Below are 69,010 nucleotides of genomic sequence, written 5' to 3'. Positions count from 1 at the left end.
TGTGACACCCAGGTTTCTGTAACTGAGATTATGTCTGGCTTTGCAGAGTCAATCTGTACACCTAGTTCCGATCGCTTATTAAGCAAGCTTCGGACATTAGTGTAACAGATCTGAAGCCTATTTAAGTGGCTTCGTGATTCACTCAGAGTGGCTTCGGCATCATTCTCTGTCGAAACCTTACAACCCGAAAATTTACAATTTTCAGGTCCTTTTCGCCAGCGTCTAACCTAAGTCGTAGTTCCTTTTCGGCTTCCCGTCTTTTTACACGGTCTGCCAATGATAAGTCCTTACAGATAAAAATCCCTGAACCCTTTAATTTATGTCCATTCTGTAAAATTAAGTCGCGTTCATTCGAAGATTTGAATACTACTTTAAGCAGTCTGGATTGATTTGGTTTCAAGTTCGCTAGACTCCCTAGTCTGTACACCTTTAGCAAGGTGACCCCGGTGATATTTTGAGGCATGAGTTAATTAAACAGCTGTTTAATCAGCACAATGTTATGCTCAAAACGAGATTTTGGTTCAGAACTCTCACTCTTCTTGATTCTATGAAAAATAACTGACTTGTCGCTGTGATCAGCTTCGATTTTTTGACTACTTTTACGAGGGCAGGATTCCCTTTTATATCGTTATGTTGTTTCTTGCTTACAACCTGTACCCATTGGTCAACGGTGCTAGGAGAAGCAACAACAGTTGTGTCAAACCTACTGTTGGATTCTGGAGGGTTGTCGACGACCTGGGAGGTCAGGTTATGTTTCCCTCCAGAAACCGATCGAGCCTTGCAATTGCGGCTTCTAGGCGTTTCCTGTGGGATCCCATCTTGGAGACGGGGGACAGAAGAACCTACTTTCCTTGAGCTCTTGTTTAAGGCAGGCCCCTTTGGAGACTGTTTTTCCTTCTTTGAACGGCGTGAGTCATCTACTATCGAACTAACCTTAGTTTGCTTCATGTCGATTTGTGTGTCGATAGATCGAGTGCTGCTTCACGTGTTCCGACTACGCTTGCTAAAACACTTCTTTGCAGCATCAAGCAGTGAGATGGCCTCGGTCAACAGGCTGTTTGCATCCGAACAGCACTGTTGAGAATATGTGGAGTTTTCGCCCAAAGGACTTCTGGGAAGTCGCCTGGATTAGCTCATCCGGTAGTGAGTGCCAAAATATGGCCACGCTTAAGGAGTAGAATATGTTTCAAAGGTCCGTTACGCTGTGTTGCGTCTCTGGCTTCTGAGTGTTACCTTTTGGGTTTGTGTTGGGACTAAGCTTAAGTAAGTATTTAAGGGCATGTTTCGAAGTTTTTAGGATGCTGTAAATCATTAGGAGGTCACCTCTGAGACGTCTGTACATTGGTGGGTAAACGTTCAGTGATGGGAGGTGCTCGTCATAAGACCTACTAAAGACTTCACTAGGACATTGCATAACCTGAAAGTGAAGTTAACCCTGACCTTAAAATATCAATTGTTTAAATATGAAGTAAGCAAATAAATTGGTGGTGAACTGATACCTAATGGTTTGACACATATGATTGACCCTATCAAAAGCTTTTGAGAAGTCGAGATTTATGAAGTCAACCTACTCTTTATGATCAAGGACGGTTGTCCATCTGCCTACCGTGGTCAGCATGTTTGTCATACAAGAGTGATCTTTCCCTAAACCATGATGTTAGGGTGAAAAGAATTCTATGGATAACAAATAGTCTTGTATACCGTCTCTTATCAGGGACTCCATAGTTTTCGAGGGTATGGAGAGAACTGCTACCGGTCGGTAGCTCGAAGTTTCTCTGCGTGGATGTCGTTTGAGAATTGGTGTAATGTGATCCAGCTTCCAATATACTAGTAACGTGCCTTAACTTGGCGAATGTGAGAACATCACTCTAAGTGTTGTTGCCAAGATTGAAGCTGATTACATCCGAATAGCAGGATGGACTATATCCGGTCCAGGATAAGTGTCTTTGTTTGGATACACCAAATCGGAGCTCAGGTTCGCTTCCGAGAGTTCAGTTGAGTTGCAGATGAGGCTCTCACCAATATGGTTAGTATGGACCGGTTGGATTGTCTAAAGTACTGTTCTTTCAGGAGATTGGCAGTGCTACCGTCGTCGTTGGCTGAGTCGTTAGGACTTACCAGTTGCGAAACTCCGGTTTTGGCTTGTTAAAAAAAAGCTGCGTGACGGAATGAGCTTTTTTGATTGGAGACAAATTTATCGATAAGCTCTTTCGGATACTGAAGCCTGTCTTCTCTTATCGCCTTTGTGATTGGTTCTTTGCTCGTTTGGGTTGCCTGTATGCTCTGTTGTTACCACTTTGTTTGTATTCCGCCAAGCAGTGCCTTTTACGGTTTAATAAGCGAAGAGTTTGGCTCTTTATTAATGTAGGTTGCTTGTAGCTTTTGAGGATCGTTTGGAGAACAGACTGCTTTGTAGCACATAATAACATGTTTAGTAAGAAATCCCAAGTTGCAGGCGAACTACCCAGTCCACGTATTATAGATTGTCCTGTAGAGCTGACACGTTCAACCGTTTGAAATCCCAGCGTCTGTTGTCGGTAGGATATCTTACATCAGTTTTGCTGCCAATATTGAAGGCTATGACGGCATGATCACTTTTACTCAAGAGAGCTAGGATTGAGACGTTGCTAATTGGGAATTCTTCGTTTGTAAATCGGCAGTGGTAGGTTTCGTTCAGATGACCCCAACGCCATAGTGATTCATCAGTACTGATAAACCATCGATTGTGCACTTTATGTGCTATTAAGGAAGATCGTAAGTACAGTCTTCTCCACCTCCTTCCTGATTTTCCGTCGTAATGAAACGAAGACATTCTGGACATTGTTAGCTACTATTCTTTATTTTCAGTTGTCCACATTTCAGATATTGCCATCATTGTTAGAAATATTCAGTTCGTGCAACTCATCAATTTTGTTCGATAAACTCGCAGTGTTCGTACAGTTCATGCTTTCGATTAGAAACGCATGAGGTCCCCCATCCTGTATATCTAGATGAGCCTTATGTGAATGGACAGATAACTTACGTACAGAGAGCTTTGCGGGTGTCTAATCCTTGCCTCTTCTACCTTTATTCCCTGTCCTTGACATTCCATAAGTGGAATTGTCAGTCCCAATTTGCTTTTGTGCTTAATCCTTGCATCATTTTACCCATATGGATGCATGTGGGGTTCAGTTGGCAACCAACATTTGTTGTCACGAAATGTTTCTAGGGTGGCAGACGCTATATGGAGGGATGAGGTTATCTTCATCAGTCGGGGTTGAGAATCCCGTCCTTCTTGGTTAGTTGAACCATTTATTGATCCGGTATGTACTTGAGCTTCAAGGACTGCTTTGTGAATATCTCCTGCAGAATATCAGTTTGCGTATCCAGGGTCCGGGTTTTCTGGAACATGTTACAGAATGACAATTATTCCACGGAAGAACGTCTTGCGAGATTCCTTAGGGATGTTGTGGAAGAGATTGCGTTCAGAATATGGTATATCAGACAGTGCTCTTGCGTCAGATTTTGATTTCAGCAAGTGACCAGCCAGCGGATCACCTTCTATGTCGACGGTGCTAGCGAATTTTACACGATGGAGTTCTGTGTGATTTTGGTATTGGGGCTCTACCCTAAAGGGGACTGTGTAACCGTTTGTGGCTTAAGTTTTTGAACTTTGGGGTTCCTATTCACTTTTCCTCATATCATCTTATCATTTTAGTCCTGCAGACTGAGAGAAAAATCAGAGCTGTCTTTAAGGTTCACGATTATGGGAGAATCGTCTTGAAACTTGATCGTTCTCCAAGGTTTTCGAGTACGTTGAATTTGAAATCCTTTTTGTTTGGCAATTAGACTGTAGTCCGAATTCCCGTACATTTTGTTGACTGTTTGGATAATGCCTGGCGTTGATTGCAACGCCAATTTTATTACAAGACTTTGGCTGTTCAACTTTTTTGAAGGTAACAGCCGATCCTTTTTAACTCTGATGACAGGGTCCAGAACCTTTGTGAACCACATTTGTTTTCTTCCACGAAAGAGTGTGAAACTCCTAACTAAACCATAGTGCAGAATTTCTCAATATATTTACAGTATTTAAGGGGTCGTCTAGTTGAGTCACAACGTACAAAGACGTGTGTATTACATCGTAAGTCAGGTTGAACGAAAACATTAGTTGACTGCATTTGTAAGCCTTCTGGTGTAGGAATTTAGACTCATATTCATTATAAAAGATGAAAAATCCATGAATTCTCCTGGAAGTCGGAGTGTCGTCCCACAAGTTAAAAGGTCGGAGTATTCAATTGAATCTGGTAAAAGTGCTATAAAACACAGATTAACATGGTCGAAATGAGCATCGGGAGTTTTGAATCAGCCTAAGGGACATTTGTCGTGTCTAATCAGCTCAGATTTCTTGTAGCTCACACAGTAGCGTGCCCACTCCCTCATGTCTTTATTCATACCAGGCCAGCAAAACCGTTCTGCTATGAGCTTGATGGTTGCACAAACACCTGGATGAGAAGGTTTGTACAACATATTGGAGACGTTGCATCGATAATGTTTAGCGCTATTGCTCACTTGAAACCAAAAGAAGGTGATTGAGTGAATGACGGTTCTAGATTTCATTATAAATATAAATGTATATCATTACCTAAACAAATACTACCACCCAGTTATTCAGCCAATAATTGTTCAGTTAATCAACCCTAAGCTACAATACATAAACAAGTTGATAAAGGACGTAAGAAAATTACCAATCACAACAAATAAATGCTGTTCGATCCTTTCTGGATAGAACACGTACAGGTTTGTTCGTGATAATATTTAGTTGCTTTATGTCACAGAGTGTTTCCAATTCTGGGAGAGTGCTTCAATTTACACTGAAAAGTGCATAATTCTAGTCCAAGCAAACAACACAATCAAAAGAGGAACAAATCAATATTGCTGCCGCTATGACTAAGTATAAAATAAAACAACATAAATGCAGTTCAGGAAACTCAATGAAGGCATAAGAAAAATAAAAAAAAACTATAATAAAGTACAAATATTACCAGCTCAAATGGAATCAAAAAGACTAACAAAATGTACAACTGAAGGAATCAATAGGAACAAATGTGTACATGGAGGGATTTTCACACACAAAACCTTCAAAATGGATCTTACGACGTGCAAAAACAAGTAGAGACCGAAAAGAGTGATGATAGCGGTTTTCGGAATGTCGCCAACAGCCATTGGAATTTGGTTATATGCTTTAACCAAGTCCGTTTTCTAAAAACAGTTGGACCTTTCAAGGTAGCTGTCAAATCGTGAATGTGAGGCAAAGGGTAACGAGCAGGAATGGTTTTGATATTCAGCCGCAGATAGTCATCATTTGGGCGCTTGTCTTTGCTGTTTTTTTAAGGATCACATGCAGAGAAGATGCCCGTGGGTTGTTTGTTGGCCGAATGATTCCTAAACCTACCATGTGATGGAATTTGTTTTTAGCCAACCTCAGTTTTTCGAGAGCTAGTCGGCACGATTTCAGAAATACAGATGGTCCTGTAGTCGTGATGTAATGTGTAACATTGCTGGTTACACACGACAATTTCGGTTGCGTTTGGTATATCTCGGGGTGCGTATCGAGTATTTGTCAATAGTATGGATCTATCGTGTGCCTTATTGTAACTGAAGATAATCTTAAACCGGAACAAGAAATTGCACACACTGATAATTTGGTGTTTCCGCTTACTAACCACCGTTTGCGCGTTTCGATGAGTAAATTGTGATATTGTTACAGGTCTATACCAATCATTGGCATAGGAACATCTGAAACAACGAAAATCCAGTGGATGGGTTTGTGTAAACCTACGTTAGGAGAGACGTAACGTTTACCAGATGTGGCGATAGGTTTTATTTTTGCCACCTATAAGTTTAAAACCGATTTGTGCAGTTAGTCGTTAGAATTCGCTCTAACTACAGATACCCATAAACTAATCGTCACAGTTGTTTGTTTCTGAAGTGAATATCAGTGAAGTTGGCATATTCAAACAATTAGCTGTTTTATAATCGCGCCAGTGTCCAGTTAGTCGATACGTATACGTAGATTGTTGTCGAATAAAAGGATGGTGTTAGTATCGATTGATGAGTTCTAATCGCCACATATCCTCCAGTTAACTTACTTGTTAGTTTAACGTTCCTCCCGATTTTCTTACAATCAGATATACTTTTCCTACCAACCATCATCGTCAATTCAGTATTGTCTGACATTCCCTATACACCGTGTTACAACTGTTACTTAATTTAAACAGTCTACAGTCAGATCTTTCAACCTATCAAACTGTGAAACAGCACCATATCACATTCAAATACAAGTTTTATTCCACACCATATGCTGGCAAATATCCTTTAGTTAGTATTACTTATTGTATGCAGTATTTAGAAAACATAAAATTCCTGAAACATGATAGTCAAAATTCTATAGTTCACTATTCTTAATAAAGTCTGTTCAGACTATGTGTCCGTTTCTTTAGTTTTCATATCGAAGGATTTTCACTTTTACATCAAGAAATGTTTTTCACAACTGAATTCACCCAAGTCTGCTGAAGGTTACTTAAAGGTGCATATCCATATTTAGCTTTCTTACTTTTTTGATATTCGTAATCAGCGACAAGGCATTATTAATCTACGTGACAACGTATGATCAAGACATAATTTTGTTAACAGCAAATTACTGATTTCACTGAAATAATGAATCACGTTAAGTTAAACAAGCATTAGAGACGCGAGAGAACTAGATAATCGTTTCATCTTAGTACAGGAGTCCTCGGCAGTGAGGATATATGACCTCGGGACCGGCAGTTCAACCCAGGATCTTCCGCCTAGCAGAAACGCTTCACTTCTATACCATTACCCTGAGATCCAGTGATGCACAAGTCTAACTTTAAACGATTCACTACATTACGCATCCATCTTCCATTACATTCGGTATGTACCTTCCTTACATCCAACACAGAGCTCTTGCAAGTAGTAAACAAGTTTGTGATTCCACTGAAATTCAATAGTCTCAATAACCTCATATTGATTAGCAAATTGTTAAACTGTTATTGGCGTACAAAACACCTGATTAGATTTGTAGAGATATTTTAAAGATAAAAGTATTGTTTAAAAACATTATAGAAGCAAAACATGCTATTTTTTTCAAGTTACTTTGTAGTCACGTGGAGTACAAACATTTGCATTTTATCAGATCATAGTAAATATAAAGTACCCGGGAATCTAAGGTCAGCATAGTTGTCACTAGGACATCTAGTGCTATACTACTGATAGCTTGAAGCTATAAAATGATGCTGACTAAAAGTCATGGTATTATACTGTTAGTAAACTCTAGTATCAACCTAATTAACACCATAGAATATTGAAAAAAAAGATAGATGATTGCAGATTTTTGCTGAAATGGCTATTATAATTCATTCAAACCAAAATTTATTTTGACTTACAATTAAATTTATAGACAAGTTTATAGCAATCAGACAAGTATTCGAGAATTCATATTCCCGTTGATATTTTGGCAGATTCTTTACAGATTCTTGAAATCAACAATCAAAGGTCACTCTATCTTTCCAAAACACTGATAATTTTGATGTAATTATCAAGTATCGATAATTTTAGATTTTCTTCCTTGTATTAGTAGCGATTAAAATCAAACTCAGTAACATCGATGTTTGATTTTCTACAACGGACTAATTAGTCTTTCTTACCTTAATGCTTATTTTGAATGTGTGATAACGAAATGGCTTAATTGGAGCAACAAAATATTTTACTTATAAGTCATTTTTGAATATACGTTGTTAGATCGTAATTCAACGGACAATAAACTAAGTAATAGTTAAAACCTTGATTCATATATACATTAATATCGGTCTAAGACATTAAATTATGATTTAAGCATATAATTTGCACCACGATAAAGAGACTTAAATTTGTATATAGTGATATCAATTTCAAAAAAGTCCCTCGAGTCGTTGTTGTAGTTTTTAAAAATATTTTCGTGATGCGAGTGAAATTTGTTTCTTGAACAATTATCTAGACCCAATAATGAAAAGTGTTTTCTATATTCGCGATCAATTACGAGCTTGTAGTGACAACGGAACAACTCTGAACCCTTCGAGCTGAGTCTACCGTACCTCATAATGTCTGCCTCTGGACGTTGAACAGTGGATGAAAACGTTTAATGAACAAAGAAGATTGATAAAGGAACATCCACGAGAATGCACGGCAGAGCCATGCATGCATGATAACTTTGTATAATCCTGTAGTCATCACAGTAAGAAACTATACAGTAAAATTCCATTTGTTCTCCATCCCATGGTTCTTATAACCCAATATACTGTGATAGCTGCGACAGCGAAGTTAAGAGAGAGGACAATGATGCGAATACGAAGTGAGATGATGTAGATTAAGTACTCATATCATAGTGAGTCAGTAATATTACATCAGATTTTCCAGGTTATTAGCATAAGTTAAATAATAGGATTCATAATCCCAAAATCTAGAAACTTATCTTTTCAAGTCAAAGAGAAAACAGTTCTATCTAATCCAAAGGAATATATCACAACCTTCACTTATACTTTTAAACTCGATACAGAATAACTGATGCCTAAAGTTTGAACATGTGATCTCAACTTAAGAACAGATTGAAAATTGAATTAAATACTAGTTGAATTACTTAGCATGATTTATATTAACAAAACTGGGAAATATTCATGATCTATTCTTTAGTAAATATGATTGATATTAAAATATAACAGAAATGAAATTCATATTTCATATCGAACATTTAGGAGAACCAATTATAACCACGTTGATATGGTTACTATTTTATACAAACTTATATAAATAAAAGACATACAACCAACAAACATAGTCATAAGAGTTCAGAGTGTTTTAGATTTAACAAACTGACTATATAAAACAAATCACATCATTTAAACTATCCAATCAATTGTCAGAATATATATATATATGAGTTAATGAAATCTACCTATAAAATATGATTGGTTAATACAAGGAAGAACAATAATTTGTTATATCAGTCACTGATTATTCTATACTTTTAATTAAGTAGCTGTAAACCATTAATTAAAAGTAATTTTTATTTAGAAAAGAAAAACAATATAAAAATAATAATAGTAATAACAGAAATAAATATTTTCCGTTTATAGCATAACATTTAAATGGAATACTAAATGTTAAATATACATTATCTAATATTATTTTTCAATGTTTTCTTCACAAATTATTATCATTATTCATTGAATCTCAATTAATCGAAATTCATTGGAATTAAAACTAAAGTAAGATTAATTATTTTTATCACTATAAACTTGTTTTGTTTAAATCTTTATGTTTATATTTGTTTCCATTAAAATATCATGGTTGAAGTTAGACATTAACACCGTTGGATGCCGGCTCAGTGGTCTAGTTGATTAAGCGCCTGGCGAGAGACTGTTAGGTCCTGGGTTTGAATCCCGCGGGGTGCGGAATCGTGGATGCGCACTGCTGAGGAGTCCCATACTAGAACGAACCGGCCGTCCAGTGCTTCCAGGTTTTCCATGGTGGTCTAGCTTCAGTCGACTCATGATTTCAAACTGTGAAATTTCTAAAATCTCCACAAAACCCCTTCTGATAATATCAATTCTATTATAAGGATAAACTGTGAATTATTATAATACCGATTTTACAGTATAAAGTAATCGTCAATTGATTATTTTTGATACAACATAAGAAATGATTTCATATTATAATATTGTATTATATTAATGTGTTAAAATGTAATTTGATGACTGGTATGCTTAATTCTAGAAATAAATTCATTTTCAATATTCATCGATAGATATTGATAGTTTGTAATGGTTATAATGTAACTATATTTTGATCATATGACAACTATCATGAAAGATGACTATTCAGTAGTAGTTGATTTTAGAAAAAAAAGTATTTCATTTGAAAATATGGTAATGATCTACTTCTCTTTTTTTGATATGAACTCTTTTCTTGACATTGACATGATTACTTTCTTTTTCTCGCGTATATTTAGGCTAAAATAATACTTTCTTCTTCTTAATAAGATGTTGCTTAGCTATACTGATTATATCTAAAAGAGAATCGATTTTTATTCATACAAATTAGTAATTTATATAAATCAGATAGTAATTTTATAAAAGAATCTCTGGATTACATAAGTTAGCTAAAAATATTATTACTTTTATATTTGGTATTTTTAAATAAGAAAGATTAGTTCAGCGAAGAGTTCGCTTTTCGGCGAATTCATTTTCAGAGCTGTACAATCGCAAATACATTGACTTATTTTTACAGGATGATAATAATACTGATAATAAACTTGTTATACATGGTGACAGTGAGGTTAAATGAACAAAGGTTTTAAGAAATAATAAATAATAAATAATTCTTTTTTAAAACAAGGAAAGTTTAATAATCGTTTGAAAATGAATTCGCCGAAAAGAGAACTCTTCGCTGAACTAATCTTTCTTATTTAATGTCTTAATGGGTGTATTCCGTTTATTAAATGGTAGTTTTTAACTTAAAAATGTTTTAATACCATGTAATTTCCTTAGATAAGATCATCATCAAAAAAAGTGATTCAATGCATGATTCTATTTGAAACAAAATGTGAGACACTTATGTGGAGTAAATTAAAATCACTTCTTTTAGGACTATAAAATGATAAATAAATCAATGGGAAACAATGTCACAAGGTTTTGTGATTGAGTAAATCTAAACAATAATTATCAGTGAATGGAATAAATTGTAAATACAAAATTGTTATATCTAAAAAAATGAGAAAAATAAATCCAATTACATCTAATGTAGAAAAGAAATTTTAGTAAAAAGACCCATTGAAATATTCTTGTCTTTAACAATTCCAAGTTTTATTGTCTGTTGTGTGTTGATGAATTACTCAATACTATATTCAGTAAAACTCTAACGACTACAGTTATTGTGAAATGATGAAGATATACAATAAACATCTGAAGCTTAGATAAATATAAATCCATATGATTTTTAATTAGATAAAGCCTTTGTATGTAGAAATGAACTTAGTTACTTACTTACACCTGTTACTCCTAATAGAGCATAGGTCGCCGACCAGAAATGAAACATAATAGAAATTGCATATTCCCTAAACATAAAAAAACATATTTTACATCTTCTGGTGATATGAACCACTGTACTGTTCACAAAGTCTTCATTTCTTTTTTCGCATTATCTCGTTGAACAGAAATCTTCAGAAATAATCTTATCTTTAATATGATCCGATTATGAGTAAGTTTTTAATCATTTCATGAAAAGAAGTTTATCGGGACTACGTAATTTATAAGCGTGATACATTTCGAATAATCTGGTCACTTATTTATTTGTTAAGATATTGATATATAAAAAATAAGGGTAAATCTAGATGGAATGGAAGATAAGAATGACGCAGATTATATTAAAAAGATAATATGAATTACATCACTTTACATTATCAGGGTAGATTCACTGTATGTACAGTCTACTTCAAAACATAAATGGTGTGGGTTTGAACTTTCACATAACTAAGACTTCAAAAAACCGAATTCTTCACCCTAAGCAACTTTAATATGGAAACCACTAAAATATTGTCAAAATAAATATCATATGATTCTGATAAACTTCTTTGTTCTATTGTATTATCAGGAACTATCAAAGGGAATAACAGCTTTTAAAAAGCTTACTTGATTCTATTAAGATATTTCTGCTCACTTAATTTTTACCATTCATGTCTTATGCATACTCTGAATTTGGTTAAAAGTACAAGTTTGTTTGAGATAGACTATGATGGTTTATAATTATAAAGATACTTTATTTCTGAATGAAATTTACGTACTTTATTTTCAAAAAAAGTAAACTTTGTTTTAAAATTGATGTTAATTTGTTCATTATGTACATACCTGAAACTATGAACATTTTAACATAGGGTAAGTTCAACTTAATGAATGTGACATTTGGGGAATATCAGAAAACTGTTTTGTTTCAGTTTCAGGGAGCTTAATATGGAGAACCCACAGGTTTATACTGTGGTTATTCACATCTTGATGTGCCTGGATACGATTGAACATTTAGTGTACTATCACATTAAGTATCGATCGTTTTTTGTATAAACCTCCGTTTAGTATTGGTATTTGATAAAAGTGACTAATTATAAAACTACTAGTACACGGAACAGTAATAGACTTAAGTCTTATATTCACAAACTTACAAAACAACTTGTAAGTCAGTTGAGAGTTAACGAACATTACGCTCATCGATCTAAAATATTTTTATCTGTTTTCTCGACGAGTTTAAATAATGTACAGAATATGGATACGGCCGGTAAATTTCAACATGTTTTGTCATTTACTGTCATTAGAACTTATGGAGGTCTAAAAAAAGTATTGATGTTTGTAGTTTTACCTATAAATTAAATACCTTAATATTAATCGTTTAAAGATCCCCATCATATCAAAAAACCAATATTTGAATATTAGTACCTTAATATTAAACATATGGGAATAATTAGCAGTGTACAATCGATTACAAAAGGTATTATGTTAATTATTTGAAAATGAAATTTTGTCTGTCAGAATGTCTTCATATTATTTAATGCTCTTGTAAAAAAACGAGCACCAGTTACCGTGTTATGTTCAATTCATGACTGCCAGCTAACACAAAAGCTACGTTTGCAACCTTCTAGTGACTTCCTTGAACCACTTAGTATTAAAAAATGTAAACATGATGTCGATTAATTTAAACTAGTGGCCACAAAGCAACTTGATTGGGAAGTTCAATTAGCACTATGAACTGAACAAAGATGATTGTAGTTACCACTCACTAAACAATCCAATCTTAGCTTTCACCTCGATATCGTTCAAAAACCGCTAATTGTCATACTGACTGTATTCGGTTGATTTGTTGTGATGTATGTCTCAAAATATTCTATTCCTTGAAAATGCAACTCATCGTGTTTAAAACCAAATGATGATCGGCATTTAAGATTGTCTCTGAAACTCATTTTTAGATAAATAAGCAGATACAAATCTCAATAGTTACGAAAGTTTACATGGAGTTTTTCATGAGCAACTATGATGCATTATCAGATGAGTATTAAAACACGTCTTGTATGATACCAGGTATATATATATATATATATATATATATATAATTTCCATAGAATTGCTTCTCAAATAAAATTTTTAGAATTCAATAAACTAAACAGTTAAGGTGACTGAATGTTATTTTGTTTAGCTAATAGTTGGGATAGAAATCTAGGTTAATAATATCATCCTCTCTAATCTATACGGTAACAACAATAGAGGTTGACTAAAACGTAAGTAATTCTACCATTCTTTTATTAATTTTTGTAAGGTGAGATTATTGGCAAAAATATTAATGATATCGAGTTCGGTTAGGTATTCTTCAGGTATTTGCTAATTATTTGTGTAGTTCAAGTTAAAACCTATGAGATCCATGCAATTCAGCTGATAACAGTTCGCTTTTACTTATATATCATGAAAAGCATCATCAACGAAAGATAATATGGCGTAATATTATGTATATTTACCTTTTTCAAAAAGAGCACATTCATTCAAACTATTGGAAATTTTGTTTACATATTAGGTTCCTGCTTTTTGGACCAATATTTTTTGTTTTTATCACATACAGCTTTTGGTCGCTTTTAAGTTGCCAACCAAATTCACATTTTTTTTTGGTAATCATTTAATTGACAGTCTAACGATCGATCTACCCACATTCATTTGAAAAGCGGTTCCACATTCCAAGCAAGTAACCATGGTAAAAGAATGTGTCGCTTCGTAAACAAGTTTAAGAAAAGTTGCAAGATTAATTAATTATTCTGTATTCAATGACTGACTGTATAAATTGACATTCTCAAGTTAATAGTAATATAACAGTTGACTTGTTTGTATCAGATAATTGAAATGAAAGTCTAAAATGAATATAATACAAATATTTTAGGTCAAATTGTCTGGTGTGATGTATGTTTAGTAATGCGACAATATATTTAGCAAAAGTGTGATGGAGAATCTAATTTACAAGAATTTAGGTGGTAAAGTTGATTAATCATTCACAGTTTTAGCAATCTACTACATTCCTATCAAGTCATTAGTTATAAGTACTGAAAACAGCTTAGTTGGTCACACTATCGAACTACAATCAATTTATCCATAAAATGTATGCCATAGAAAATAGTGAACAATAGCTTAGCAACCATTTTTTTCATAAACTAAATTCATACAAAAACATTGTTGATAGTAACAAGTTGCAATTCTCATTTATAGTTCATCTGATCACACCATATAATTTTATACTCATCTTTTAATTAAGATTGGTATACATTAGACTAAACAAGCAAAATTTTCTTTTAAGTCATGAGGTCAAATAGCTTATAGTAAACTTCTTTTTTAGTTTAATTAATACAAGTGACCTTGATCAATTTTGCAATCTCAACAGATACATTTATTACAAAAAAGCCAAAGGAATTAATTTCTTCTTTAAGGCCATTTGTCATTGTTGTTTCTTTTAGAACGGATCACGCATAGGTGATATGAAATCATGCCTACAATTGCTGTTTTATTCTTAAAAAAATGTAATTCGTTTTTGTAATACTTCAATAGAGTGTAATTATTGATACCGTGAGTGTGTCTGTATTATTGTATCTAAGAGATAATCTATTCTTTCTTTAAATAAAATAGACAATTCTCCTTTTTTTTTATAAAGAAAACGCCCTGTCTATTATCCTTATGAATAATAATTATTAGGTGACTGACAGAAAACGGATAGAGGTAAAAAGAAAGGGAAAATAAAGGTTATCATCATGAGTGGGAAGTTTCTTTTCCTATAAATATTAATTTTTACAGTTAATTATACTGTTACTACCTATTATTATACTGAATTCACTTCAGCAAGTGATTTTTCTATGTATTCTATGGTATTCATCAATCAACAAATGTGGAATAAACTGATTAGCTTAATATAGTAATGAGTATATGATAACTGAGCATAATCCCCATACTCAGATTTGTACAAGATGATGATCAACGAAGCTGAAAAAAATTGTTCATTTTAGTAAGATTTGAATTGCTGATCTCTTGGTTACAATTTTAGTGGATTACAAAGCTAGCTATTACTGTTCTTTATTTAATTCATTCGAGAGAATGTGCTGCGTTTGATTACCTCCAAATCATTGTGTCTTCTGTACTTCTTAATTACTTTTGAGTTGAATAAGTTGAGTGAGTAATTGATATTTAGATTTTCTTCCTCAACTTTCAGGATAACATGCAAATGATCTAATTGTTGGTAGTATTAATTCTTTCACTACTTAACATTTATCGTAAATTTAGCGAGTTTACCTGTAAGTGAAATAAGTTTGTTAAGTAGTGACTAACCGAAGATTTATGTGAATCTAAATGGCGATCTATTCACTCAGATGATTTCAGAATTCAAAGAACATCTACATGGAATAAAAAGTTCGTGATCGATTTGTTCAGGATGGTATGCATTATTATTTTGTATAATTAGTTTATGAAGTGTATAATAGTATAATAGATGTAGGGAAACAATTTCATTAAAATAGTGAATCACTGTAAATACTATTTCAAATTGACAGCACATATGTATATCATTAATTATTTACTAAAAAAGCAATGTTTACTAGCAAAATCATCAAGGTAAGTGGGATAAGTACAGTTTTAATCAGATTTTCACCGGTATGCTGTGATCAGGAACTCAAAAGCCTAATCGATGATATAATCGTATAAACTACTATTTCTTAAATAACGGAAAATCTACGGTGTATATAGTATATCACGGTTTTATGAATAATAATAAGATTAAAGTTTACTTGAAACGTAAATTTTAGTAAATGTTATCTTTGCTTTATACTCAATGAATGTGTCTAAAAGTACTCAGCTTTTACTTAAACTAGATTATATTATATGTTTATCATTATACGGTTACCAGATTTTCAGTTTAAGCAATAATGAATTATTACGGATTTGAAGTTTAGTATAAAAATGATAATCATAACTTTAAATCAGTACAGTAATACAAACAAAGTGTTGTTTGATATGACGGAAAGAAAAGTCAATTTTCGATTGATCTACTCATTATGGGTTTTGTTCAAGTTTACTTCCGTTTTGATTCAGTGTATTGATTACTCAATGTAGTATTTGTTTTATTTTATCGTATGATATTTTATTCTGTATAATATGCGATATTTTTGTATTCCATTGACATGAACTATGTTCAGTATGTGATTTGTTATAACTCTAAGTATTTTTCATATATGTGATTTCACAGATTGAAATCATGATTCAGTTGAAGCTAGACTACCATGGAAAACCTGGAAGCACTGGAAGGCCGTTTCGTCCTAGTATGGGACTTCTCAGCAGTGCACATCCACGATCCCTTACCCCGCGGGATTCGAACCCAGGGCCTACTGGCTTCAAGCGCGAACACCTAACCATTAGACCAATGAGCCGGCATCCAACGGTATTAATGTCTAACTTCAACCACGTGGATGCGCACTGCTGGGGAGTCCCATACTAAGACGAAACGGCCTTCCAGTGCTTCCAGGTTTTCCATGGTAGTCTAGCTTCAACTGACTCATGATTTCAATCTGTGAAATTTCTAAAATCTCCAAAAATCCCTTCTGATATGTGATTTCACCCTAATTATTAATCAAAATGGATGTACAACAATATATAAATGAATGCATTTTCTTCTCGAGTTGTCGTCGTCGTCATCGTGTTTTGGGTTAATAAATCATCACTTATACCGGTCTTTGTGTTCTCACTTTCGCGTCGTGGGAATTGCAGAGGTCCCTCGTTCCGAGTATAAGTGTTAAGCGTTTCCGACATAACAATCAGCGACGTCCAGATACAAAAGTAGCATTAAAAGAGCCAAGACAATAAGCATTCAAACGACAAGTTAACCTTGTTCAATCGAATTACATCTATAAAATTCAATGATTTTTAAAGTAACTTATCCATCCTAAAAACCAGGTCATACACTTTTACTTACTGTTTGAGCCAGAATTAAACAAATGTCTTTTATGTTTTCTGATTTATGAAAAAAGTCATTTTGTTTATTAGGATCATTGTCAAATCATTAGTAGTTAGCTAAATATCTTATCGACTGATTTTTAATTCATGAAAAAAAACTTGTATATTTTTTAAAAGAAGAATTTCTAGATTGACAAATAGCATTATTATTGTTGAAATAGGCATGATGATAACATTGAATATTAGAAGGTTATACACTTTATAGAAATGATTAGTTCCTTCGAATTCAAGTTTACATATTTTCTTGTCGAGTATGTATAGACTTACTTACTTACGCCTGTTACTCCTCATAAAGGACCATAGGCCGCCCACCAGAACTCTCCTTCTAACTCTGTCCTGGGCAAACTTTTACAGGTGTTTACTGTTGCTATTCGTCCTTTTCATGTCTGCTTCCATTTCCCGACATAGTGTGTTCTTCGGCCTTCCTCTTTTCCGCTTCTCTTCAGGATTCCGAGTTAGGGCTTGCCTAGTGATGCAGTTTGGTGACCTCCGTAATTTATGTCCTATCCATTTCCAACGTCTTTTTCTAATTTCCTCCTCAGCTGGAAGCTGGTTTGTTCTCTTTCACAGTAGACTGTTAGCGATGGTATCCGGCCAACGGATATTGAGTATCTTGAGTAGACAACTGATTAGAAATACTTGTACCTTTTTGATGGTGGTTGTACTAGTTGTTCAAGTTTCAACTCCATAAAATAAATCTGTCTTGACATTCGTATTCAACATTCTGAAACTGATGTTGACTCATAGACAGTTGTTTTGAATTCCATATGTTCTTCAACTGTAGAACTGCGGCCCTTAGCTTACCAGTCCTCGCCTGTACATCTGCATCAGATCCTCCTTGTTAATCGATGATGCTTCCCAGGTATGTGAAGGATTCTACATCTCCCAGAGTATCGCCATCAAGTGTGATTGGATTGCTGTTCTCCGTGTGGCAGTTGGGGATCTTGCTTATACCCTTGTGTATGCTGAGGCTTAGTGATGCAGATACTGCTGCTACACTACTTGTCTTCATCTTCATTTGTTTACGTGCATGGGATAGCAGAGTCAGGTCATCTGCGAAGTCCAACTCGTCTAGTTGATTCCGGGTTGTCCATTGTGTTCCGCGCTTTCCCCCGTATGTCAAAGTCTTCATAACCCAGTTAACCACCGAAAGAAAGAGGAAGGGGCGGGAGTAGACAGCCTTGTCTGACTCCTGTCCTTAATTGGAATGCATCTATCAGCTGCCCTCCATACACGACTTTGCATTGTAGTCCTACGCATGATTTCTGGATAGTGTTGAAAATTTCGGGTACTCCATAATGTTGAAGAAGTTTCCATAATGTACTTCTGTCCACACTGTCAAACGCCTTCTCATAGTCAATGACGCTGATGTATGGTGACGAGTTCCATTCAGTCGATTGTTCAACGATGACCCGTAGTGTTGCTATTTGGTCTATGCACAACTGATCCTTCCTGAATTCAATCTGTTGTTCTCGAAGTTAGGCGTCTACAGAATCCTTCACTTGGTTCAGTAACACTCTGCTGAAAACTTTTCGTGTTATCGATAGTAGTGTGATGCCTCTGTAGTTCTCAAATTTGCTCAGATAACCTTTCTTTGGTATCTTGATGAGGTGTTTTTCTTTCCAATCTGTCTGTGGTACTTGTTTTTCCTCCCAAATCTTCCTGAATAGAAAGTAGAGCGTGCTTTCAGTTACTTCTCTGTCTGACTTCAGTGCTTCGGCTGGCATAGTGTCAGGTTCAGCTGCTTCTCCACTCTTGATTTGTCTGGTAGCCATACTGGTTTCGATAGTTGGTGGAGTGACGTCTATAGAAAGATCTGTGTGTGCTCCTTCGATATCCGGTGGATTCAATGAAGCTGGTCTATTCAAGAGTTCCTCGAAATATTCTACCCATATGTTAATCTGTTCTTGAATTGCATTGACTGTCTTGCCTTCTTTGTCCTTGATTGGTCTCTTTAGTTTACTAAATTTCCCTGTCAGTTTCTTCGTTGTCATATAGTTGTTTCATATTTCCTTGTATTGCAGCTTTTTCCTCTACCATTGCTAGGTCTTCCAGATACTTCTGAATGTCAGCTCTAATGATCCTCTTCACTTGCTTGTTTGCTTCTATGCACTTAGATTGTGCCTTGACTTTCTCCGTTCGTGTTCGGCTGTTGTTAATTGCTGTCTTCTTGTTCTTCCTTTCTTGAATATTGTTGAGGGTTTCAATGGAGAAATATTCCTTATGATGATGCTTGTTGCGGCTCAGCACTTTCTGACACGTTAAAGTTAGTGCTTCTTTGATCCCTTCAAAGTCGTCGCCCATAGTAGATTCTGTAAGGCTGAGAACCTGTTGTTGAGTTATCTTGAATTCGTTGATTTTGTTAGTATCTTGTAAAGAGGCTATATTGAACCTTTTTACTGCTGTTTCCCCAGCTGCCCAGTATTTCTTTAGCTTCAGTTTCATCTTGGCAACCACTAGGTGGTGATCTGAAGCTATGTCAGCTCCCCTACTGGTTCTAACGTCTTTTATTGTCCTTCTGAATATTTTAGTGATGCAAATATAATCGATCTGATTATGTATGGTGTGGTCCGGTGAGAACCATGTAGCTTTGCATATGCGTTTGTGTAGGAATATTATGCCACCCATAACCAATTTGTTGAATGCGTATAAATTTGCAAATCCCTCGCCATTTTCGTTTCTTTCTCTTAGTCCATGTCGTCTCATGATATCTTCATAACCGTCGTTGTCCATTCTGACTTTGGCGTTAAGGTGTCCTATCAAAATGATCAAGGTTTTTCCTGAGCACTTCTCTATGATTGATTACAGCCTCTCATATGACTGATCTTTATTGTCATCGTTGCTATCATTAGTGGGTGCATAACACTGGATAACATTCATCGTCATTCGCTTCTTCTTTATTTTGAATGATGTTTTGATGGTCCCGGATCGATAAGATTCCTATCCTACAGGTACATTTCGTGCTTCTTAGGACAGCATGAGAGCGACTCCTTACGTGTGCAGAGCACTTTCCCCTTCGTGACCAGAGTACAGCATCATCTCTCCCGTATCTAGTCTTTTCTATCCAGCCTGGATTCAATGTGTTTCATTGATTCCGAGTACTGCCAAGTTGTATCTCCTCATTTCCACAGCAATTTGACTGGTCCTTCCAGTCTCCCACATTGTTCGGACGTTTCATATACCTATAAAAATTGTTGCTCTGTGTTGGGGACGGTATATCCCAAAAATTCATATTTGTAGTTTTATCATATCGACTAACTTATCGATTAAATGTTTAAATATTTGAATGGAAGTCAGTTGACGAACTTATCGTTTATATATTTGAATGCCTGTCGATTGATGAACTTAATGAGTAATGTTTAAGAACATTTTACTATGACAATATCGATTAAATATATTTGTATAGATACGTTTTAAATTGTGTTTGTGCGCTCGCTCGTTTTCTGGCTGTTTGTAGTATATATTTTCCATACCAAGCTTGGACTTCTCCTTCTAGATAGCGGGGCTGGGACACATCAATAGCTGGATTACTGGTCTTTAGTTACTGAGTCTTGTTCTTGTTCCCAAATTAAGTGAACATGTGAAGCTTCAACCCTAACACTCTGGTTGTTAGATAGGAGCACCAGCCTCGTGACTCCCGAAAACTCTTGGCTTTCATCTTGAGGTATCATAATTCTTACTTGAACTCGGAAGGTAGAGTTTAAATGGTTTAATTTGTTTAATCTGGTTGGTTTGTTTAGAAAGATTTTTTTCTACGGGATGGGGTTTCCAACTTTATGCCAAACCCTCATCCTTTACCCAAGGACCAGCAGTAACTCTAGAAAAGGTACATGGGGAGTTAATAACCTCATAATTGTTATTATTTCAACCTATTGAATATCAATAAGGATAATATCTTAACTCATGGTCACTTTCAATAAATCACAGGCACAGACTGCATTAATACAGTGAAACACAATGATATTAAATTGACTTGTAAGATTTGTAAATTTAGATTACTTCAAACACAAGCTAATCCAATTCACTATATGAGAATATGAGCCACCGTAAATTTAAAATCAACAGAAGCTTCTCCTGCAATTCGTTACCAGGATATGATCACATTTAAATGAAAGATATTAAGAATTAATTTATGTTTTGACACTACATAAATCATGATTTAGCATAAGTTAATTTTAAACTGTCGAAATTCACAGATCTGATCTCAACCATTTTTAAAAAAAGGTCCTTTTAATGATCTTTCTTAAAATAAAGTTTAGAAAAAAATATTCTAGAATAAGATGCTGGTAAATTTGTCTTCAAATCTATAACGATGATTTTATTCCCTGCACATAGATTAATTTAGTCTCTTTTTTGTAGTTATGCAATAAACCGAATTATCTGTGCTTTCAATGTTTTTCAAATTCGTTTACATGTTGAGAATATGTACATCAAAATTGAATCATAGGGGGTATAGAAAAAAAATTTAGGTGAGAAAAAAAATACTTATAACCGTTTTCAGTTACCACAGAGAACAATTTAAGTGGGTATAGTAATAATAATAATAATAATAATAATAATAATAATAATAGGATTGTAGTATTTGCATTCTAAGCTTAATATCCGTCAATAAATAATATCATTGAATTCATCATATTTATCAAACTAATCACTGTTTTCACAGAATTGAAAACCATTACACTTGTTTATAAAAGACAATTCTAATGAGAAAAACCATCAACATTTAGGTTGAGATCAATAATTATCAAGTGTAGATTGTGAAAACATTACCTTTTGATGTTTGTAACTATATACTAAGAGTAAATAAATGTCTTTTATAATTTGATTACGTAAAACGCTAAATTATGTTTTAGTAAAACAAAAATAAATGAAACAAATTCAAACATATAGTTCCTTTAGGCAAAAAATAACTCTCTTTGTTGCCATATCATTAAAGATGGGGGAAAATACGCCGTATAATCAAAAAGAAAAGAACTAAAATATCATTCATTATTCACAAAATATTGTTTTTTTTTAATGTTTTCTTACAGTTTAGATTAAAAACAATCTATCATTTAGAACAAATAGTGATTATTATCAGTATAGGGATTTGTGAAGAATGTAGCATTTTCTCAGATTGACTCGCTATTTCAACTAGGAATATATTACAATCTCCACAAATCTCCATATTGATAACAATCATGTACTCAATAATGACCAGATTCAAGATTTAACTCTTAATGTTCTAGTTAAAAGATGTAACCAATGGAGTTCAATCCGTGTCAGTTGTGGGACAGTTTTCTACCTCAGACAATGAATAAAGGGTTGTGCGAGATAATGGATGGATTGATTGAAGTTTAACATTAACACCGTTGAATGCGGGTTGAGTGATCTGGAAGTTAGGTGTTTGCGTACGAGATCAAGGCTATTGAGTTCGTATCGCTTCGTGCGCGATCGTGGATGTGCACTGCTAATAATCCTCATTCTAGAATGAAATGATCGTTCAATGTTTCCAGGATTTCAATGGTGGCCTAGCTTAGATCTACTCCTGAAATGGTGATTAAATAAGCGTTCTGTTCACAAATATATTTATCATTTCATAATTTTGTTGAGTAATTTTACACTTTTTTGATGATAAAAGGAAATAATCGGTCCCACCTATCAGATACAATGGATCGGCGTTAAAATAGTCGGCTGACAAAGATCAAGTATTTAATGTAGATGTATGTTTGAAAATTTATTGATGTTACTGTGAGAATTGTAATTACTGAAAAGAATGTGAGCAGTCGGTGTCATTGAAGTGTGTCTACTGATTTTTGTATTTACATTCTAGATAAATTTTGTTCATGGCTAGAAATTGTAAATAAAAGTTAGATTACTATTAATCATTCAGAAATAGAGGTCTTTAGAAGTATGTAGACTATAAAACTGGTCTAGAAACGAAGTCATCATAACAAGTTTAAATAGATAATCAATAATTCTGTAACCACTGAAAACTATCTCAAATTAATCTTAACAATCTAATGATAAATTTATTTTAATGTTTATTCAAGAAGCGACTACCTTCCATAAACGATTCGTGAATCCACATCATAGGTTTCATTTGGACCATATTTCTTAAGATCGTGTGATAATGAGAATTAAGTGAGTGGGAAAAAAGACCGAAAGTTCTTTGTTGTTGTCCTAAAAAATAAATTCAACAAATATTTCGAAAGTTATTACACACACAATAATATAAAGTCATGATTACATCATAGGATACTTTTTGATGCATTACAAGCAATCAGTATCTAAAATAAATGCTATATAAGTCATCTGGCTTAATAGTCACAATTTAAATATTGTACTTAAACATAATATTTTACATTTTGTAATGTGACACCTTACTCACTTGAATTCACAGTCTTAAAAACAAAACATATCATTTTCAATACCTGGCTTGACTTCTAATTGTAAGAGTAATATGTTTATTTCTATCCTAACAAACCCCTTAGATGCTCAATTACTACAAATGGTATTTAATAATCGATATAAACACAACTTGATACTATTGAAAATACGATTGAATAATAAATCTAAGTTCCTTGTTCATTAAGAGGAATAACTTCTAAGTAGAAGTAGACTAAGTAAAGTCTATCTAAATCTAAGTTTTCTCTTCTTACTTGTTTTAATGGGAGAAAAACTATTATAGAATAGTAAGTTCTATCAGCATACTGTAGCATACAAACTTAGAATTTTTAAATCCTACTTAGTATAAAGCACTAATATTATAAGTGTTGTACTGATTTTAAATATTTACTTACTCGCACCTGTTACCTTACATGGAGCAGAGGCTGCCAACCAGGATTCTCTAACCAACTGCATATTGAGCTCTCCTTTCCAGTTGCTTCCGAATGCTATTTATTATTTTTATGTCTGCTTCCAATGTTTCACACCTGTAGCTCTTCTAGAGTTACTGTCTGTTCCAAGTACGAATAAAGATGGAGAATCTGGTATAGGGTAAGAAGCCCCATCCTCTAGAATACAATTTAACTAAAAAGACGATGGCTGATTTTGAATAACAAAAGCTAAATAGATACTGATAATGTTCTATCAAATATTCAAGATATCCTCATTTCTCATACCCTCATTAACTTCATTTTTTCTTTCAGTACGTTTTCTTATCATGTTACCAGACTGTAATTATAATGTCTAACATATTTTTTACTATTAGACTCAAGGTGATCGAGTTGATACATGTGAATCTAAATTTTATAAGTTATAGCTTGTATAATTTCATCAATTACAGAATGTACATATACAGAATAGCATGTTTCTACTAACTGCATTATAATTATTGTTTTTAAGATATATCAGTTCTATAAAGTTAAGGTCATCTATAAAAAAAGTGTTTACGACTGAAGAATAGATGAAACTATTTCCATGTTTAATATATTTTATCGCCAAATCAGCTGATATTCCCTCACTCTCAATTTTTTCAGTTTATTTCTAAGATGTAGGCAAATACATACCTTTTCATGACTGAACATGACTACATTGAATATGAATTACTTTAAAAATAAAGCACTGATAATAATTTGAAGGTTTAGTGAATTTATTGAATTTATAGGCCGAGTTGCGATCTTATATCATGTTTATTTCTAGTGACTGCGAAAGTACAGGGTTGAAATAAGGAGTGACGTCTCATAGAATTGTTTGCTTTAATTAAGATTATCAAGCGTTCTTTTTTTATCCCAAATGATGATAATGTCGTGATTGAGAACACAGGTGGGGACAACCATTTGTACCAAATTACAAAGTTTTTTGGTTAAATGGGAAAACAATACGTCCAATACTTCATTCACAAATCCCCCATTAATTGTCTCAAACCTCATCGTTCCTTCATTGCCGTAACGATTATTCATTGTTCTCATTCTCTATAATTTGATCTTCGCTTCCTTCTGCCGCCAGGCATTCCATTTCTGTTCGGTGTTATATACTACCTATGTCGATATAAGTAGCATATGCCACAATATTTCTTCTACGGGTTTCAATTATCACTTCACATTAGTACTTTTATAAGTTATTATTACATACTGTTACTGTGGATTTTTATTTAAAATAATGATAGAGTCTTTAACTTTTTTTTCAAAGTTATTTTGTATGGAATCCATGTGTTTGCAAAGTTTGGCTTCCTTTAATTAACTCCCTGTATTTATTCTCATTCCATTTTGAGGTTTTCATTTCACCGGTTCGTAGATTAATATACATATTAATTTGGTTATCATTATTATTTTAGATAGGCAGCGATAGTCGTGACAAACAGAATATTAATAGTTTATTATCGAAATAATGACAGTGAATGGCTGTTGATTCAATTTACGCCTAACTTCATTAAGATTAAAAAACAATATTTTAAATTTAGAAATTATTTATTTTTACAACATCTACGTAATTTAATAAATGAATTCATGAGTCAACTGAAGCCAAATCACTATGGAAAACTTAAAAGCACTAAACGGCCGTTTCGCATTAGTATGAGACTCCTCAGCAGTGCGTATCCACGATCCCATCTAGCGAGATTCAAACCCAGGACCTATCAGTCTAGCGCGTGAGAGTTTAAACTCTAGACCAACAAGCCGGCACCCAACGTTATTAATGTGTAACCTAACTAATCTACGTAATCGTCATATATATAAACAAATATTCAATGTTTAAATTTCTTTCTTTTAGACTCGAAGTGAAGTAATTATGTTGAGTAAAATGATGTAATATTTTATTGAATACATAGTTTAACCAAAGATTTTAAAAAAACTTTGCTAGAAATAGCGATTAATTTGAATACGTAGATTGATGCTATGACGTTCAACAATAGAAATACATACATATTTTTGTTGGTTTAATGGGTCATGTTTAAGTCTCTAATTCAACTATATAGTGATTAGGGAAAATCAAAGCATTAATAGTATATATACATAAATAAAATCTTTTTTTAATGAACGTGAAATAGTGCATTCACAAATAATTTCCAGTAAATAAAATAATTCTAGAGATCAGTCCTATAGTACGTATCACCAGGGCGTCAAGCAAACTTGATCCTGGCCAGCCAAATGAAGTTCTAAATGTTTGTATTAATGACGTGTTTTGATTTTAGTTTAATAATTCTATATTGCTACTTATAAGTATTATACATGAGAAAAATCTAAATCCAAAACAAGCGGATTGGTTGAATTCAGACATTACCACCGTTAGACACCGGTTCAGTGGTCTAGAGGTTAAGCGCTCGCATGGGAGACCGAAGATCCTGAGTTCAAGTCTTTCGTGCTGAATCATGAATGAGCACTGCTGAGGAGTCTCATACTAAAACAAAATATCTGTCCATTACTTCCAGTTTCTCCATGATGATCTAACTTTATGCAATTCATAAATTCAATTATAAAACATATATTTAACCAACTGTCAAATATTTTACTATTTTGTATCAAAATGAATATTGATCAAGTATCTACATTCTTTTAACAATAATTTATTTCACTCATTCTATTTTAAAATATGCATATCTTTATACGTGTGTTTGTCTTATACAAATGGATCATATGAGGCATTACATTGTTAACATAAATAGAATTACTGATATTTATATTTTAGACTGGCATATGAGTTGACGTTGAATTCATAAATCTTTTTTCTCTTTCATTTGATTAATTAGTAAAAATAATTTTATTAGAAAAATAAACAAAATATGTTTCATTGTTGTTCATTGTTGATAGTAACAAAAAAAAACAACAACAAGATATTATTATGACTAATAGTTGTTTCTAAGTAGAAAAACACGTTTAATGTAACTTTAAAGTAATTAAATGGTATAAATTCATGAAAATGAATATATTTGTAATATTTGAATGGTGGTCTGGCTTCAATTGACTCATGATTTCAATCTGTGAAATTTTTAAAATCTCCACAAACCCCTTCTTATATCTGAATGAGTAGAAAAATTAGATTTTCTGATGTTTCGTGACTTAGTGTAAGTCACTTCTTCAGAGAATAAATAATCAAATCAAAATTGATTCAAGTTCAAATAGTAAAAAGAAACAATGCAAGAATATTATGTGCGATCAATAAAAAAACAGATCTGAACAAGTTACAAATATATTAATAAAATTCGAAATTATCAAGTCAAACCTTGATAATGATACCTATGAGAATGACTGTTATCTTAAAACAATCGCCGATTCTTAATAAAGAGATAGAATACTCTCAAAGCTTAGTTTTAAATAACAGCTAATTAATCCTAGAAAGTTATATACTTTCATGATTATACTAGGATAACTCTGCCGGGAGCCTTTCTAGGGTTACTTGCGGTCCTATATGCGATCAATCAGAAAACAGATCTGAATAAGTTCAAGTTCTCTGAAGAAGTAGCTTACATTGAGTCACGAAACGACAGAAAATCTAATTTTTCTACTCATTGGGATATTACAAATAGTTGGATATATTTATGACAATTTACACAATGCTCAATTTATTTGAAGTTATCAAGTAAAACCTTGATAATGATACTTATAAATTCATGAAAGTATTATTTAATCACTATTGAAAATCTATGGTAGTTTTAATAATAAATGAAGTTTTCAACTGTTTTTTGTGGCTAAAGTGATATACATGCCAAATTCATTTATTCACAGACCACTGAACTGATTTTTCTATCTTTATTTAATGAAAAAATATATTTAAACCAACAGTTGGACGAAACACCTGTTCACTGCTTTCAGGTTTTTTATGGTGGTCTAGCTTCAATTGACTCATGATCTCAACTTTTAAAATTGCTATAATATTTTACAAAAAACCCCTTCTGATATAAATTTATTTTTAACAAAACAAAACAGACTGACATGGATATGATTTATTTTTAACGTTTTCATTCAGTTGAAGTTATGAGCATCACAAACCTGAACAAAATGATCAATCTCGTTAACATTGAATAAGTTTTAAAACAGGGTATTATCTTGATAGTTTGTTAAACAGAAGTTGGGTCAATCAGTTGAGCATGTATTAAAAAAGCCAACTTTTATGTGTATTCATATATCTTTAACCTTGTACCAATTCATTACAAAAGAAACCTGTTTGAATACTTTACAAACTGAGCTAGAAAGACGTTATCAGACGATATTGTAAACAAATGAAGTAGACCATATAAGTAATTTTATGATTAAAATATATCACCTAATATGTTTATCAGAAGCACACGTACACAACAAACAGGAAGTGAGAATCATGGACTGTTTTTAATAAAGTTAGAACATGGCTCCATTCTATTACACATCACGGATACTAGTCATGTGATATGTAGTGCTATCATGTCTAAAGTGGTTTATCAAATATTTTTTAAAAATTTTATTCCATAGAGATAAACTTTTGCGGTTCTGGTTAATAAATTTATTCATTATACTCAAAGAAAATTTGTCATACTCCAGTTGGTTACTTGCATAAATAATACTCAGTAAATTAATTTATCAACTCTGTTTGTCATCTTTTTCAACACACATAAAACTCACTAACTGTCGGAAAATTTTCACAAGTCATTGATATACTTTTTACTAGATAATTTTTGATAATAATTACTCCAAGTTTCTCAAGTTTTGACAGTATTTCTATGCTAAAATAGTCATTATTACAATTACTAATATAACAGTCATCTTAGCATCATTTATTATCTTTTATGTTCTATATTACTATCATTATTAAATCAATGATAATTCAGTGTCCTAGCAGTGTATATCCACGATCGCGCACGAAGCGATACGAACTCAATAGCCTTGATCTCGTACGCAAACACCTAACTTCCAGATCACTCAACCCGCATTCAACGGTGTTAATGTTAAACTTCAATCAATCCATCCATTATCTCGCACAACCCTTTATTCATTGTCTGAGGTAGAAAACTGTCCCACAACTGACACGGATTGAACTCCATTGGTTACATCTTTTAACTAGAACATTAAGAGTTAAATCTTGAATCTGGTCATTATTGAGTACATGATTGTTATCAATATGGAGATTTGTGGAGTTGAAATCACGAGTCAGAAAGCTGAGGAGTCCCATACTAGGACGAAAAGGTCATCCAGTTCTTTCAAGTTTTCACTGGTGATCTAGCTTAGACCAACTCGTGAATTGAAATGTTAAAATAGGACAATCTCTACAAATCCTCACACTAATAACACTCATTATTACTTGATGCAGCATTCAAGTTTCATTTGTGCAATGATATCAATTATATTTCAAGCCTATATTAAACTGTAGACAATTATCGATCAGGTTTTAATGCAGACTACAGATTTATTCAATAATTAAGAGAAATATAGAGTAACTAACGTACGGCGTTTATGAAACTATGGACACTATTTTCTGAAAAAAATCATAGTAATTTCAACCAGTTGACCAAAACTTTGAGTATATATATATATAAACGTGTTGACGTGTACAAATTTATGACTAGATCAGCTCTTAGAACCTGTTCATTGAATAGTATATTTAGTTATACAGTAGAGTTTTGTACCTTTGCTTGCTTGAATGTATTTTAATGTATTGGCACCTCGTTCTACTAGAAGACATACTAGAAGAAAGATGTGAATGGAGTGGATGGTTAGTATTTGACAAGATGACATTTGCCAGGTTTTCGCAAGATTTAAATAACTGTACATAACCATATCTATAACGACCTCAAAAGATTCAGTAGTATCACTATACCACCCATAAATACTTGTTTAAAGTCGATTGTGTTAAACTGTACTTAGTAATTACATAATTAAAAAACATCATTATAATTTGTAGGAAATTGTACTTAGCAAAATAATTCGGGATGAAAATCTGCTATGGTGTTTGATTCGTCCTATTGGTCCGAAGACAACGTTACGAGAGAAGATAAAAACGGTTCACAAACTTATTGACTTAAATATGGAAAAATTAGGATTCCAAGTTATCTAAAAGTTAATGATAAATGACAAACAATATTATCTGGTATGTCAGAAAACATGGCGCTCATAAGAATGATTATTATACCTGTTTGTCCGGTAAAGCATCAAATTGTATCACACTTAGCTCTATTCTCACTTTACAATCTTCCGAAACAGTACAACAGGTTATTATCTTGAAATTGTCAAGTTAACTCTGATATGTCAATAAATACTCATATACCGCAATTTTAATGGTGAATTAGTGATTTGTGTAATTTTATTGGAAACAAAGTTGATCGTCACAAGCAGCTGATATCACATTTTTTATTTTATTTTAAGATTTATAGAGTGTTTTGCAGTCCAATATCCATATAAGACTCAAGTCTTTCAATAAGAAAATAGAATTAAGAATTTTTCTTCAGAAATGTGAAATTATCTCAAGATAGCGGAACCCCCTAAAAGTAATTGTATTACCATGTATATGTGCGACTACTAAATTTAGTACGAAATATTTCGGTTTTGTATTTTAATCTATTTTGAGCGTTTTTTCTTTATAATCTATAATTTAAACCCTAAGTATTTAATTAGCATGTTTGAACCTAGTCTTTACTCAAAAAACTTACAGTCTACTAAAGTATTGTAGTAGTTTCGTTAATTTATATCATTGCTTATTGTCAGTATTAGAAAGAAATGACTATATTCCTTAGATAAATGTAGATCATTGTCGTCTGATCATATCTGCAACAGGATACAAGATTATTACTCTCAGATTAGCTTCTGAAATCCACTATTTTAGAACTTTAAAACTCTTAATTATTATTTTATTTTTCGAAATCTCATTCAATGTACGTATTATTGTAGTGATTAAGAACACGAGTGGGGACAATCGGATGTATCTAACACGAAATTACAAAGCATCTCAATAAAATCTGTTAACTATACAGTAAATAGTTAATTTTCAAAATATCAATCCATCGTCTCAAATTTGACTGTTCCTTTGCAAATATCAGTCCATTGTATCAGATTTCGTTGTTCATGCACTTTCGTACCAGCTGCATTCCGTTCCCGTTCTTTCCTTCTCGATCTTCTACTGAAATACATTCTATGCCTGACCACCATTATATACTACTTATGTGGATATAAGTAACCCACACCACATTATCCCGATTTCGGTAAACATTATACCTTTTTGATTGAGATCATGAACCGATTGATGTTAAACCACCGTTGGAAACCTGGAAGCACTGTACGGCCACTTCGTCCTATTGTGGGACTCCTCAGCAACGGTGGTCTAACATCAATTGGTTCATGATCTCAATCAAAACTTAATAATCTCCACAACCCTATACTGATAATTATACTTTTTTATTTGAATCTTACTTACATTTTACCAACTTACTTCTAAACTAAAAAAGACTTAGACCGGTAATTAGTTTTTCGTTAGTGTTATAAATATTGTCTTTGATGTTAGAATATCTTAAGATCCTATGATAGAGTAAAGTTAAAATTATTCATTGCTTATGGCGAACGGCGGTGTGTCGATTTCTCTCGTTCTTTTAAATTGTACATGATAGAAATGTCAAATTTACAAACTATACAATATGCATATGAGTGTTTTGTCTTAATACTGATTCGTTTGGCGACTTTATTTTGATTATTCACTGCAAACGTAAAATAGAAATTACAATAAATTCATTTGAATCTTCATTAATGACATACAACTATTGTCGGTAGTATCCTAATCTTAAACAATAAAGTGGAATTATGAAAACACTTACAATTTATCAGGGTAAGGGTTTTTTGGCGGAATGTAACAGTATTAAATACATCAAAATGTGTAGTGTGTGGTTACTATTTAATAATTCATGAAGTCCAATACTCTGCAATAAATAACTTCGTTATTAGTTGACATTTCCAATTTAATGCTCCCAAATATATTGTCCAAAAATGAGAAATTCTGTTACGAGTTTTTGAATTTCTCTAAGAACTTAAGTTACCGTAAGACTTGTTGACTTCTTAATTTTATGGTGGTGAACAGTTTGACTTGTATTGATATAATATCCAATAAATTATTAATTTTTGGTATGGGATTGTGAAGGTTGTTGAATATCATCCAAATCATGAACTGATCTAGGACAGACCATTACTGAAAACCTGGAAGCGCTGGACAGTCGTTCCATTTTAGTAGGGATCGCTAAATGTTGCGGATTGATTAGAATTAGACATTAACATCTCTGGATGCCGGGTTAGTGGTGTAGAATTCAAGCATTCGTCCGCGTGACAGAAGGTCCTGGGTTTGCATCTCGCGTGCGGGATTGCAGATATTCACTGTTGAAGAGTCCCATGTTGGGATGAAACTGATGTTTGGTGCTTCCAGGTTTTGATTGGTGGCCCGACGTAGATGAATTGAAATGAATCATTGTCAGGGAGGATTTTTCTATAAGCAGAGATGGATGGCGGCTAGTACAAGGATCCAGGACGCTCATTGTGTCCTATTTTGTACTCGTCATTTCCTGTATTCCTATATTTGAAAACCACGAATCGGTAATATCAGTATAGTACCAATTTTTAAGACTACTGTTAGAGAGTCAGCTTCACTGAACCAAACCAAATGTTGTCAAACTCTTGTGAGGCAAAGTCAAATTGTCAATAATTGAGTAATACCTTTAACACTTTGTATAATATCCCTAATAAGCACTGCATTATATAATTGTAGATTATCATTTTAATTAGTTTCTTAATTAGTAAATCATTGTTTAAATCAATCACGAGTCTGCTAAGCAGTATTTGTGCACCAAAATAAACGCTGATTCAATTTACATGTTTATTGCTTAGATAGCTTTACAAATACCCACACCAGTTTATATGTTATGACATTCCTATCACAATAAACAGTGTTGTTATGACTACAATGACAGGAGTTACACACAAGATACTTTATAAACAAAACAAACTATTTTAAGTGCTATACGTTTTTATAAGCAAAGATGGGTGATGGCTAGTAGTGGAATCCAGGATGCGCCTTACGTCCTGTTTGGGACTCGTCAGCTGGATGTACCTGCATCTCAGAATCTCAAATAATTTAACGTTCCAGTATGATATTAATTGTGTCCGTAGTGAAACGTTTACCCAACTTGAAACTTTAATATTTTTAGAAATAAATTTGTAATATTTCACTCATCAATTAAACAATAAACCAAGTTCATGGTTAATATATTTATATATCTTAAATCCTGATCACTAATAAGTGATGAATTCAATGCCTTGTTTCTTATTCTATTTATAATTTGTTTATCACATAGATATTGATGTCATTAAGCTGAATCTACGTAACAGTGTATTGGATTATTCACACATGAAGCAACATTGATTACTACATCATGACTAACTGATTAACTGTGTTTAACATAATGGTGTAATGTTAATTAAAATTTTTAATGAATACCTACATTATCAACAACTCCTTATCAAATCACATAATAGATCTTTGATGAATTAAACCTCAGTTTCACTAAGTCAGGTTATTCAAGATGTTTTTTTATAGTACATTCGTCTATTACACTTATTTGGTACTATATTCTTTTAACGTCGTACAAGACACAGCATAAGAATAGTGAGTTTTAAGAAATTACACTTAATATACTACAGATAGATTTTAACTTTGTGTGTGTGTGTTGGTTTAGGATAAGTTAAACACTAGATCGATTACTATCATATAAAGTATATCTGTTATGACTTTATGTCCGGCTTTTTATCACGTGATTTATCCATCAATCAAAATACGACCTATACAATATTAGCACTGTGCCAAACTAATGACGTTCGACCGGTATGAGCAGCCAAGCGTCCTTATTTGTCCTATGTCCGCCTAACCCGTTCACGTGAGTCCAGAATACCAATAACAGCTTCCACTATGCGAATCAAATTGAATCATTTATTTCAGACGTACTGGGTTTATATATCAAACGCACCATAAAATGGGAAATAACATTTGTATACAATAAAGCCAAGAAGTGGCTGTGAACGTGGGAGACAGTAGTTAATAAACTGAACATAGCTTAAGGACCGTAAATCGTACAATAATAAATTATAGGTCAAAATAAAGCTTATAATAAGAGGAATATAAATATACCTAATCTAATTATTGAATAGTTATACCATAAGAATTTATAGATAATATTAGTCAATTAATATGTCCCAGAAGTTACTCGTGATTTAATCTTCGCTCGGATATAACAATATCTTTGATGATCTTATTTACAATCTTGATTTTATATAAGATGTGATCCATTTATCAGATGATAGTTTTACACTCTATTCTCAATAGTTTATTATTATTATATACATATATATCATACAAATGTTATGCTTTAAGAGAATAAAAGTACTTTCATTTAAAAACAAAATAGATGATAGTCTATATGATGATGCACTAATAATCATATATGTAACTATACTAATTAATCTATATATGTCATAAGTTGTTATTTTCATATTATATAATCAAATTTGAACATAAAATCTGAATTCAAGTTATCAATAATAATAGATCACTGTAATAGAAACTGTTCAATACGATTCTATATATGTCAACCATTGATATCATTCTAATGTTATATAAAGTTGAATCATATAATGAAGATGAATAAGGCACATTCAAATGAATTGGATCTTTTAAATAGTTAGTTTATTAACAATTAAATAGATTCAAATATTAAATACCAATCATTATCATTGTCAGTTCATCATAGTTGTCAGGGTTACATTTTATAAAGTAAAACTACTTAATGAACTGATAATACTTTCATATCTACTATTTATAGTATAATTATAATTATTTTATAAAGAGTACTTGTATAACGTGTTTTATTTTATTCTTTTAATGGACTTCGAATGATTTTCTTAAATGGTAAAATAATTTCTAAAACGATCATTAGTTTTATAAGTTTATTCAGTTCAATTTCATTTGATCTGTGTTTGAAGAAAATTACTGTCTTAGAAGTTAGTGAAATTGAATGATGTTAGCTATTTACCATGAAGGTTACAGTCGATCAAAATGGAAATGTGACTTAGTATGAAGTTGGGTTTTATGGTTCAGTTGATTGAATGTCAAGTTGTTCAATAATAGGTTGATATTTTCCCACAAGTTAAACCTTCATGCATAAATATACATTGCATCATGTAACAGACTTTTTAAATACCAAATAACTTTATTTTTCCCATAACTTAAGCCTAAATGAAAGATGGATAGTGGCTGGCAATGGAATCCAGGTAGCACGTTTCGTCCTTTTTGGGACTCGCTAACTGGATGTACCCGCGTCTGAATTGATGTCCACTCCGTGACTCGAACACAGCACCATTCTCATCAAACCCCATCGCGTCCTGATACCCATCCATCCACCTGACGAGTTCCAAATAGAGCAAAACGGGTGACCTGGATTCCATTGCTAGCCACCATCCATCTTCGCTTATAATGCTTTTGAATTAAGGTAATATCGAAGCAATCCTTTCAGGATGCACATATGTCAATAAGAGACTGATCAGTTGCTGTCCTAAACATCAGTGGGACGATTCATGTAAACAATATCAAGTGAATCTAACTGAATATCCAACACTTTCCATATATATATATATATATATATTCGTAAAAAGTTCCACTGTCGTGTTTAGCTATTATATGCCGGACTGTTGAACTTTAGTCCTGTTCTTTATTTAATATGAAGGTATATTTTGCGCAGCTACCTTCATGATTTCCAGCATTGAAGATTACGTTGGAAGGGTATGTATGTTAGATGAAACTGCATAAAGTTTGCGATAGATTCCGTTTTCACTGTAATAGTAATTTCAATCAATCTTATTTATTCAGATAAAACAATGAGATGATGGAGTTGATCTGAAGAATTTGATGTATTTGTGCTATATATTTTGAACAATCTGGTCACACATATACTTGTCAAGACATTTTATAGGGAAATTAATGAAGGTCAATTAAATGAATGTTCAATTAGACAGAGTGATAATTGTAAATAAAGGAGAGATAAAATTATAGAAAGAATAGGAAATCGTCGCATTTAACCTTGTCCATTGAATGACTTAAGGATTGCCAGGGCTAATTCAAGGTCACAAAAAATTGTTTTTGTACACACAAGAGGTGTTTGGATTTATGAATAGCCAAGGCTTCTGCAAAACTGAAAACTGATCCTTGACAATCTTTTATTCAGTGGTAACCGTAAGCTCAAATCCGAAACCTGACTTGCGACTGTTAATCACAGTTTCAACAGTAACAAACATGTATTTTATTAAAGTATTGAATTTTTTAGTATTTCGTTGGGGGTCAAAAAGCAATAAAAACGGGTTGAACCCCAAACACTTTTCAACTTTATAGTAATTTAGTGAATGGTTATGATAAATATTCTCCTTAAGCTTAATCTATTGGGTAAGTAAGATAAGGTATAGTGAAGTCTAATCAACTGAAGGATCAACCAGCTTCAAAAGTGCCGTAACTTTCCGTTGCTAAAATTAGATATCGGTTTCTAGGTTTCACGACTGAAGTAAAGTTTTGATAAATAGATTTCACTTTACTGATAAACTCAAGACCTAGGAAGTCTCCGTCTGAATCTATATCAGCTTATGGATGGGTAAAATGAAAGATTTCCAAAATAGAAAATATATATAGCTTCACTGTTCCTTGGTTATTCAGTGGTGTCAGTCATTTATGTAAAACAAAATCTCATAACATTTTGTCATCTGATTTAAACTGATAAAATGAAATTCAATATCATATATATACAGTGGAGACTGATATTAATGGTTTGGACTGAATGGGCTGGGTTAGGCAAGAAGTTACTATACAGAGGACCTGAAGGTTTTATAAATAACTCAGGGCTACTATTGATGGTTAACGCATCATTGGTTGAGCATAAGGAAAAGGTCATATAAGTCGGTAATCTGACTGACTACTATGTGGCGTGATAATTGACAGGGGTGTTATGACCTTGGATGTCTGACTTTTCGATCACACGACTTATCTACCAATCCGAATACGACTTATACGAATCTTCACACTAGGCCAACCAATGACGTTCAACCGGTGTGGGCAGTCTAGCGTCCTTATTGGTCCTATGTCCTACGAGCCCTTCCACTTGAGTCCAGAACACAATACCAGCTTCCGAATCAGAGCAGATCAGACCAGATCATTTATTTCAGACATACTTGGTTTATATATCAATCAGACAAACCGCAACGTACCATAAAATAGGAAATAATATTGTACACAAATAAGCCCAAAAAGTGGCTGTGAATGAGGGAGGCAGTAGTTAATAAACTGAACATAACTTAAGGACCGTAAATCGTACAATAATAAATTATAGATCAAAATAAAGCTTATTATAAAAGGAATATAAATATCCATAGTGTAATTGTTGAGTAGTTATACAATAAGAATATTTATAGAATATTAGTCCATGAATAGTCCTTGGAATTTACCTGTAGTTTAATCTTCACCGGATATAACACCTCCCCTTTTTTTTTTGAAAATTCCAACTTTAGATTCTGATTAAAAAAAAGAATCATATGTGACTTTAAATTCCTCAACATTCTCCTCCTCCTCGAAATAATGTTGGGTCCTTATGGCTCCAAAATACAACTAGTAGGACTTTATTTAAACCATGTTTCTCGTATTGACTGGAGAAGCCACTAAAAATGACTAGATGATGATGAACGACCTTTGACCTGAGTTCATTATTTTCAAATTCATTATGAATCTCGTTAGCAGATAACGAGTCATTAAGAAAGTCAACGTCTAACAGAATTAAATTAGATTTTTGGCCATCATTCGACTCAGCTGACATATTTCCCTCATTGTTATAAGAAGTTTCATCAAAATCATATGCATTATTCTGAGAATCAATATCTGGCACACTGTCATTAGAAATGGGATAGGTTGACTCAATATAAAATTCTGTCTTCCGGTGATTTTGAGTAACATCTGGTACAATTTTGGTTCATCGTGTTGCTCCAGTTATTTTCTGAATACGAGTCACCATAGCTTTCTCGACTAATAGCACGTGGACCACAATTTTGTTCTAGCTGGAGTTTATTTTCAGAGCTGGACAGAACCAGTAGCGTTTCATTTAATTCTGGACTCTGGGCTTCATCTACAGGATCTGGCTCCTGATCACCTGGTATTTCCACAACTTCATGTGCATTTAGCACAATATTTTCTTGCTCTGAGCTGGACACGTTACCAATATTACGTTTTGATTCAGGTATAAAAGGATTTGAATCCTCCGCAGGATATGCTTCTGAAATGTCCATTACTGCACCATTATCTGCATCATGAATAGATTTCTTATTTTCTGCTTGAATGCAAAGTCTGCCCAAAACTGTTTCAAATAGCTGTTGTTGGAAGGCCAACATCTTCTGCTGGTGCTGTAATATTAACCGCAACTCTTCGAAAGAAATCGACATTTTTTTTTTTTGCCAATAATATTAGCTCCAGAAATCACCGGCAATTATACAGCTAATTTATTTCCAAAATCTGAGTCACCACTTGTATTATTATTATTTATTTGTTGCCAAATTCCCCGTCGCCAATTGTTATGACCTTGAAGTTGAGGGTTCAAAACTTTTCTCCACCCCGTCGCCAATTGTTATGACCTTGGATGTCTGACTTTTCGATCACACGACTTATCTACCAATCCGAATACGACTTATACGAATCTTCACACTAGGCCAACCAATGACGTTCAACCGGTGTGGGCAGTCTAGCGTCCTTATTGGTCCTATGTCCTACGAGCCCTTCCACTTGAGTCCAGAACACAATACCAGCTTCCGAATCAGAGCAGATCAGACCAGATCATTTATTTCAGACATACTTGGTTTATATATCAATCAGACAAACCGCAACGTACCATAAAATAGGAAATAATATTGTACACAAATAAGCCCAAAAAGTGGCTGTGAATGAGGGAGGCAGTAGTTAATAAACTGAACATAACTTAAGGACCGTAAATCGTACAATAATAAATTATAGATCAAAATAAAGCTTATTATAAAAGGAATATAAATATCCATAGTGTAATTGTTGAGTAGTTATACAATAAGAATATTTATAGAATATTAGTCCATGAATAGTCCTTGGAATTTACCTGTAGTTTAATCTTCACCGGATATAACAAGGGGCATAAGTCATAACATAGAAATGATCCAACTTGTCTTTCGATATCAAGCACATCAAATCCTGATGACAAAGTAGGTAATTCAACCAATAAGAGGAAGAAAATGCTGAGTACAACTGTAGTGTCGATTACTATGTTAAGCTCACATAGTCTAGCTCCTAGACAAACCAATTTATCCATTCTACTCAAGCTACACTTTGACCTCGTCAGTTATTCGCTTATCAACCTTGTCTGTTTTTATGGATCTGTAAGTGTGTGCATTTCTTACCTTACTCATCACATGTCTGTAACGTATTTTTGTGTGATTATAAATATCGATTAACGCTTGATTAAATCGAGTCGGCTCACTTGCCTTCTCAGATCTGCTTCGCTCTTCCCTTTTTTGTTTCGTCTTCCTGATTACCTGTTCAAATCAATGAGTACATGTAATATATGTATTCAAAATCCATTCTTGTATTTGGTTTATTTAATTTCATTATTCACAAACGCGAGTTATGTTCATAATTATATACGAAGATAGACGACATTTGTATTTCAATAACAATCATTCATTCGATCTAACTGGAGTCAGATATACAGGGTCACTAAACAACACAACAATAGTCAGTATCATGGCTTAGACAAGTGGTTGATTATCAAACGCATAATAATAGCACTTATATAAATCCTTCAGGATGTTTTTAACATGTACTGAAACAAGTAAATATTCAGTTAAGGATATAAACCAAGCTTAGTTTGAATTATTCCGAATAGAGATTCGAGAAATCTAATAAGTGAATTCAAAGTGTTTTTTAACAGATGTATCGCCTTTAAAAATTAATAGTTTTAAGAAATAAAATAGTATTCCAACAGTTATCTACCGAATCAGTTATTTAAATACTGATTATAGTCACTTGGGGTTGTTTCACTTGTATCTTCCGATTGTTATTCAGGACTGCAATTCATCAGTCTCTTGTTAGCATATGGGCATCTTGTGCGGACTGCCTCGATATTGCCTGAAGTCACAAGCCTTATAATCAAAGATGGATAGTGACTAGCAGTGGAATTCAGTCGTTTTTTCACTAACATACTCGTTTATTTGCATAGACTTTTTAGTTTTTACTATTAAAAATAATGTGGAATTATTTTTTTTCGAATTTATGAAATTGTCATTGTCAAATAACTGTCTTCACAGAAACAAATACAACTGTCATCTAGCTTAGATTGATAATTTTACAAGCAACATGTTCACGTTGACGTTTCTTATCATTTAGTGTTTTTTTCATTTGCAAAAATTAACAAGAAAAATTCTAATGTTACATTATTTACAGAATGGAGGGGGATATAAATAAAACAAATGAAAACAAATTTAAACAATGGTTTAATCGTACTTTCAAAATGAGTTTAAAACCATTTGTTAGAGATCACACAAAAAGTTTACCAACTACACCAAATACCATTGAAGATGAAAATCATCATATTTTAAATTACACCATAGACTCTAAAGCATTATCTATGAAAGCTATGGCATTTCGTGATAAACATTGTGGTTTAAATGAAGCACCAGAATTTATGGGTGTATTACAGTCTGAATATCATATAATGCCTATACGAAATAAAGAAATATCATCTAATCATGAGATGATTTTTGTATTTGAACCGATTTTATTATATTGTTATGTTCAATCAACTGCACAAGATGTTGTATTTATTTGGCAGAAAGATTCAATTGAAATTAAACCCAGTGATAGAATTGATGTAAGTTTACCAAATTGATTTAGTTGTATTTTTATAGTGTGAATAAAATAAAGATGAATTTTGTCTGTAAATTATACTCATCATCATGACAAGTCAATTATTTAGTTATTTACATTGTCAAGCTAAATAGAATGTTTTTTGTTTAGGTAATCAGTATTCCTTCAAAGCCAAATTATTCTTTTTATACAGGGAGTATTTCAAAATAAAAAAAACAAGCATAAATTTTAAAAAATCCGACAAAATAACTGGACTTATTTAATTATGCTTCGTAAATTTTGACAATTTATTATGTTTGTAACCATCTTATACTTTTAAAATGAATTTAAATGAGAAACGGATTGTTATCATATGAAATTCTGACTCTCAGGAACTGATAGCTGTTTGCTGGACTTGGTATTTGATAGTTTTTGTAATTCAGTTCATTTTACTGTAACTGCATTACTATTTTTGTAAAACTTTATCAGAAAAGTCTATCTGAAGTCACAAGGTGACTTGTACATGATGTCTGATAATAGTTGATTTGAGACATTATTTGTTTGGTAATTTCTTGACACTTGTGAGCAAACACGTAAGATACATATTTCTGTCACAAGGGGTTTTATACATTGCATACATTAGCAGAATATTTATTTCGTATAATCTTTAGTTTTCTTCAATTTGGGTCTTTTTTGACAAGAAATAGAAAAGTTGAGAAATGGTCGGTTTTTTTATTTTCTGTATTTGAACCAATAGGTAGAATAAACCTTTATAGACTGCTTTTATTCTTATATATAATGTTGATCCAAGCGCTTTTACATAATTTCTGTATACAAGATATTAAGATGATGATAAAAATTTCACTCAAACATAACCACAAAATCAAAAATGAATGTTTCTTGAATGTGTCATTTGATCGAGATGCTTTCATTTAGTTACTGTACAAACAATTCAAATCGATAGTTTTACAGAACATTTAGAACAATCTGTAAATGGATATAAAGGAAGAATTCAGAAACGTCAAAATATTCTGTATTAATCTATATAAATATGTAGTTTTACATCATTATTGACGAATATACACTAAACTCACTCCTGTGTATGGTTTATTTACTTAGATTTTTAGTCAAGATACTGCAACTCAGCTAAGAATTAATTGTCCTAATTTGTCAGATAATGGAGACTATGATTGCATCGCAATGAATCCTGAAGGTAGATGTTCTACTCATACACGCATTTTTATTGAAGCACAAGAACCAGATGGAAAGACAACAAAACCTACATTATCCTGTCCAAAAATGGAAGACAGTGTAAATTTACACAATGTACAGAAGGATCCCAGTGAACATGATGATGATTTCAGTTTAGCTAATGATCTAGAAAATTCATCTAAACATATTTTACATCAAAGTCCATTAAGGCGTATAAGCTTTCGACGAACAGTATGTTATTCAAAATGCCTAACTGAGGAAAAGGAAAATAACACTTCAAATAAAATTAAAGATCTCTCTTTAAAATTCAACTCTTTGTCTGAATGTGAAAATATCATTCTTTTAAATGATAAGCATATTGGTAGCAGAAGATATCAAGAAAATAATAAAGGATGGAAATATAATTCATTTCGATATTTACGCAGTTATGATATGAATCAAGCTAATAATTTTGTACAATTATCAAACTCTGATAAATACGATCATCATAATAACAACAACATTGACTGTAATATCCTAAATATTTTATCAGTCAAAGAACAAATAAATTCCCATTATTCCCATTCTACCAAATCAATTAATAATCCTTCTCAAAAAATCAATTATTCCAATTCACTATACAAAGATGAAAATATTCCATTAGAAAATGCAATTACCAAATCAAATACATGTAAACGACGTTATCGATCTAGCGGTTTGTTAACAAATGAATATTCAGGTAATTTGTAATATTATTCAACAATAGAAATTATAATTTTGTTTACTTTTTTTTAATTTAGAATTTTCAGATTATCTTCAATACTACTATGATGAACAACAACAAGAAAGAAAAATTATTAATCATAATAATAACATTCATAAATCTAGAATAAGAAATCGTCAGTCATATGCAACCGATACATTATGTTCAGTCAAAAATGATGATGATCATTGGAAATTATTACCTAAAATTATATTTAACAAATTAGATAAATTGTAAGTTAGTTGATAATTTGGTTAATAAAGTAAAATTAGAAAATACTTTAATAGAAACGATTTATGTAAACTAAATAATTAGCTTACATAAGTCTTGTTGATATTACGCTGATATAATTTAAATACTATCTGATATGTTGACACAGATTCATATAAATAATGGTTCTGAATGTGTTTTGTCAAATGGGATTAAAATATATAAATATACGGAGTAGTATCTGATACGTCTTATCGATTGAACGCTATATTAATTTCCTAAGCTATTCTGGTACCCCGAAAGCTAGAACTGCACAGCGACTTGAACACACCAGAGAGAAGACGTAAGTATGACGGAAAATACTTTACTCCGAAGTTCCTTTTATTACAGAAAATATAGGGTTTTTATAATATATCTAAATGTCCTTGGGTCGCTGGAATATTCTGGAATGCTACTAAACATACTAGCACTGTAGTAGCCAACCGATCAAAGCTTCCGCATGTGACGTTTCGCTACCTTGATATTTCTGGCCAAGACTCCAAATGAACGCTGATTGGACGAAATGCTTCTTAGTGTTTCTTGACGCTTGCTTGTCTTTTGCAAGCGATTTCTGGATCACGCCAACAGTATCCAACACTGAAGTCCATACAGAGTAACTGCTTCTACAATGCATCTGTTAGATGAGTGCACTTGCATTTTGGTGTTGATATTACACTCAAATTGCTTCAAATGACAGTGTTTTATCCACTGGTCTACTATTGTTAGGATAACTGTCCGTTTTTTAGTAGTCAATAAGTGTGTACTATCTAGAATTTTTGAGCATTTAACTGTTTATTTAGTGTATTAGCAATGCACAAGAATGTGTAATTTTCACTGAGGACTTCATGTTAGTCAACTGAAGCTATCTAAATGTATTTTCTGTAAACACGCTACTTCAGGGTCTCGCAACTTGTCAGATGAAAAAATTAAATAACGTGAAAGTCAGAACTTGGAATGAAATTCCTGGTGAAACGTACATGCAGTATTCATTCACAAAATCAAAAGACAAATGCTGGGTGCCGTACACATATTAAAAATCGGGATGCAAATGCACCACGAATTCATGGATACGTATCCTAGTTACAATATAGGAAAGCGTTCTGTTCATATTGTATAAGAATACCATATTTTAGTATCTTTAAACTAACCAATAGTGCCTCATGTCAATGTTCGATTTGATGCATAACAAATCGTCCTTTAAGTAACACTTTATGCTATCTATAAGTATTCATAACTTCTATGTACAAGATATGGACACATTCAATTTAATATTAAATCATTTTTTTGTAGGAGTGCCTCTAACCTTCAGCGAACAAATAGTTCAGGAATGTCAAAGGTGAGTATGAAACGATTTTCAGTTATGCACATAACTTTACAAGCTTAGAGTTAGTGATCAATGATTTGTATTTAAGCTAATTTCAAGAAAAGATATCTATCGTTTATTTAAGTCAATTGAATCTAAGTTGTAGATAAATTCTTAAACTTTCCACGGTACATAACATTGTATCAGTGTTGATGTATCATGTACAAAATACCAACTCATTTGTCCCTAACAATGTTTTCCGGTATGAAGTCTCTATTATACGGATATCTAAGAGTTTCTTACAAAGTAGTTACTGTAATTCATAAACTGCATATTATACAGATAGAGCAACAGTTGTTTTCTATCACCTTCTGTTATTAAAAAGTTATTTGTGTATGAACAGCTTTCTGCTGTGTATTATATTCATATAAATTGGTCAAGACTAGTTTTAAACACCGCAAATTCACGTTTAACACATAAATTCCTAATACTGAATGTTTCTTAATAGTTTGTTAATAAATTTACTTTTGAATTTACATATTAATAATCAGGTAGAAAAGAAGTAAAAATAACAGATTAATAATTATGATGTAAAAATTGAATTTGGGATTTCAAACTGCTTTCTTTTTAGAATAAAGATCCTCATAAAAAATCTAATCGGTTTACTGATATGTTTAGTACACACCATGAATGTTACTTTATTGTGAAAGTATAATGAAATACAGTAGACATAATGTGTATCGCTTTATAAGTGATAATAATTTCATATTCTATGTTTGTTAACTAATAATAGAAATAATAGTTATCATGTCTTTTAATAATAAAAATGAAACGTTTATCGTTGCATTATATGAAGTTATTTATTTCATTATATTTATTTAAACACATAAACATAGGTACGAGAAGGCACCAAATAGGTATGCGCCACATAAATCATTCGATTTGTGTGAAGGCTAGGATGCCGAAACAGGCGGTTTTCTTAGAGGGCCACACCCCGAGCCTTTGACATAAAGGTCTTATCCACAAGGCAGTGAAGCAGATTAAGGAGATGCACTCCATTGGTAGCCAGTGACCAACGACTGGTTCACACTCCATTTGTTCCCTTACGATCCTGGAGCCCATGTACACCATTGGTTTGGAATCAGGATATTCCAACTTCCCTAAGTGGATCCTCCATATCCACCATCCCGGTTTAAGCGCCGGACACTCGCCTTTCGTCCTCTCAATTTCGTAATCAACACCCACACCGCGAGAAGGGAGTGAACACGACTTCCCTGGTAGTGGTTGTATGCACGTCGCCATGTGAGAGCATGAAAGTTGGCTCCCTACTCTCGGCCATACCAGGGCATTTGTGGGCATTATATGAAGAAATCAAAGGAACATTCATGCATTGAATGTGAAATGATTTGATTTTATCTACTGAGAAAAAAACACAATCCAAATAAGTAATCAATCAAATTTTCAATTTATATAGAGTTCTACTACATCAAATATGAAGTCAGTCAATGAATTTCCTTTCAATTGTAATCATTTAAATGTTAATCATCTATCAGCAGCAGGATCTTCCATATCAGATATAGTTGTACACTCTGGTTGGCAATCACCTAAATCAAAGTCATCACAAATATCATTAAATGATATTGATTTCTATCCAGTAAATAATATTAAATTAATTGAAGTGAGAATGAGGAATACATCAAGTAAAGAAAATCAAAAGAACTCTATAAGTGATGTTGTACAAGAAATTGTTATGCAATATGTTGAAGCATCTCAAAGTTATCATTCTTCATTTGATCAAGAAGATCTAAACTGTAAGTTTAAACTAGTAGGAAGAAATTACTTGTAATGAACTCCTATTGTATTGAGTGTTTTGTCTTGATTCTTAAGGGATTGTGTCATTTTATTTACATTGATAGACTATAGATCCAAATGTAATATGAAACAAGTATAAACATTGTAAACGAGTTGTTCAGTAATAAAACAAGTTATACAACCAACAATTTATGTTTAATCTATAGATGATCACTGAAAAATGGACAATGTCTATGATTGTTTAACTGAAAACCAACCTCAATTTAGTTTAAAACTCTTCGGAATATGTTCTTTGAATCGGACGTAGGCTCTCCTTTCTGTTCTACCAATGTATCTGTCAAAGCAGTTACATTGGTAGAACAGAAAGGAGAGCTCACGTTTAACTAAAAAACCTCAATTTAATTAGGTTTCTAATATTACTTTATGAAATATATATAACTTTCTTCAAAATTTAACAAATACTACTTAGACGATGGAAAAATAAATTAAAAAACGGTTATAACTTTAAATACAATCAGAATAAATAACGTCCGGACGGGAAAGAATTTATTCAATTATTTTATCGTTCACAGAAACAGTATTTCAGATCTATATTCTCAAAATTCTGTACGTAGTATTGTTGTAAATATAGAACTTTATGAGAAAGTAACATTTGAGCAGTAAAATGTTCATATTTAAAGTTTAAAACAAAATTTCTACCTGATAATATTAATATCAGAAGGAGTTTTCTGGAGATTGTAGTAATTTTAACAGTTGCGATCATGAGCCAATTGAAGCTAGACCACCATGAAAAACCTGAAAGCATTGAACAGCCGTTTCGTCTTATTGTGGGAATCCTCAGCAGCGCGCACTCACGACCCCGCCCCGCGGGATTCGAACACAGGACCTATCAGTCTCGCGCCAGGAGCTTAACCAACTAGACTACTGAGCCGGCATCCAGCGGTGTTTATGTCTAACTTCAACTAATCCACGAAATTGAGCGACACATCAACCATTGTCATCAGTGAGTTGATACCTCACAATAGGACGAAACGGCCGTCCAGTGCTTTCCGGTTTTCCATGGTGGTCTAGCTTCAATTAACTCATGATAATATTAGTTAGTTAAACAGATTAAAAATTGAGGTATACTATAAATGTAGTATAGATATGCTTTTTGTATGGCAGAGAATTCAAATGATTTTCACGAAAAATTTATTTAATGGAAGATAAACAAATATGATAAAACAAATGATTCTAACTAAAGTGTACTCAATTCGAGTGAATGCTATAAATTTCATGGTATGTTTTAATCTATATAATCATGGCCTTGAAATTCAATTTTCTGTCACCCATTTTATTCATCTAATACCTTATCAACGATATTTGACTTTTTGAATAGGACATAATCATATTCTATGAAATCATGAACACTTCCAAAAAAACAAACTTCTTCTAAATATATAAATTATAAAAATATAAAATTACTTTCTTTATGGAAAGTCAGTCAAACATAGTTTATTTAAAATACTGTTTTTAATCATTCTTTTAGTCTATACTACTCGTGTGACAATGTCACATTACATATCTGATATGTGATAAAGAAAATAAAATATGATTGGTCATTGAGCCTGAATAAACAGGCACATATTAAAACGAATAGTTGGACAGAAATCGGGCGCTGAGTATGGAGAAGAAATTAGCTTGATGAAGTTCAGAAAGGTTTACTGGACGAAAAGTCGGAATTATTTGAATTTTAATAGATGATATTACTTCAAATGAAATTTTCATGAATAAACAAACATATAGCCTAGTGACTATTAAATGTGTAATTTCCTTTCCTCTTATTGATTTCTACTCAGGACTCACGGAGTGTGACTCTCTGTAATTGTGTTGAATAAAGTGTTATCTAGTCTGCACTTTGGTTCTTTATTCTATGTCGTGAATCCTGCTTCTTATTACTGTATTAACGTATTGTTGTAGTATACTTGAGAGACAGAGAGAAATATTTTAAACCATTCGTTATATAAATTTCAAAGTAATATTATTAATTTCCAGTCTGACTACATGTTTTACTTCGTGATACATCATATATTTGACTATAATATACAATTTTACTTCAATAGAAGGTTATGGCTAGCTTATGATTTATGTAGGAGATTGCATTTTAGTAGGTAAGTAACATATTCTTACCTATAAATGCAACAAATTGAGTAGCTGGTACTTTGGGAATGTATGAGTTCAATTGATGTACAGTCAATAAATTATACTAAACCACTGATTGAAATGAAACTAATTTACGATGAAAACTATTTAAAAAAGATGTGCTTACTCCAGATATCAAACAAACGAAACAGAATTTTCATTATGAAAATCTCGTAAAGAAAATATTCAGCTAAAAATATCTAACACCTAAGTTATCTTGTCTGTTTTAAGGAAAATATCTTCTAGGCGCTGGTTACCTGCTGAAGAATGGTTGATTTTTGCTTCTTGGTTACAAAACTTTATTCAGGATACATACACGCTAACAGCAACTGATCAAATGTAGTCATGAATATCAACAACTTTGATTTAAGAACACTTTCTATTGCTTTGGAATTTACTGAACACGTTAGTATAAATCTAATTTCAGTAGGTCAACAGGTAACGATATGTACTTATTCTAAGCCTTAGTACAAACACTAAAACTCAGGTAAGTACATCTAAGAGACAAGTTTAGAAATGGTTTAAATGCGAGTTCGGAATTCCACTGCTAAGCCTAACCCAAATATTTGAAATAGTTATCCTTTGGAATATGATGTATTATTTAAAAACTTTAAGGAACAAAAACTTATATTTTATCATTAATTTTCAGATAAATGCGTGAATAAAATAAGCAGTAATAATTCAGAACAGATGAAACCAATGGTTACAGATACGACTTGTCAGTCACATCAAAATCAAATTAGTATAGAACAAACAAGCCAGGTTCTAGATAACAATAAAGATAATGAAACAGTGATATGTAAATCATCATCATCCAACAATAGGAATGAAAATATATCAGACATACGAAGACAAAACAGTGTCAGTATTTCCGATTGTGATGAATCAGGAAACCTATCAGTTTATGAATGTTCGAGAAACACTCACAATCAAGCTACTATTAAACAATCTTCTTTGGGTATACCAATATGTAATAATTTAAGAACTGATAAAATATACTTTTCAAAGGGACCTAGTTCTCGTGATGATAATAAAATGTTAAATGATTCATTGATAAAGGGTTCTTCAGAAAGTATTTCACAAACTTTGGAAAATTTACCAATTGAACAACCCCCAACAGAACCGATAAAAAGACGTCCAAATATTAGTTCAATATTAATTGACAAAAAGTTGAAATCTTCACCAGAATGTATTAAAGAAAATTTGTCAGTATCTCCAACTGAGAAGACTACCACAAATGAACTGTTAACAGAACCTTGTAAAAGGAAAACGAGTGAACAATACCAGTACCCAGAAAAAGTAAAGCGATTGACGAGATCAAGGAAATATATTAAAGAACAACATAAGCCCTCGAATATAGAAAATATGTTTTTAAATCGTGACGGTATCTATCTCAACGATAACCTTAATGAATCAACAAAAACTTTTAACGTTAGTAAAGCTAATTTTGATATGATAAGTAAATGTGAAACTCCTGCACAGAGCTCATACAGTGGTATTATTTGTACTTCACAGACAATTAATAATACAAATTCTAATCATATGAAAGATGATATACATCCTAGTCCTTATGAACATGGTCAGATTCATCAGAGTAAAGTATATGAATTAATGCAAAAATTTCAAATTTCTTCAAAAACTGAATGTTTATCTCCTAGTAAACAAATAATTAATCGTATACCACGATTAAACAATGAAAATTTAACTAAACCCGATGATTTGATTGATAAAACATTTTATAGCAGTATTGGTGTAGATAAAATGATTACAAATCAAATTTTAAATAATTCGAATAAAATGAATATGCGTTCAAAGACATCATCGTCATCTTCATCGTCATCATCATCATCATCATCATCATCAGCAGCAGCAGCAGCAGTATCAACCTCACCCAATCAGTTTCAGAAAACTTCAGGAATAAAACATCTTCCTCTGGCATCCTCAAACTATAACAATTTAGAAATAAACAATAACCAATGTGGAGTTCAGATGGAACAACCTGTACATCAATCTACGAAATACCAAAGTAGTAACAAACATTACGATGGTATAACTCACAATTTTACAAATAATCAGACTATAAGGATTATGGAATCAGTAAACTCAACATTCACTGACAAACATTTTACACTAAATATTACTGACGGAAATATGGGTTCATCAAAACCTAATTTAAAAAAATATTCAGCATATACACGTGAGGAACCAAAAGAGACCCAAAGCAAAATAATCAAACGTGAAGCTTATGTTAATACGAAAAAAATAAGACCAGAAGAAAAATCATCTGGATTACCAACAGAAACATCAGAAAACAGAGTTATACTCCAAAAACCTTTGTCTCAATATCCACAATTGATGGATGATACATTGAAGCCATCAAAATTTCCGTCACCGAAACCTGTGGAACCATTTAACAAACCGGTTTCTCTTTCCAATAAAAGTATTCCAGATCTCTCGAATATGAAATGTAACAGTGTGGAAAACTCCCTAACACCAAAATGTAAGTTAAGTTTTTCTACTTGTTTTCCTAAAATAAATTTAATTGAAACTTTGACGTTGCTGATTACTATCCATCTTATACGTGGCAAAATGGACATGCATAAAATAGAACAAAGTGAAGAAAAATTTTACTGCTAATAGAAAAACTTTTCTAAAACTTAAGTATATTGTCATCAACAAACTTGCGTATACAACTATAGAAAAATAACCAAGTAATGGTTCGGTTTCTTAAAGCGTACTAAATGTAATTAGAGTTGATCCATTAACACAAAATAACTTCCTGAATAAATGGTTTATATTTGAAACTCTTATTATTATACTTGCATCTTTTAAACACTGTTGTCGAATATTATTGGTTTTCTTGTGGATATATGGCTGTTTTTTATTCAGTACTGTAAAAATAAACCCTGATAGCCCTACTTCAGTATACTATCATCAATAAACATGTTAACAATGAATTATAGGCATAAATTGTGGCTGGCAATGAACTCTGGGACGCGCGTTTTGTCCTGCTTGTCATTCGTCAGCTGGATGTACCTGAATCTATATCTGCTTATAATGCTTGTGACATAAGGCAATACTGAAGGGATTAACTAGACTAAATGAATAAAACTATGAAATCTTGAAAGAAAAGTCTCTGATGACATAATAAGCGATTAGCTAAACTGTTCAAGTTACTGGCAGCTTATAAAGATTCACATCAATGAAATATATTTAAAAATAACAATCAAAGAGTTCACTATCGAAGATTGAATAATCTGAAATTAGATTGCATATTACCTTAAAATATTTTTTCTTTAAATTTAAAGACTGAATTAAGTATACCCTCACTAATTTGACTATTATGATGTTGTGAGGAACTATATTAATTTTTATAGATCAAATAGCAAGAGAATGTATACAGTTTTGTATTAGAATACAATATTTGTTGTCAGGTAACCCTTTAGAAGCAGTTCATTTTTCATAAACATATTAAGATAATTCTAATGAACCACTTAAACAGCTTACTTAAATTTAGGATAAGAAGTGACTTTTTTCTTATCATATATTTTATTTTTTTATCGAAGTTTAACTGAAAGGGGACATCTTAAAATGTAAAATCAGAAATTATTGACGTAATGATTGAATGGTACAGATCACATTTGATAATATGAGGCCCTAGTAGTATTAGCAGTAGTAAATATATCGAAAATTCAAACAAATAAATTCAATGGAAACATTCTGAAATACATGAAGGTTATGTGGTTGATTATTGAGTGTAGAAGTGATCAACCAGTGAGACGCATCAGTATAGTGGAAGTGTGCTAGATATTTTTAATCGTCCTTTGATTATTTCAGTTTTTCATCAACCGTGATCAAACTGTATACCTGGATCAAACGATTGGTTCTTGCGACATAGTTAAATAAAGTGATAACAATATGTGTCTGATGTGGATTTTTTTAGCCATTTAAACGATCTTTGCTAATAAAAATAAGTAAGCAAGATCTTTGATGTCGATGTTAATGAATGGTAGTTACTTTATATCGCAAATTAATTTCAGTTGGAACAGTGGGGTATTAGACTACAACTTAATTATATAAAAGTATCATAATTGCAACTAGACCTTAAGGTTCTGAGTCATATCCTATTATCTCTCCAGGTAAGGAGTCCTTAAATTAAACGAACTAATCTAATGCTCTTGAAACTATAATGAGTTCCCAACAAATGCTAATCCAATATGAAAACCATATTCAATACCACTTTTTCGATTACAACATAGATGTTCCAGAGAATCATATGAAACAGTGTAACAAATTTATGCCTTCTTTAAATATCGACCGCGATTAACTATCACAAAACTTTATCATAACCGGTTTTCCTGCAACTTATTAATCTCATAATATAATGGATCAAAGAAGCACAGTGTGATTATCTCTCATTTTTCTAAAGATTGAAAGACAAAACTATGCTGACGACACTAATATTTTCACTTGCAGTTTTTAATAATAAGCTCTATTCCAGAAAACAAGCTTTTATGAAAGTTTGTGGCTATATTAATGGCGATTATTATTATTATTATTATTATTATTATTATTATTATTACTGAATCAAAGTCAATTAAAAACACGAAAATTTACTGTAAGATCTGGTTAGCTAAAAATAGATTGGTGTCAGAAGGGGTTTTGGGGTAGTTGAGATCATGAGTTAATTGAACCTGGACGACCATGAAAAACCTGGAAGCACTAGACAGCCACTTCGTCCTATTGTGGGAATCCTCAACAGTGCGCATCCACGATCCTACCTTGCGATAATCGAACCCAGGACATACCAATCTAGCACGCAAACGTTTTACTTCTAGACAGCTGAGCCCGCCAGCATCCAACAGTGTTAATATCTAACTTCAACTAATCCATGAAATTAAGCGATACATCCACTACTGTCTTCAATGAGTTACTATCTCACAACAGACCCGGTTGAACTCTAGGAAATACCTCGTGAAACCAAAAAAGATTAGCTTAAAGTTTAAACTGGTTATCAAATCTGTAAGTTTCAATGATAAATTACAATGATGATAAAAATATCTACTCAGTTAAATGAGAATAAAAGAATTACTGATTCAAAATGATGAATACATTTTTCTGAATCAATTTTGTAATCAACAATATATTTTTAACCATAATGTTTTAGTTGTGCTTATTTCTCACCATATTTTAATATTAACTAATTTCATACATTATTTAATAGTACTCCAATGTAATTGTCTTTGTTAAAACATATGATATTACAATATATATTCAAGTGATAAGCATAAAAATAATTCTCATAAGCTGCATACTAACTATATGAAATTGTGTGTGAAAATTTTTCTAATTTAATGTTTATACATTTAATTCATTTGAGTTGTATATTACCTAATATATATCTTTACTTGATTAAGTATATTGTTCTATTTCAAACGTCTAATAGATTTAATCTTATTAATTTAAATATTAGAAAGCTGATTAACCGAACCAAATCATGTAATCAGTCCCTTAGTCTTGATTGAATACTATCGACTAGGTTATATTTGGGCGGATATATATATATATATATTTATACATATATATACTAGTCTTTTAATATGACGGGGATCTTTAAACGATCAAAATGTTGTGAACAACCCATTGCGTTGAAGGTGCTCAATGAGTTCCTGAAGTATAACGTAAAGTTCACTGAAACGAAAACCACTTGTTCAAATACTAGTCTTTTAATATGACGGGGATCTTTAAACGATTAATATATATATATATATATATATATATATATATGTTATGAAATTTTTGTATTTTATTTTTTTTTTGTTGACTTACATCAGATAGTAAAGGGTTACGTTTGCTAATGGTAGTACTCATTGAAGATAAAATAAAATGACACAACACAAAGCTTAAAAATTCACTAGATCCAATTTAAATTCATGTTTGTTTGATATTCATTTCATGATACATAATTTATATTGATAGAAAGTATATAGTTTAGCGTTGTAGAGATCGTATTCATCAACGAGATAGCCTACAAGCTATTAAGTACGGATTTAACGACAAATTTCATCAATGATTTTATCTTGAAAACCACTGAAAAAAAAACAAAGGGAATTGATTTAGTTTGGTTTCAAACTTCTCTCATCATTGAGCTTATTGAATCTTACAAGGAACGTGAAAACTATTCACAAATGGTTTAATTTTAAAAATTTCAGTTCATACATTAACCATATATATATATATAACATTACACAGTAAACATATTCTTTAATCTTTTGTAACTTAGTATGTGCAATATTACACAACTAGTAGCTTAATCTGATTAAATTTTCTTTCTTAAAATTTGCATAAATTATCTAGCAGATCCAATTGAATCCATTGATTATCCTTTAAAAATCAACACTTTCAAAAATGTAAATCCTACAGATCATTATGAAGAGATTGGAGTGCTTGGTTAGTAAGTTTATTCAATACTATTTAAGCATAGTTGTTTAGTGTTTATTTTAATTTTAACCCACTTATTATTAAATAGATTGTTTTAGTTAACAAATATTACAAAAGTTATCGATGCATTCATAGTAACTTCTATTAGCTCATTTTAATGATTTCTTCAATTGTGTACTTATAAAGAAGAGTAATATCGAAAATGAGTCTAAATTAATATACAATTTTAACTATATACAAGTGCTTTGAAAATTTGTTATACAGTTCGAATCTATGAAAAGTAGACCTGGCTAGATTATGGAGAAATAATCGCTAATGATTGGTCGGTATAATATCTCTTTATTTTAGTTTGTATACTTTAAGTCGATAACTATGGTGATCCACTGTAGATTATACAACGTAAATTTAACCTTAAATCACAAACCTTGATATTCATAGGCTGAAGTTTTGAGAATTATTTAAGTTTATTTGTTTATTTAGATCTTAAATAAAACATTCCAACACTTAAAGACATTAAGATAGTAGGCCTCAATATACCACCTATAAGCGAAGTTTACTAATTATTACTTACGATGTTTTGTTACAAATGTGATAGCTATAATTAGTACGAGCATTCTGTTCTGATAATGAAATTAACATGAATTCGCATTATCATTTTAATTGAGAGAAACTTCAGTTTTGAAAAATGCGGTATTTATGACAGAATGAAGGTCTTAGGCACTATACAGCACTGTGAAAATTATTGAAAAACTCGATTAAATAGCTAGGATTGCCAAAATTTAATTAGCATTCACTGAAGTACTTGTAAGTTTTATGTTATATAGATATTACATCCTTTACCAAATAGCTGGTAATATAGATTGTATAATTGGAGTATCCACACAAATACTTTTAAATCTGATATTGGATTACAAAGGAGACTTTATGGATAATCCATCAAGTATGTGTACCAGAAGTAATCATAATCACACCATAATGTATTTCAGTGTTATTTTTCGTAAATATTGGTTTTAGTATGCCATATACAAATTCAATGGGTATCTTCATGTAAAATATATTTTTTTAGTGAGTCTCGTGTTTCTCTGACACCATAGTGAACCAGGATTATGGAAAAAAGGATTAGTGTATGATAGTAATATGTATGAGGTATTTGGGAATTTTAACAACTGTGAGTGGCCATCTTTATTTAAAACTCAATGAACTACAAGCATCCCCGTTTCTCTGAGTCATCCTCAATTAAATGAGAGTATTTTGTTTGCTAGACTCTTATTGATTGCCTCTAACCGTCTAATATCATACAAACTGCTTTGCAATTTTAAAATCGCTTAGAAAACTATACAATGATTTCGTACGCAAAGTCTGATCAAAACTGAGGACAAGAAAAATGTTTTAGCTGGAGACGAGCTTCAAGACGAAATTTTTCGGAATTCTAGTAAGAACCATTTCATGTAGAGCTAAATCGTGTCGGGTATGAGACAGTTGCTAATCAAAGACAATGGGAGGTGTTTGCACAATATCATGGGTTGATTTAAGGTAGATTTGCACACCATTGGATACTAGATCAGTAAAGTGTTAAGTGTTGGTGCGCAAAAACCGAGGGTCCTGGATCCGATTCCCACTGGCGAGATCGTGCTTGTAAACTTTTGAATAGTTTCATGCTAAAATGAAGCAGCTGCTCAGTGTTATCAGGTTTTCAGTGATTGCCTAAGTTAGATCGGTTCGAGATTTCAATAAAATATGACATTGTTTCCCATTAATGACCGAATAAGTTATCAGTTACAAAGTTTCATAAATATTATTCTTACAAAATAAATAATGGTGAAACATTATATAAAAGCAAACCCTTAAAATATATTCTCCTACTTTGTTATTTCCAAAAAAAATCTTCATTACAATGAAACTTCTTCATTTATAATTGGTTATTCTTTTCCTTTCAAGTGGTACATATGGGCATGTGATTAAATGTTTTGAGAAAAAAACAGGACATATATTTGCTGCTAAAAAGTTTAAAATTTTACGACTTAAACGATATCAAGGTGAATTAATGGAAGTTGCTATATTACGTAGTGTTGGTAAACATCCACAAATTGCTCATTTACACGCTGCATATGAATATAATTTACATTGTACATTAATTACAGAATTGTAAGTTGTTTAAAAGTTTATATTTATGGTAATTATCCTTCATAAAAAATTAGTAAATCTATAATTAAAGAAATTTTATCTCACCTTGTACTATATTTGTGGTTAATTCATTGTTACCTTTAACCCATTCTCTTTTTCATAGCGTTTAAAATCTTAAGTATTTGTTTGTTTGTTTAACTTATAACGTTTACGAGGATTTTTGATTACTTCCATAATCATTTCATATTTGAATACATTAATATCTTCGTAGTACATTTTAACCAATTTTTTTATTTATGGTTACTAATATACCTAACTTTAGCATTTCTGGTATTATTCATTAAAACGTTTAAATTTTTTCTTAATTCAGCAATCGGTTCATGATCTCAATCAAAAATTATTCAGAAAAGGGGTTTATGGAGATTGCATTAATTTAATAGTTGAATTCATGAGTCAATTGAAATTAGACCACTATGAAAAATCTGGAAGCACTGGAGGGCCAATTCGTCCTAGAACGGGACTCCTCACTAGTGAGCATCCACGATCCCGTTCGAGGAACTAGAACCCAAGACCTTCGGTCTCATGCACGAGCGCGTTACCTTTAGACAGCTGAGACGGCATCCAACGGTGTTATTGTCTAACTTCAACTAATTCAAGAAACTGCACCACCGCCCACTATTGTCTTCAGTGTGTTACTCTCTCACAACAGCTCCGGATGATCTCCACTGGTCAAGGCTTTTCAATAGAACTCTAGGATATACCTCTTGAAACCAGTCACTAGTGAGCACATGATGATTATTATCAGAAAGAGGTTTTCGTGGACATTGTAGTAGGACGAATCAGCCCTCCAGTGCTTTCAGGTTTTCTTTAGTGGTCTAGCTTTAAACGATTCATGAATTCAATCAACAAAATTACTGAACCATGATGAATAATATTATTTTTACTGTAACTCTTATGTTGATTATTCTATTTCTCAATTACAAATAACTTGATTATTATGTTTAATCTATTTACAACAATTAGATCTTGTTCCGTATGGTCAGTTGTATCATGATATCGTAACTACTGATCCTACTCTTTGATTGATTTAATTTTTATGATTTTAGAAAGTAAATCTGTATATTTTATAGATATTACACATAAAATCACACTTGTAAGATTTTTTTTTCTACATTTGTGTGCATATAGAGAATTTAAAGTAAACAAAATCAAATGGATTTACTACACATCTCACGATATTTGATATATTAAGTTAAGCAAAAATATAATGTAAATAAATAATTAATTTAATTTTAAATATCCCAATCAGTAAAAAAATGAGATTTTTTGACGTTTCGTGACTTAGCGTTAGTCACTTCTTCATAGAATAAATAACCAAACTAAAATTCATCCAAGTTTAAATAGTATAAACGAAACAATAAGAATATTTCAACTTGGATTGATTTTAATTTGCTCTTTTATTCTCTGAGGAAGTGGCTTACAACAAGTCACGAAACGTCATAAAAATCTAATTTTTCTACTGATTGGGATATTAAAAATATACTATTTATTTATAACAATCTACATAGTGCTCAATTTATTCGCAATTATCTAGTCAAACCTTGGTGATGATACCTAAAATGAAATAATGGCTTAAAGCAACTAAATATATCTTACTTTGAAAGTAATGTCGGAATTTAGTTCTCATGGCAAATTCAAATAATAATAATAACTCAGTATAATTTAGTTTAACAAACATGAGATAAGTTTACATCACTACTAAATATTATAGACATTTACGGGATTAAGTACTTAGTTTAAAATAGCTGTAGATCATATTAGTAATTAAGCTAACATAATTCCTAAATAAATAACTCAAAGCTAAACATTAAACATTTCATAATGAATCTATTTTTGTGATATCTTCAATAAATAGAAAAATTGTATTTCTAGTGTTTCGTGACTTTATATAAGCCAATTCTTCAGAGTAAATAAATAATCCAAATAGAATGAACACAAGTTTAAATAGTACAAAGAAAATAAAGTAGAATATTCTCCGTATAATCAAAATCATAATTGATTGAACATGTCAATGACATTTTATCTTGTTTAAGGTGATTCTGTATGAAATATTGTTGTAGTTATTTGTGTGTATGATGGTTGGTATAAAAAAATGTATAAATTCATAATATGAAGTAGTGGGGTTGAAATTGAGTTTGTTTGGGTAAATTGACTGGAAAATGAATAGGGATTAATGTGGATGTTTGGTTAAGTAGTCTAAGTTGAATGAATAATCAAGAATTCTTTCTTATCGAGGAGATAATGGTTTAGCATTCCATGAAAGGCTTCAACTACTCGCCTCTCCTAATAACTGAAACAAGCTTCCCGGATTATTTTGTTATTTTTAATGTCAGTTTGGTAATTATTGAAAATAGCATATACTTTTAATGTTGATTTAATTTGTAGATTTTCCCATTCTAATTAATTGCTACACGTCCCATAAGAATGTTACTTGAGTCATTCTGTAATTGACAAATCTAGATCTTCAGCAAAATATTTTGTATCTGGTGTCCACATACTACCTCAATAAAGTTGATTATCGACACTCAAATGAAAATAATATACGGTATCACAATGCTTAGTTTCCTTACTATATAGATATTGCTAAACATTCAGATCGCTATCCATATAACGCAGTAAAATCTGACTAGAAAGTAACTAATGGAAAGCTATCAGTTTATACTGTTTGACTAACATTAATTATCATCATTTTAGTGTTCCAGGTGGTGCTCTTTACAATAGAATTGAAAAAGAAGGTTCTTTAGACGAAGCAATAACTGTGAGTATAATTCGTCAAATTCTTCTCGGTCTAAAGCACCTACAAGATTGTTCAGTGATTCATCGTGACTTGAAACCAGAGAATTTAATGATGGTACAAGCAAGTGGTTATCGATTAAAAATTATTGATTTTGGTCTTGCTGTATTTTATCAAAGTAGTCAATGTACACCTATCCCCGCTGGTACATTAACATATATAGCGCCTGAAACACAAAATTGTGATCCACAATCATATACTACAGATTTATGGAGTGTGGCTGTAATTGCATATGAAATGTGAGTTTAAAACAAATTTGTTTGCATTTTGTAGTGATGTACACGCAAATGATTGACACTACAAATAAAACACAATTTAACACATTGAATTGTAACAAACATTACTGGCGTTTGTAAATCTCTAGTGCTCACTCTATTAACTGTCACTTCAAGCTATATGCTTTAAGCTATAAATCATAAAATTTTGATTTTTTTCAAAGGAAATCTGTTGACAGCACTACTAATTACTAGAGGCTATGAAACTTTTATCTTGTTTCCACAGTGCAGTACAGAAAGGCAATTAGAAAGCCAGTCTGCTTGAATGCAAAAAGTAATTGACTGGCATTCTTCATCAAGCTTTCACCAAACACATGAGGAAAGATTTAATTACAAACTGTTACAGGTTACTCCGAAACTTTATAATAATGGTCTACAATTCGTAACAGTTGTGTTAGTGACCAATGAATTGTACCTAATAAATTGCATCTACTTATGAGTAGTATGAGTAGCGTTGCAAAAGTTTCAAATTAAGGAATCAAGTTAAGCGTAAATTTTATAGAAAGCAACATAAACAATAATAAACCACAAACACAGAGTGTGATATTCTGAATACGCCGTCTGAATCACTAAGAAGTAGATCCTTCAAAAAACACCAAATTACATCAAAAACACTACTGTGCATAGTAAAATAGAGAAATAAATAAAAGAAGAAAGAAGCTATTATTCAGAATTAGCAATTCATTCAAAATAAACGGTCTCAAAGAATAGTGTATGTAGGCAACAGTAAAATATGAAAAAAGTTAATAAAGATGTTAAAACTGAAGCATAAACCAAAAAGTTAAAATGATTACGTAAAGAATGAGGCAGTTGGTTAGTTGGGACAAAAAGCGTCCTGGATTCCACTACTAGCCACTCTCCATCATTGCTTACATTACAAGTTCAGTTTGTGAAGTTATTTAAACGGTTTTTAAACTGTTGCCTAATAAAAATCACACATAAAGCTAGCCAATAAAAGAAAGAAATGATTAATGAAGTAATGAAGAGATCTGAAATCTGATTGGTAAACATCACCGTGAGGATTATCTTGGATTTCATTTCCAACAATGTATTCTAAACTGCAAAAAACTAATACGTCTAAAAACGATATTTTCACTTATCTTGTTGATTTGTTGTGCATAATTTTGTGCATATAAGTCGCAGAGTTATCTATGATTTAATCATATCATACTCAACGTTACTTTTTATTATTCACTACATATAAACTGACGAATTTACAAAGAATCTAGCAAATAAGACTTACTCATATCTTCCAATCTTCATTATTGGTGAGGAACTTACATTTACCTGATCAGTGGATCTGTTTTAATTTATCAATCATTATTTACAATGAATTTTGACCAAGAAAAAAATTCAACTGATGGTTTCTTAATTAGGCCAAAACCTTCATCTAAAACTAACAATAGGCTGAGTACCAGTATTTAATGCAAATTCAAATAAAAGCAGAAATGAATTTGTTAACCAAATAGGTCAAAGATTCAGAATCTATTTACAGAATTAGCCTGATACTAAAATAAAATGGCATAGTTTGTATTCTTTAAAATGACACACTTTTGTACACTATAAACCATTATGGATATATCTTTTTTGTTTGGCACAAGTGAAAGATAGCATGTTTGAAGTACATAGTGATGGTAATTTCAGTCAATGATGACATAAACTTGAATAACTGATGTTAAAGTAGATGGCATTCAGTAAAATTCACGAGGACTAACAATGAAATTAGTTTCGTAATTGAAGAGTATCATTTTAATATTTAACTCTCAAACCCAGAAAAATTACTTACATAAATAGGATTAATGAAACATGACCATATTTCCTGAATAGAATTACTGAACGTCACACTCTTTAACTTATTTACTTATTTGAATTTGTTTAAACACATAGATATTGGTACAATGAGGCAGCAAATACATATGCACCACACAAATCTCATTTGATATTTGTGAGGGCTGTGATACTACCCAAGTGCCTAAACCAAATCAGGTGCTTTTCTTAGGGGGCCACACCCACAGCCTTCGACCTGAACGTCTGATCCACAAGACAGTGGAGCAGCGTAAGGAGATGCAGTCCAATGGTAGCCGGTGGCCAACGATTGGTTCATATGCCATTTGTTCCTTTAGGATACTGGAGACCATGTACACCATTGGTTTGGAATCAGGGTTTTCCAACTCCCCTAGGTGGACTCTCCATGTCCACCAACCCGGTTAAAGCACTAGACATTCGCTTTTCGTCCTCTCAATTTGGTAAACAACACTCCAGCCACGAGAAGGCAGTGAATAGGACTTCCCTTTCAGAGGCTATCTACGCGTGGCCATGTGAGAGCGTTTCGAGAGGGAGAGCGGACTCTCCCCACTCTCGGCCGTACCAGGATATTTTGGGGCACTAGAGGTGGTTACTTCGCCATATACCCAATTCGCTCTTTAACTAGTCTAACTTCATAGATCTGTTATGCATATTAACCACTCTCATTTTCTTTTGTTCACTTGCATAAACAATCGGTTCAACAAAATCATTTTTTCGATACTTATACGGAACGATAGAAAGCACTTAAGGTCAATCAACATAAACATAATGGTAATAATATGACATTTGTTAATAGAAACTAATTTTCTATTATAAATAATTTATTTCTTTATACAGTCTTGCAGGTATCACACCATTTGAAATTCCACAAGATGGTTGTCGTGATCGAATTCTCACTAATCAAGAAATATCTCTTAATATTACACATGTAAGATATGATTTTGACGACCCTGGAATAGTGGATGTTTCAAACGAGGCGAAAGACTTTATTAAACAAATTTTAGTTCGAGATCCTAAGTAAGTAGTATTTTAGTTCATGTTTACACAGTTGATAATAACGTTCATTGCTTACAAAAACTGTTTAAAAAAATACCACTGTTTGATATTTACCGAAGTATCAATATCTTTGGTACAGTACAAACACTTTTATTTTCAAAAATATCTTTATACCCAATACATTGTTTACAAATTTTATATTCCAATGTCGATTATTTAGGTTTACTTAATAAATGTGATGGAATAATCCATAAATAACTATTGATGTTTACACAGTTTGAACTAAAATAGTGAAATTATATTAATTTGATAGTTTAGTTGTATTGGCAGACAAATTCTGACCAACACAGTTAAACAATAATTCTATGATCGCCGATTCAAGATAAATGATTCATTTTAGAAACAATTCAAGAGAAGGGATGAACTAGTGAATATTGACATCAAGTTCCATAGACGAAGGCATTAATTCTTCACGCCTAGTATTCTAGGCTTATCAGATTATTTATTCATCTCAATTTCCGATATAGTGATACCTTCACATATGGTGGCCTGAATCTTTTCATCGGTAGAATAAACTGAAAAACTATCTAACTCATATCACAAACAAAGTTTATATATATGGAATTATTTCCAAACTTTTATTGTCTTTCTTTGTTGCATTCCGTTTTATATACACACTTGGAAACATGGATATCTGTAATCGATACTCTCCTCTCAGAAACCTGGGAATATTCTTGTTTAGATACAGAGACACAAGTGGTTACAGTGTTTTCATTTCCTTTACCATAAATGTTCATCTTTTATAATCACCTGATCAAATACTTTATATTAATTCCTAACGACCTCGATATATGATACAACAAACATCAATAAGAAATAAACATTTGATTATGTTAAAAGAATCTTTGTTATCTAGACTGAAAGCTCATTTGCCATCGAGCAATAAGATATATTAGATCACTTACATAAAGCAGTTTTTTTTAAAATATTTATTCACTTTATTATGTGCTGGGATATTTAACCGCTACATTTTTTTCCTGCCAATTTTAAAATTCCAACTTATATTTTTGGTCAGTAAACTCCTGGCAAATAGTAATGATTTTAGATAAAACCTAATCGGACCTAATGTTCGCTTTCACTAGGATTAGAAGTGAAATGTAAGCTAGAGAGAAAATATTTATATTGCTACCTGTAAAATATTAGCAACTAATGTCCCCTTCAGAGAAAATTATTCTCTGTCTGGTGACCAGTGGAGCTAAACCGTTTGAGGTGCGAGGCGGTCACCCACCGAATGTAATGGAAGATGGTCGGACAGTATTGTGTGTTGACTGAAATTAAACATTAGCACAGCTGAATGCCGGCTCAGCAATATAAAGATGAAACGTTCACGTAAGAGACCGAGGGCTTTAGGTTTGATTCCTTGATGCAAGTTCTTGAATGTGCACTGCCGAAGAGTATCATATTAGGATGAAACAGCTAACTGGAGCTTCCAGATTTTCAATGATTGTCTAATTCAGATCATCTGGCGCGAGACTGATAGGTCCTGGGTTCGAATCTCGCGTGGGGTGGGATCGTGGATGCGCACTGCTGAGGAGTCCCATATTAAGACGAAACGGCCGTCCAGCGTTTCCAGGTTTTCCATGGTGGTCTAGCTTCAATCGACCAATGATTTCAATCAAAAACTTAACAATCTCTACAACCCCTATACTGATAATTACTATTTGCTCGCTAGTGACTAGCTTCGTGAGGGAATTCTCGGAGTTCTGGTGAGAAGCCGTGACTAGTGGAGCTAATCCATGTCGTGTAGAAACACGTGTTTACCTCAGTACAATGGTAGATGGTCGCGAAATTTTGTGGATTGGTTGAGGCTAGACATTAACACCATTGAATGCCGGCTCAGTGGTCTAGTTGGTCAGGCGCCTGACGTGAGACTGATAGGTCCTGGGTTCGAATCTCGCGTGGGGTGGGATCGTGGATGCGCACTGCTGAGGAGTCCCATACTAGGACAAAACGGCCTTCCAGTGTTTCCAGGTTCTCCATGGTGGTCTATCTTTAATTGACTCATGATTTCAATCAAATAATTTAGATTGGTTCACAATTCTAATGAAATTCTGTAGTATCCAAAACCTACTACTGATAAAATTAACTGGTTGTTCAGTATGTCAATGACACTTGAAAATGATAAAATCTTCAATATAGATATCGCTTTCAATTCGAATATTTCCTTCTGAGTTAATCTAAAGACCTATCGAAATAAAATCTTTCTTTCGAATCAATAAATTATTGTTCACACAAACTGATCATTCTAATCAACATTTAGTAAGATTATATGACCTGTATTATTACACTTTTGGAAAGAATAGATTAATAATTAAATAATAATATGATATTCAATGAAAATCTATCGGTCACTGAATTTAGATGTGAGAATTTGTTTTGGAAAAATCGCTATTACTTAATTAATGAACAAAAATGAAGAAACAATATTTAGTTTAGTTTATCGGATTTAAAAATCCATTTTAAAAAAATCTATGTTGTATTTCCAATTTTATTTTTTGTAATTTTAAGTGTAATTACTAAGCCAAAGAGTAAATGAAAACAAGGATCAAATATACCGGTAATAATCAGAATGCAGTTGTGTAGATTGTTGAATTTTTATTGAGATCATGAATCAATCAAGGTTAGACCACTATTGAAAACTGGGAAGAACTAGATGGCCATTTCTTATTCATATGGGACTCCTCAGCAGCGAGTACCAAGGATCCCACATGCGAGACTCAAGTCCAGGACCTTCAGTCTTGCGCGATTGCTCAACCTCCAGACCACTGAGTATTTAAGGCAATTATTGACCGAAGACAATCGAAGATGGTCATGGATTCGTTGAAGTTAGACATTAACACTGTTGGACACCAACTTACTGGTCTAGGAGTTAAGTGTTTGTGCGGGACCGAAGGTCCTGGATTCCATTCGCACGTGCGGGGTAGTGAATATCCACTGCTGAAGAGTTCCATAATGGTACAAAGCAGCCATCCAGTTCTTCCGGACTTTCAACGGTGGTCTAACATTGTTCGGTTCATGACCTCAATAAATATATTGGTAATAATCTTATTAATTCATTTACTAGTTTCTAATGTTTAGACAAAATGACTGATAGTTTAACATATTGTCTTTCTAATAGTTTGTAGTCGACTCAAAGATGAACATTTCCTTTCATTTGTGACACATGAACAGAAATTAAACCCCTCAAGATGCAGATATGCAAAGAACACATACACAAAACATTTATTTTTTGCTATCAAGAAGTCATAAATAACTTCTTGATTTGACAAGTTATCATTGAACTACTATTATCTTATTTGTTTTCCCGTTAGTTTAAACAGCTCCCTATAAATGGCACACGTTTTTTTTCATCCAAATCTTGAGTAACTGATACTAATTTAGTTTGTGATAAATGCAGATCTATTATTCACTTTAATTTCAAAGTACTTTGAAGTTAGATCTCTCAAATGAATAACTGTTAGTTGTCAAGATTAAAAATGTGCCGCTCATAGGAAGAAAAGTATTCTCTAGAAAGGTTTATTAACTTCCAAAGTGGTTTATTTAAAAGCTAATTATGTGAAAAACGTAAAACACGAGTTTATATTATCTTAAACTTTTTATATCGTTTCATAATCCTTCACATTTAACAATTGTTTAATCGCACTTCCACGTCTATGGTTTTTCTATATTACTCAAGAAAAAGACCATCAGTACATCAGTGTTTAAATCACCCATGGATGGCAATGCGTGAAGAAGACAGGCCACTTGTAAAAAGAACAGTTTCGTTGTTTCGTCATAGTACACGAAAAAAACCTAAAGGTGTAAGTATTTCATTTATTTTATCAATACTATCTGTTAATGTTTCCCACTAGAAAACAGTTTCTATGCCGTGTTCTTCACTGAATGGCCTCAGTTAGGATATCAATGAAGACCAGAGAAACGGAACAGCTGTTTCGTACCAGTTCGAGACTCTTCAGTGGTGAGCGTTGATAACTTCACCAGTGGATTTACCCAGGTTCTCCAGAGGTCGTAATGAATAGTTAACCTTTAGACCACCAGGATTCCATTCAACGGTGCACATTTCTGACTCTATTTACTTCACAAAATAGTGCGATGACCATCCACTTCCATTAGAAATGACTTTTACACTCTTCTCCTGGTTCAGATTATTGACTGTCATGGTAAGACATATAATTAGAAACTCAGAAAGTCATTTCAAATTAGGTAATTAGGTAGCAAACGAATATATCTTTAATGAAGGAGGTAGGTTTTTTAGACATTCAACAGTAGTTGACAATCATAAATACGGGTTTCCTCAGTTTTTCGGCTTTCTCAAGATAATTATTTAGTGAATAAATACACTTTTTAGTCAACGAGGAGAATACTAGGATTAATCGGATAAAAACACTTAAAAATACAAACAGTTTTAAACATATTATTATCATGTTTCTCAAAGATGATTATATTTGATTCACATTTTATGCATATTCCTACTTGTTTGAATGTGTTTGACAAAACATTCAATTTACAGTATGATTATATTTTCAAATATTTCTAGTTTAGTTGTTCTCTTCATTTTTCTGGTAAGCGTTTTTTTAGCGAGTTAGTTTTCTACGGGATGGGGACGCTAACCCTATGCCCAACCCTCCTCCTTTACCCGGGCTTGGGACCGGCAAGGGATTTTAACATGATCATTGAACACTGAAAAATTGTTTTTGTATTCATTGGGATATTTCAAAGAACTCATTTCTGTTATACACAGTCTATCTAGTTAGCAACATATTTAGAATTATCAGGAAACATAATAATAGGTCGAAACTAAATATTTCCTACCTTTTTATTTGTCTGGTTACCACTGAAGGCATACGCTGTGGGTCAAAAATGTAGCTTAATCTTTTAAGGGTAAAAGATATACATTTGTCATTGTGTTGGATATATATTCCGAACTCGGTTTAGCTAATAAGATTGTTAAGCTCAATCCTCCTTTTCTCACTTAAATAACTAGTTGAGCTCGCGTATGGAAAGATTGTGCATCAGTAAACAGACTGAGATAATGGGACAATGTAACAATTCTGGTATAAGCTACAATTGTTCATTATGAATTTGATTTTTTTTAGATTTCCAATTTTCAGCCAGTCGAATAATTTCTATCTTTTTTTTACAGTATCGAATTAAAACACAAACAACTCAAAAGCGTGATCCACATAATTCAGCTGATCCTATAACAATCCAATGAAATATTAATCATCTCAGATTTACAAACTACAGAATTAAGCCTACTTTCTTTGTTTAAAATCTTATGACATTGAAAGTTGGATAAATATTCAACAAGTTTTTCTTTTATTAAACTAAGAAAGACAAAATTGTTGGCGTTTAAAATAATAAATGTAAAATAAATTAAATTGATGAAAGAAATAAACACTTTGTTGTATACATCTTCGTACATATCACTTAAGCTCACTGAATATATATATATATATACATATGCATTGAGTTCTCTTTAATAGTTTGGTGTACATTTTTCATTACTTCCTGTTTTACTACTACCAATGTTTTCTTTCAAAGAAAACAAAATAAACTTTTAATGTACAAGATAATTTTCAGACATTTAAACAATAATACTTTAAATACAAAGGTTGATCAGTTATTGATGTGTTATAACTTGTGCCTTCGTGCCCTATTCATATATAATGTCATGATACCTCCAATTAGAGAATAGTGGTTTATAAACCGGACCAATCACACATAATACCCGTACGAGCAGTCTAGAGTCTTTATCGGTCCTTCTTCCTCCCTAGCCTTGTCTGTTGATTCCAGAATACCAATCTCAGCCTCTGCGATATGAATAATGTATTTCAAACATACTGCGTTTATATACAAACCAAACAGACCATATCGTACGATAAAATGGAAAATAACATTTGTACAATATCTAGCCAAAAGTGACTATGAATGTGGGGGATTGTAAATTTCCTGACTTTATCCTCCCCTATGAAATAGTGTTGGATCCTCAATTCCCTAAGTCACAATTAATGTGACTCTATTTAAAACATATTTCCCGTATTG

At 32.4% G+C, this 69,010-nt stretch overlaps 1 protein-coding gene across 1 annotated transcript; it reads left to right on the top strand.

Moving 5' to 3' along the window:
* Positions 1–40,509: 40,509 nt before the first annotated feature.
* MS3_00002157 (uncharacterized protein) lies at positions 40,510–68,180 on the top strand (the record flags this gene model as incomplete). The annotated part of the gene is made up of 12 exons (XM_012939066.1): positions 40,510–40,935; positions 42,030–42,840; positions 42,902–43,097; positions 44,404–44,449; positions 45,891–46,227; positions 49,059–50,909; positions 54,767–54,863; positions 56,789–56,995; positions 59,729–60,067; positions 62,747–62,926; positions 66,642–66,765; positions 68,109–68,180. 12 exons carry the CDS (start codon positions 40,510–40,512, stop codon positions 68,178–68,180), a joined length of 4,686 nt encoding a protein of 1,561 aa, XP_012794520.1.
* Between the last annotated feature and the right edge of the window lie 830 nt (positions 68,181–69,010).

This window comes from Schistosoma haematobium, chromosome 1 (genome assembly GCF_000699445.3).
Source record: "Schistosoma haematobium chromosome 1, whole genome shotgun sequence".
Classification (NCBI taxonomy): domain Eukaryota; kingdom Metazoa; phylum Platyhelminthes; class Trematoda; order Strigeidida; family Schistosomatidae; genus Schistosoma; species Schistosoma haematobium.
Note: the sequence above shows the minus strand (reverse complement) of the source record. Positions and strands in the feature narration are given on the sequence as shown.